The sequence below is a fragment of the Protopterus annectens genome, chromosome 10.part0, assembly GCF_019279795.1.
Source record: "Protopterus annectens isolate FY-2018-M chromosome 10.part0, PAN1.0, whole genome shotgun sequence".
Classification (NCBI taxonomy): domain Eukaryota; kingdom Metazoa; phylum Chordata; order Ceratodontiformes; family Protopteridae; genus Protopterus; species Protopterus annectens.
In genome coordinates, this window is record NC_056744.1 from 837,999,826 (window position 1) to 838,071,914 (window position 72,089).

Consider the following 72,089-nt stretch of genomic DNA (forward strand, 5'->3'; position numbering starts at 1 on the left):
CCACAGCCCTTCTGGACATGGGTAGTCACTAAATGATACAATCCTGGATATTGACTAGAGTATCTATGGTAATACATTGGGATGAAATGACTAGGCTTGAAATGACTACCGGGTCTATTGCCTAGTACCCTCCTATGATCCTATGATCCTATAACAGACATTCAATCAGTAACAGATCACGTTACCTTACATTAAAGTTTTACTGCTTTGTAGCTGTGTTAGTCAGTCTTGTTCTTTTACTTTGGGTAGTTTTGTTTCCTGTATGGACTTGCCTTTATCCATCGTATTGCTGTTCATATCTATCACTAGAGAAATGATGACTTCTGCTGATGTGTGAAGCTGCAGAAGACATAACCATGTAACAAATGGTAATGTGTGACACATATGATCTATATAGTATAAAGTGTGAGATAGATTAATGAATGAATTACCACTGGGTCTTGGTAGGCCAACCTCAATGTCTCCACCTAGTATATGCCAATTGTGACAGACTTTGATAACGGTGGTGGTGGTGGGATGCCAGAAACAACTGCATATCTGTCAGTGTCAGAATTGTGGGCCCCCTATGGCATTGCTCTGTCATTTGTAGTGGCTGAAATGTTTAGTAGTGTGGAGGATCATATCCATGCATTGATGATGTCATTCCCTCAGAGTCCTGATATGCCCATCCACAGCACTGACCCAGCTAGCAATATAATTCCAAGTTTTGTCCCACCACACTGTATCACCTCTTCTTCCCTTCAAATTTCTGCCATGCTCCCATGGGCATCCATAATTATTTAATTTTCACTGGAGGAGATGTTCTTTTTACCTGGATTGTGATGGACACATCTAGAGCACACAAATGTGTATGTGTCAAGAATGTGAACACCATTTGTAATACACCTACACAGAGCTTATTTGTACGATACAGTCTAAGATACATGCACAGGAAATGCATTGTACTGTCACTTTATGGCAACACACATCCCTAATTATTGCCTGGCCCCCAACATGAGATATGTGCAGGAAGAGCTAGCAAGGAGATTCATTCTTATTCTGAAGAGTAGTGATGAGGTTGGGGGTATGAACCACTCATACTTTACTGAAGAGTAAGATTATTAAAAGCCCTATAGAAGGATAGGCTCAGTTAATACAAGAAACAAATGAAACATTGCAGACTTTAATAAAGAATGCAGCAAAACGAAGGCAGGGGGCAAAGTGGCACACCAGAAAAGTGAAAGTGTTAACTTAGTATGCACAAGGAAAGAAATTTCAGATAATAAAACCAAGCAAAAGTCTAAGTCAGGGGTGTCCAACTGGTGGCCCTAGGGCCATGATCCGGCCCACTGAGGTGTTTTATTTGGCCCTTGATATGTCCTATAACAAATTGTTTTGAATGGACTGATACATGTTGAGCATGGTAATGTGTTCACCCAAACCTTACCAGGCATGGTAGGTGTCCCCTGAGCCAAAAAGGTTGGACACCCCTGGTCTAAGTGGTTGTCATGAAAATCTTCCAAATTGGTCTGTGAAAGAGAATAAAACCCTAGTGAGTAGCCTCTGGGATAAAGGAGTAAACCAAATGAAGGGCAGAAACTTCCCTGTTGGAATTTTCAGGGGTGATAAACAAGGAAAGACATTTGCCAAAACTTGTAATAGAAGAAAAGTATTTGTTGGTGGTTTGGCCTATCCTATAGATGTTTAGAGCATTGAAAGATGTTAGGCTACTATAGCTGGCATTTGAAAGTCATTCTGGTCAGAAAAAAATCTAAACTCTTTGGAAATTTGGTTTTGCATTATCTCAAAATCTAGGAAATGTCCAAAGTGCTAAGGCAGTGTTGAATGGATTGTGGTTGGATGGAAGGCTGATCCATGCAGCTATGGTGCTCATATCTCTGGGGTGCATCTGGAAGGTGTGACTTAACAATGTTCAGATGACAATTCTAAATCAGTTGGCTGGCTATGTTAGGAACTGACAGACCACTAATGTAGCTCAAATCCCAGGTCTGTGCTTGGGGGACTGATGTGGTATAAGAGACTTGGATGACCTACCATTCACTAAAATGGCCTATAGATAATGCCAGAGAATGAAGAGCACTTACGTTACAAAAAGAGAATGGAAGATGGAAATGAGAGAGCATTTGCTTCTCAATATGGAAGGATTATAGTGGGATGCATGTAGGGCCTGGTCCACAAGAGATATACATGCAGGAGCCTGATTCCCACCCAAGGGCCTGTTAAAGAGAGGAATTCCACAGATTTAAAAAAAGGAGAGTAGGCCTAATGCACCACAGAGGCCAGGGGGCCTAAATGAAGACAACCTGAATCAAGGCCAGAGGCAAGGAAGACCTGTGCTCGATATAAATGAGACAGGAGAAAAATGAGAAGCATTGAACATTAGAGATCTAAATAAGCTCTATATTTTAAGTTTGAGAATTATTATATAATTTAAAACATTTGAAAGAGTTACCAAAGTATTACACTGATGTGACAAGTTTACTTTGATGAAACCTTTGCATATTACATGAAAGCAAAGATTTGTATACATGTGGTTTAAGCAGTAAGATGGAAGAAATACAAGTTAGAAATGTCTGCCACATGAGTGAATACCCATAAGATGTGACTTGAAGGGGTCAAGTCACCACAATGGAATTTTAATTCAGGCAAAATTCAGTTTATTGCATACTGCTATAGTTGACACCTGAGTGGTCAAGTATAGCTTTTATTTTTTTGGTGGGGTGTAGATCTTGCCTTTTATCACAGTTATGCATCTGTGGAGTTAGTATATACAAGTTGCTGTTGCCCTGCCCCCACATTGGGGGTGTTTATGCAGGTGGAATGAAACTTTCCATGTAAAATACTGTTTGTATTTTGTCTGTGTGTGTATATGAGTGTGTGGATGTGGTGACTGGCTGTGTGTTGCTTTTGATGGTTTATGTGTTTTGATGTCGTATGCTTGTACATATGTATGTTGTGCTATGATAATTGTTTAACTGTTTTATGCTCATCTCAAAAGGATACATGCTATATTTCCTTTTGCAATGAGTTTAGTTTCAGTATTAGTGGCTTTTGGTGGACTGACTAGTCAAGTGTTTTTGGTAAACTGGTTGATACGTTTTGTATTCCATATTTTTCAGTATAATAATACACACACACACACACACACACACACACACACACACACACACACACACACACACACACACACACACACACACATGCGCACACACACAAAGGATACAGGCGCACACATACGCATGCAGAAATGCACACACATATGCACAAACATGCGCACATGCACACACACGCACAAACACGCACACACACACACACACACACACACACACACACACACACACACACACACACACACACACATACACACACACACAGTTAGCCAAAAACTCTAACTCCTGAGATCATATGTTGTAGCCACATCTCTAATTGTGAAGTTCATGTAACTTCTTTCTCTCCTCTAGTACAGTTAATTGATGTTTTTTGACTTAATAAAGTAACATTAAAACTGGAGGAAAAGACAAAATACTATCAGAACTTTTATTATTCATCCCACTAGATCACATTTATATCAACTTTTTAAGAACATTCTTAGATGGAATTCTTCATAAACTTCTTAAACCCACCAAAAGAAAATAAAGGAGAACAAAAAAGAAATTCTAAATTAAATGTCTGATCCTTCTCACTCTCCTGCTATTATTTTTTTTCTCAGTTCCTAGATACTTGTCATAATGTTAGATACCATAATATTCTGTCATCATACTTATTCTAGGCATCTGTTACACTGCATGATTAATCACAGCCGTAACTTACTTGTCTGGTGCCTATAGACATATTGCTCAGCATCCCACTCATAAATTTAAATTCATAGTGCTTGAACAAGTACTGGCATCTCCTAGAAAAGGCCCTTGGAAAATAATTTTAGAATCTAAAGAATATTGGTGGCAAGTTTTGTGTAATGCCACGCAAACTCCTGGTATTAATGATTCTATATCTATATCCAGTGTATTAAAATTGAGGGCTTTGAATAGGTAAATTTATTGTGTAATTTATTATTCATTATTTAATATATTGCTATTCATATACCTGATGGTGGTTTTTATAATCAAATTAAATTTATGTTTAAAATGGATTTTTAAAAAATTATGTTCAACTGGGTTTAAAATTAGTTAGTATTTAATTTAAGTTCATGAGCAAGTTTTTAATATTGTATTTGTAGTAATTTTATATCATAATTAGTATTTTTATGTTAAAAAAGCTTAAAAATTTAACAAGATAATTGATTGTGATATTCATCAATTGATTAATTAAGTATATGGTATATAAGTTAATTCATTTGTGGTTCATTTTGTCTGATGAAGGCTGAGTAACACAGCCAAAAGCGCTTACAATAAACTTGGTATCTTGGAAGGAACTTTGTTTTGCTGCTTCTCCTGCTATCGTGCCTTTGGTTTATTACAGTTTTTTTGGTTCTTTTTTGTGGATATAGCATGCCAAATCTGTTATCACTGATCTGTGAGCAAATAAAGAAATAAAGAAAAAAGCCATATACTACTTGAAGATTATAAAAGAAAACTCCTATGTTTTCTTTACTCTGAAATAAACTGCTTGCTACAAATATAACAAGTGGCTTACTAGAGTTAAACATATTACATTGAGTCCTGACAGAAAAGGCATCAGTGATATTCAATTCTGAAAGCTGGCACTACACCAGACAACACACAGAGCACCAAAGTGCTTAAACAAATGCAGTGTCAGCATTCAGAAATTGTCCCAGTGGTTGACATTATAGAACAAGCAGTCAAATATGTTGTGTAAGTGAGGCTATGTGTGCTCATGTGCATAATGAAGTGCCATATCGATGCCACTTACAAAGTAGTAGACAGCCTAAGGATGGTCATACCCACCTCAGCATATATATATATATATATATATATATATATATATATATATATATATATATATATATGTTTAGTTTATTATGAAATGGTCGATCGGACTTTGAGAGATTCACATTAGTCCGAATCGACCCATTCGGTAGTAATGAAAGAATGAATGATGAAATGTAGAAAGGTACAACAGCATAAGCAGTACAGCATTCGCTGTTGTGACTTTATACATTCTGATGCAGATCGCACTATAGTGGGGATCAGGAAACGTACCCTTTCCCTCACTGTAGTGTGCTCTCAGAGTTTGTATATATAAGCAGCAGGGGGTGTGGGGGGTGCAGGCCCCCACATGGGGGTGCAGGGGGGCTTGCCCCTGTGCAAACATGTTGTTTACTGTCCGTTGGAGAGTGATTCCATTTGTGGAAGTGTAGTGCATGTTCAAAATGTGTCAACTTCGACCATTCACCACTTTCGTGTTTGACATTTGTGTTGTTCGCTGATGGTACTTTTTGTTTCTGTAGTTCATAGAAATGATAGTTCACATGAAGTGGGATAGGGAAAATGATAGTAAACCATGTGTGTGTATATATATATATATATATATATATATATATATATATATATATATATATTGGTCTACTACCGGAGATCGAAATTACACTATTTTGAAATCCAGTAGTAGATGCCCACTAACGAGAAAGTGCACTTCACTGAAAGTGCACTTTCGCGAACACCACTAGAACGAACGGGCAATGTCCTCCACTGTGGTGTGGTAGTCACAGACCTTAAGGTTAGGGCTTGGGTTAAGGATGGTGGATAGCTATCCACTATCCTTAACCCAAGCCCTAACCCTAAGGTCCGTGACTACCGCACCACAGTGGAAGACATAGGTCCATGACTACTGCACCGTGGAGGACATACAATTTCCTCCACTGTGGTGCAGTAGTCATGGACCTTAGGGTTAGAGCTTGGGTTAAGGATAGTGGATGTCCCTACTAGCTATTCACTATCCTTAATCCAAGCCCTAACCCTAAGGTCCGTAACCATTCGCTCAAGTGGTGTTCGCGAAAGTGCACTTTCGGTGAAGTGCACTTTCGTGTTAGTGGGCATCTACTACTGGATTTTGAAATAGTGTAATTTTGATCTCTGGTAATATACCCATATATATATATATATATATATATATATATATATATATATATATATATATATATATATATATACATATAGGGGAAGATATTGAGGTTAGAAAATGGGGTAATAGCAAACAAGGAGGAAAAAGAGTATATGCTTTTTTTTGAAAAGGCTTCCATTTGTCATATAAGAAGAAGAAGTACAAGAAGTACAAGGGTAGCTAGAGAAGGTAGAAAGGAATGGTTATAGGAGGAATAGATGGAGAAGTGAAGATTGCAAGGGCAAATAAATGCACATAAAATGTAGACATGGATAGACAGATGTGGCAATGCCACAAAAGGTGGGGAACAACAGTGAATGGTTATGGACATACAGAAGGTGGACACTTGGTGATGAGGAAGACTGGATGACATCAAAGATATAGAGAATGACACACAAGACAAGGGAACACATGGATTGCAGATTGGGTAGACTACATGGTAGATACCAGACCTGCCCAGAGGCCAGCCCATATAGACATTAGACTTATATTATGTGCTGGTCATGTCCCTGTCAATCTGACATCTGGGATCTGCTGGTCATATGACTTAACCAGCTATGCCAGAGGTCTCTCCGCAGTAGTATGGTGGATATCCAACTATAAAGCTATCAATGCACTTCAGATAACACCAGCATACTCAATTGTCACTGCAAAACCACAGGGCCCCAGATGACCATTCTGGACCACTATTAGCATAAGAGCCTCTGCTCTCTTTGTGAATAATGGTTATGGAGGCCACCAGTGGGCCCATTGGGTTGCCTTCAGCAGGGTGACCTCTGACCATCTTGAAATATTGTCCAGATGGCCACTTGTGAGCCAGTGACACAGATGTTTACTAGCACAGATTGAGATGACTGCAGCTACTTTTCTACCATCACCACAACTGGACTTGCAGAAGGAAGAGAAAAGAAAAAATGACCACTTCAGTACACACACACACGTTAGACTCTATAATAGTGCACAGGACATAATTGCTCCACTGCTGATTGAGGTTCTCTTGCATCCTGTAACATTCCTTCATCTGAGCTTACTCCTTAGTGGCTATAAGACTAAATCAGAAGAACTGAGTACAGTGTTGGACCTTTGAAAAGAAAAGGGCCAAAAGGGTAAAAAAGAATATTTATAGTAAATATCTGTCACTCTGTGTCTTGCTTTTTACTGGCAATGTAGATCTGGGTGATGTCAGTGTATGTCACTATAATGTCACTATAATGCTGCCAACACTGCTCACCAGAATGGGTGATGCTAGTGGCATCACTGACTATCCTGCCCAAACCCATGCCAGGCATGCACCTTGTGCAAATGGCAATCATCCTGGCCCAGTAGGTGCTTCTGAAAGTCCATGTAGAAGAGAAACAGGAAAATCATAATCTTCTTTGTACAACACATAGAACCCCTCTTGCTCCCAGCATCTGAAACAGCCATGGTCACTCAGTCAGTAGCACAATGCTAGCCCTATGAACAAGGATTCACATACATACATCATGTTATACATAACAGAGTGCACCAAAGAGGTGCTACAAAGAAATTGCAGGCTGTAGAGTTATGTGTTTCACAAGTTCCATGCATGAGCATATTGTAAATGAGTTTGCATCTCAAGGGCAGGAAGAGGCAAGCAGGTTAGTACTGCTTTGTGTGGCTAGCACAGTCCATTAAGGCCGTGATTTTGAGATTGCTGTGATAAATTCCCTCATTGCCATAACTCCTTCACAAATAAGTCTATATCAACATGATGTAAGTGGGAACACCATATTGTGAGGGACAACAGAAGATGAGAAATTATGGATTCAGGAGTTTACTGAATGATGACACTGGACTTTAAAATAACATACTGAAGGAAGGAAAGACAGCTGGTAAATGTTTCTCTGCATTGTATTGATAACCCATTGTGCATGGCAATAGCAGGGTCATAAACCAAGTAGTATTTGTGAGTGTGGGAGCAGATCAGAATAATATGACACTTTGTTCTCCAACTGTGGGTGGGGGACTCACAGAGGGGGCAATGCTCACATATCATATGACATGCCACAAGGGACCCAATGGTCCCTGTACATAGGGTAAGGAGTGGCAATGCACACTGTTAGGGAGTCAGGATGTGAAAAGTATTACAGGGTTTCAAATCACTGATGCAGGAAGTAGTGTTGTGATAACATGCCCATAGCTGCTGTTTGTATAGCAAAGGGGGGGCTGTCATAACACAAGAGGGAACAGTTAAGTGGCCCCCATATGGCCTGGGGAGCAGCATACAGTCATATGGGAAATCTGCACACAGCCAAGCATTACACACAGTGACTGATACATGTAATCCACAATTGTGCATCTCTTGTTATGGGCCCACATGAGAGGCAGTGATGGCAAAAGTTAACTGCCCGGCTAGTGTTGCACCTTTTCAAATGCCCAAAGTGGAACACTTTTATGTAAGCATAAAATTTTGCAAGGCAGACCATACTTGCAACTAGTTCAAAGGTGTGGACTTCACTTTTTGCCAAAATAAAAGCTCATGCTTGCAGAATTTTAGTTTCTGTTGTTTCATATAATATTAAGGTTTATCGGACTCAAAACAGTTGTTTTGCGCAACTATTTGAGGAAACTTAGGAAATATTTTTGTCATTAAATCTCAGTAGATTTGCTGTTTTTCATGTTTTTTTTTTCTAGAGAAACCAGTTTACCAGCTATGAACTGCTCTGCATAATGAGGGACAGGTGGTAATTCTACATCCAGGACACTGAGGTGTTATTTCAGCCACCCTGCACACAGGTTATATGTGTCCTGACAAAAGGTAATATGAACTATCGCAATCCAAGTGCAGGCAGCCACAAACAGAGACGGGGATCCTCGCAAATCAATAAATAAAATGTCAAACAATATAAGCGAACACCCCTGATGGCAATAAAACGTAAATGTAATCCAGTCAATGAAGGCTTCTCGCTCTTGTTATAAAATCAAACACCATTTATTAGTAACGTAGAGTGAGCGCTTTCGCCATAAGGCTTTTCAAACTCTTATAACAGTTAAAAACAGTTTAAAATCCTTTATAAAACATTCATTATGTTCTCATTGGTTAGAATGCATCACTTGATGAAAATTCAAAGTAACCCTTCAATTTTAAAATGTTCATTCATTAATAATATACTATGCATACTAAACACAAAATCTATCAGTTATACATGGATCTAAAACGTATATCAGTATATAAAAAAGAACGTGAAGCAAAGTAAAATGTATTATAAAATATCGGTATGCTTCTAAATACATTAAATAGATGAAAGGGTTGATAAATGGATCAGATAACAATAGATATAGTCACAATGAAGTATAAGCATGTTGTAAAAAATAGTAAGAACAAACTCACATAACCTGTAAACTTAGTAATAGTACATATAACGTGTACCAGGTGGATTTAGATGACAGCAAATGTTCAGAACATTCTTTATGAACGTATATAGGCAATCTGTCAATCTAACCTATAGCACTATAAAAGACAAAACGTCACACTTCTAGAAAGTTTAAACGTCACATTGCTATCTCCTGGTAAGTGGCAAAATAAAATGTATTATAGGACATCAGTAAGTTTCTAAGTATACTGAATAGGTGAATGAATGATGAATAGACCAGACAAAATAGATATGGTCACATTGAAATATAAACACGTTGCAAACAACGGTAAGGGCAAACACACATGACCTATAAATATTGTAATAGTACATATAACGTGTACGAGATAGACTTAGATGACAGCAAATGGTCAGAACATTGTGTATGAACATATAAGGATATCTGTCAATCAAACAAATAACACTGAAAAAGACAAAACATCATACTTCTGAAAAGATTGAACGTCACATTACTATCTCATGGTAAGTTGATTACACGCAGCATATCATGTAATGACCCTGAAAAGACATACGTCAATCTAGATCAGTTGTGAAATAGACTTATGGATGAATGTATACATGACAATGATACCAGTGTTTACACAAAAACCTTATTAGCCTATATACAATATGAAAATGCACATACAACTAGACTGAACAATTACCAGTATATACAAAGTAGGTACATAGAGAGTAGGTACATAAAAATAATTTACAACGGCAATAATCTTAATAATGTTAATAATAGGAGAAGAAATAAACCTTCAAATAGTCACTTATTGCTCAGAAGATACATAAACCTAACACGGTTACAATTATTTATTAATTTTTGCTCTATGTAATTTTCTATTTTTCAGGAAAGGTTTGATTTGTACCTTATCATTAAGGCCTGGTGGTCTATCTGATCTCCATCTGATGATCCATCTAGTTTCATTCTCTAGTGTTTTGTTGATCAAATCACCTCCTCTGAGCCCTTGATAGATAGTTTGAATGACATAAAATCTAAAGGTGTGCTCTGGACCTGTCGCTTTATGATGTCTCGCTAGAGCATTGATGTCTGAACCTATCCTAATCAAATAGTTATGTTCTCTGATACGTTCTTTCAGCATACGGTTCGTCTTTCCTACATAATATGCATTGCATGCATTACAAAGGGCAACGTATACTATATTCCTACTATCACAAGTTGTATTGGTATTAAAATAAAAGGTACGTTTAGTAATAGGATGTGTAAATATAGTCTCCTTACAAATAAAAGGACATTGGTTACACCTACCACAGGATACTGTGTTCCTGTTCTCAACTCTACTTCTATGAGAAATATTTCTAGGTCTACAAAGTAAGCTTTTCAAATTCGGATGGTTCTTAAAGGTAATATGTGGTGTTGGACCTACCACGTTGCTCACTTCTCTATCCGAATTAAGTATATCCCAACGTCTATGTATCGCTCTTTTAACTTCCAACCCCATCTTACTAAAATTCAAACTGGCCCTGACCTCATTCTTAACTTCAGACTCAGAATTCACCTGTACTGGGCTTTCTGAAAAATATGGTTTCGCACTACTTGATCTTAATGATTTTACTGTCTGTATGGTGTCAGATATTTCTTTCTCATGGTATCCTCTCTCTAAAAATCTTTTCTTCATCTCCTGCAAACTACTCTCATAATAGGAACAGTCTGGGTTGAGTCTAGACACTCTCATAAACTGTCCTTTAAGTACATTACTGAATACATGCCGTGGATGCATGCTTTGTCTGTGTAGTAAATTATTTCTTTGACATCCCTTCCTGTGTATGGAGGTATTAAGCATGCCATTTGGTAACCGAAAAATCTCCACGTCTAAAAATGAGATATTGTCATATGAGGAGTTCATTGTGAATTTCAAAAATTCAGTCGTGGACTCAAGGTAAGTGACAAACTCTTTAAGAGAGTTCTCATCCCCTAACCACAAGAAAAAGAGATCATCTACAAAACGGCAATACATGCCCACATATTCATTGAATTGTGTAACACCATAAAGATATTTATTTTCCCAACTTGCCATTACGAGGTTGGCGTAGCTATTCGCACAGGACGTACCCATTGCTACGCCATCCCTCTGTAAATACATTTCTTCGTTGAAAACAAAAATGTTGTTGGTTAAGACAGTCTCTAATAATAGTGTAATCAGGTCTATTTTCTTTACAGATAAGTCCGAGTATTCACCCAGGTATTCGGAGATGAGTCTGATGCCTATATCATTCGGAATTACAGTAAATAGGCTTACAACATCCAGGGTGACTAAAAGAAACCTTTGATTATCAGGTAGACGTTGTGTATGAGAGTACAGATCAACTAAAAATTGCTTGCTATCTTTCAGTATCTTCTTATTTTCATTCACTAATGGCCTCAATGTGTCCTCTAAATATAATGACATGGGTTCTGTGACCCAACCTTGACCCGCTACGATGGGTCTCATCGGCGGGTCATCTCTGTTTTTATGAACCTTAGGTAAACCTTGGATTACCGGTATGATTGGGTCTTTGACCTTAAGGTAGTTATATAATTGCTCAGTTATATCAAAGGACATATAATAACGCACAAATTATTAACACAACTTCTGACAGAAATGTTCCTAATGGGCAGGTCATTGATAATAGTTCAGATGTAGGTACCAGCTCTATTGCACAGTCAGCAGTGAAGAATAAAGTTTTGAGAACAAATGAACCCTTATCTTTAGCTAATACAGAGGGTGGTTTGATGAACCCAGAGTCAGAAGACAGTTTAACAGGATGTATTACTGACGTACAGAGGTCGGGAGCTGCTGTGGTTAGACCGAAATCCAACAGCACCTTCCATACCCCACATAATTTACCTGCACCACTCCCCATAGCCCAGAATTATTTTTTGGAGAAAAAACGGTCAAACAGCAGGGGGAGACAGAAAAGAAAAGGGTCCACAGAGGAGCAACCACAGGGTTCCACTATAAAGAAAATGTGGGGGAAGCAGAATCCCTAGTTTTGAACCTTTCAGATAGAATTTTAAGTATATATGAAGCACAAGTTTTAAATAAAGGGTTGGGATTCATTCCCACGAAAGATAGCAACTTGGAAGATACTATAATAGATACTAAGTTGTTTATTCGGAACATACAACTTAAAGTTGATTATGGACAATGTAATACGATGGTTGGAATAAATAAATTCCGTGCAAACAGTGTATATGTCCCACAATTACACCCAACTGTTGAAGTTTTTGGGAATGTATTAGAGGATGACATCTATAAACTTTTTGAAGATAAGAAACCCATCAAACATGGAAAAAATCTAAACTATAATCAAAGACAAGCACTAATGACCTTAAGAAATGATAGGTCTATTATTATTAGACCAGCAGACAAGGGTGGACCAGTAGTGATTATGAACACTACTTATTATGAAGATAAAATGAACGTTATGCTTAATGATGCCCAGACATACTGTAAGATTAACCAAGATGAATTAGTTGATAAGGTATTCAGAGTATACCACACCCTAGATGACCTGGTCATGTCCTTTGATATAACTGAGCAATTATATGACTACCTTAAGGTCAAAGACCCAATCATACCGGTAATCCAAGGTTTACCTAAGGTTCATAAAAACAGAGATGACCCGCCGATGAGACCCATCGTAGCGGGTCAAGGTTGGGTCACAGAACCCATGTCATTATATTTAGAGGACACATTGAGGCCATTAGTGAATGAAAATAAGAAGATACTGAAAGATAGCAAGCAATTTTTAGTTGATCTGTACTCTCATACACAACGTCTACCTGATAATCAAAGGTTTCTTTTAGTCACCCTGGATGTTGTAAGCCTATTTACTGTAATTCCGAATGATATAGGCATCAGACTCATCTCCGAATACCTGGGTGAATACTCGGACTTATCTGTAAAGAAAATAGACCTGATTACACTATTATTAGAGACTGTCTTAACCAACAACATTTTTGTTTTCAACGAAGAAATGTATTTACAGAGGGATGGCGTAGCAATGGGTACGTCCTGTGCGAATAGCTACGCCAACCTCGTAATGGCAAGTTGGGAAAATAAATATCTTTATGGTGTTACACAATTCAATGAATATGTGGGCATGTATTGCCGTTTTGTAGATGATCTCTTTTTCTTGTGGTTAGGGGATGAGAACTCTCTTAAAGAGTTTGTCACTTACCTTGAGTCCACGACTGAATTTTTGAAATTCACAATGAACTCCTCATATGACAATATCTCATTTTTAGACGTGGAGATTTTTCGGTTACCAAATGGCATGCTTAATACCTCCATACACAGGAAGGGATGTCAAAGAAATAATTTACTACACAGACAAAGCATGCATCCACGGCATGTATTCAGTAATGTACTTAAAGGACAGTTTATGAGAGTGTCTAGACTCAACCCAGACTGTTCCTATTATGAGAGTAGTTTGCAGGAGATGAAGAAAAGATTTTTAGAGAGAGGATACCATGAGAAAGAAATATCTGACACCATACAGACAGTAAAATCACTAAGATCAAGTAGTGCGAAACCATATTTTTCAGAATGCCCAGAACAGTTGAATTCTGAGTCTGATGTTAAGAATGAGGTCAGGGCCAGTTTGAATTTTAGTAAGATGGGGTTGGAAGTTAAAAGAGCTATACATAGACGTTGGGATATACTAAGTTCGGATAGAGAGGTGAGCAAGGTGGTAGGTCCGACACCACACATAACCTTCAAGAACCATCCGAATTTGAGAAGCTTACTATGTAGACCTAGAAATGTTTCCCATAGCAGTAGAATTGAGAACAGGAACACAGTATCCTGTGGTAGGTGTAATCAATGTCCTTTTATTTGTAAGGAGACTGTGTTTACACATCCTATTACTAAACGTGCCTTTCATTTCAATACCAATACAACTTGTGATAGTAGGAACATAGTATACGTCGCCCTTTGCAATGCATGCAATGCCTATTATGTAGGGAAGACGAACCGTATGCTGAAAGAACGTATCAGAGAACATAATTATTTGATTAGGATAGGTTCAGACCTTAATGCTCTAGCGAGACATCATAAAGCGACAGGTCCAGAGCACACTTTTAGATTTTGTGTCATTCAAACTGTCAATCAAGGATTCAGAGGAGGTGATTTGATCAACAAAACATTAGAGAATGAGACCAGATGGATCATCAGATGGAGGTCGGATAGACCACCAGGCCTTAATGATAAGGTACAAATCAAACCTTTCCTGAAAAATAGAAAATTACATAGAGCAAAAATTAATAAATAATTGTAACCGTTTTAGGTTTATGTATCTCCTGAGCAATAAGTGACTATATGAAGGTTTATTTCTTCTCCTATTATTAACATTATTAAGATTATTGCCGTTGTAAATTATTTTTATGTACCTACTCTTTATGTACCTACTTTGTATATACTGGTAATTGTTCAGTCTAGTTGTATGTGCATTTTTCATATTGTATATAGGCTAATAAGGTTTTTGTGTAAACACTGGTATTATTGTCATGTATACATCCATCCATAAGTCTATTTCATAACTGATCTAGATTGACGTATGTCTTTTCAGGGTCATTACATGATATGCTGCGTGTAATCAACTTACCATGAGATAGTAATGTGACGTTCAATCTTTTCAGAAGTATGACATTTTGTCTTTTTTAGTGTTATATGTTTGATTGACAGATATCCTTATATGTTCATACACAATGTTCTGACCATTTGCTGTCATCTAAGTCTATCTCGTACACGTTATATGTACTATTACAAAATTTATAGGTCATGTATGTTTGCTCTTACTGTTTTTTACAACGTGTTTATATTTCAATGTGACCATATCTATTTTGTCTGGTCTATTCATCATTCATTCACCTATTCAGTATACTTAGAAACTTACTGATGTCCTATAATACATTTTATTTTGCCACTCACCCCGAGATAGCAATGTGACGTTTAAACTTTTTAGAAGTGTGACGTTTTGTCTTTTATAGTGCTATAGGTTAGATTGACAGATTGCCTATATATGTTCATAAAGAATGTTCTGAACATTTGCTGTCATCTAAATCCACCTGGTACACGTTATATGTACTATTACTAAGTTTACAGGTTATGTGAGTTTGTTCTTACTATTTTTTACAACATGCTTATACTTCATTGTGACTATATCTATTGTTATCTGATCCACTTATCAACCTTTTCATCCATTTAATGTATTTAGAAGCATACCGATATTTTATAATACATTTTACTTTGCTTCACGTTCTTTTTTATATACTGATATACGTTTTAGATCCATGTATAACTGATAGATTTTGTGTTTAGTATGCATAGTATATTATTAATGAATGAACATTTTAAAATTGAAGGGTTACTTTGAATTTTCATCAAGTGATGCATTCTAACCAATGAGAACATAATGAATGTTTTATAAAGGATTTTAAACTGTTTTTAACTGTTATAAGAGTTTGAAAAAGCCTTATGGCGAAAGCGCTCACTCTACGTTACTAATAAATGGTGTTTGTTTTTATAATAAGAGCGAGAAGCCTTCATTGACTGGATTACATTTACGTTTTATTGCCATCAGGGGTGTTCGCTGACACATAATATGAACTATGTTTTTCAAGACAAGGTGTGGCATGGAGTGGTACAGTATGTGATGATGTGAGATAGTGCCAGCTGTGCCAGAGTAGGGCAGTGCATGTTTAACATTTGTCGGCATAGCTAGCTGGAGTTTTGTAAAGAATTATATGTAATTTGAATATCAAACTGATTTGCACAGATGCTTGTGTTAAAATGTATTCATAAAGCTGCTTGTGTTAAAAATGTATCAACAGAGGGTCCTGCTGGACAGAAAAAGAAATATACATATTTGTCAGGCTGTATTGTTGTAACTGCTGAAATGTACATATTTTAACAGAGGATACTGGAAGGTAAGAGGGTTAAGCTCAGCCCAGCTAACATTAAGAATAATAGCCTGAAATTAAATGACTTGGCTTAGGCCATAAAGATTCTATCTCACAGGTCTGAATGCAGCCAGAGACACAATGTCTATGAAAAGCCTTTCTACAGGAAGGGTAGAAGTGCTAAAATTGTTTTATAGCTTCCAGATGCTGTATTAAGCCTTTAGCTAAAGTTCTATGTTTGTATTGTGACACGTGTGCCAAATCCTGTCTCAATATCTAGTGAGAGGTAGTGTGGGAACCACAGTCAGGTGACCAGATATGATGCCATCCTGGAGCCAGCACTGAAATTGTATTTAGATGCTAGTGAGAGATATGATAGGAGCACTCAGCACTTTGTTATTAGACCTGACAAGAGACATGCATCCACTTCATCTTGCCTTGCTCTAGCCAGTAATTAGGGAGCAGCAATTCTACATCAGTTTGGAAAATATAGTGAGATTAGTTATATATTGTTTTTCTGTATCTGTCTGAGTCTTTCTATCTGTGTTTTTTATATTTTCTGTGAATGAAACTCTGGTGTTTATTGTAAATAGATATTCAGTATTTTCATGTTTTCTATTTTATTATTTGTTATTAAATATATTTATACCTTTCATTTTGGTTGGTCTTTTAGAAAATATTTAACCCTTGAGAGTAAGTGCATTTATTTAGTGTCACTGTGGCTCCACGTTCCTGAAAGTCTTGCTACTTGGCTTAGAAATACTACCATTTCTATAAGTATTAATTTTACTAAGAGTAATTGGGTACCCTGGTAAGAGCCTTAAAGTAGGTGGCTGGTGGCAGTGAACCTACCTTATAGTCTGGATAGAGTGGCAAAGCGAGTAATCTGTGCCAACCATTCCCAGGTATATGTGAACACCCTGCTAAGGGTTTATCTGTATAGCTGTCTCAGTGGGGAGTCTTATTTAGGGTCTGGAGGGGTAGCCCAGCCCCAGAACTGGACTGTACATTCCCTGTGTGTTTTTAGAAAATTGTACTTGGTGCAGAGAGCTGCATCTGAAAATAGTGTGTGTCTCTATTATTTTTTCTCAGTGAGTATTCCCCACCTGTGTCAGTGGTGAGGATTGAGGCTCCTTGATCTTTGGCCCAGAGGAGGGACATCATACAGTACATCAGTGCTGTGGATGGATATAATAAGGGTAAACACCATGCTTAACTCATATGATATTACATGCCAATATATGGGAATGATATTGACAAGGTCAAGGCCACCATAGAAGGTGGCACACCACCAAAGAAGCAGTACACATCTGGGGATGGGGAGTGGACCCTTATACCTAGTAGTGACTAGGATGTGGGAGATTAGCTGATGATGACTGCACGGGTATCTGTAAGGGATACTCCAGGTCAGTATTAGCTTTTACATTGTCGTATTGTACAGTGCAATGAAAATGATGTAGGACTTACTTTGCATGAGGCTTCTACATATCTGTCCACTAGGTACATTCAGTGTGCAACTGCGACAAGACATGTAGGTGTCTATACTGGTATGCCTGCCATTATGGGAGTATTAGGCATTTATTTCCGTACTAACACAGGTATCTTGTTTTTATGCATCCCACTTGATTCTGCATTTGAGTAACACTATTTGACAAGCTCCCATTTCATATCCTTGCCTATCCACATAAAAGCAGTCCACCATCTACAATCAACTACTGGTCAGCCAAATGGTGGCAGATTAGGCACTGAAGGCACTGTCTGCACTAGTTGGAGGGGCAAACCATGCAACATCATAGGCATTGACTATGAGAGCGGCCACTAACGTGTGTCCTCTATTATAGCTGCTGCTACTGTCGAAATATTGTGATGTCCTGTACACTGGCAGTTACTTGTGCTTAGAACAGGTGAATGCCATGGTGCAGTGGACCAGATTTATGCATTTTTGAAATGCTGTGTATAATTATCTCCCATTCGCATTGGAGACCTCATTTCTGTGTTATTATTATATGGCCATTGGCATATGCTTCACACTGTACTATTTTACCCTAACATTGCTGCAGTACCTGTATCTCTGAATTGCCTCCTTCCTGCACATTGCTGCTTTATGCACTACTTTGTACAGCACAATGTACTAACCGAATGTGAATAACAGGCAAAAAATCATATTGCAGTACAAAGAATAAGGGAATAGTAGTTTGAGGAAAAGAAAAATGAACTATTTAGATTAGAGCTCTAAACAAATAACAATATCACCACTCCCGGGTATTAATACTTGTGTAATCAAAGCACTGACAACATAAACCATTTGTGTAAACCATAGACATACTTCTAAGCTTCCGCTTTGGAATATAATATCAGTTGGTGGTGGCATATTGTCAGTTGGGAGCGCATAATCTCACAAACACAAGGTACAAGATTTCACTCTCACCTTTGAGGGAAATTGGCTAAGCTTAAATGGTTCACAAGGGCAGCTAGCCAAGAGCTTATCTATACATTTCTGCTGTGGGACTTGAGGCTAATATGTGTTCTCTAGATTGTACAACTTGCTAGGTACATGGTTCAAATCTGACAGTGGTGAACTTTGGTGTCTGTGTGGCTCTGGTGTAATGGAAATCAGCCTTCAATAATAGATATGCTGAATCCACTTCTACTCAAGAAAAAAACTTTGAGGGGTGGGTTAGGCATAACAGGTAAGGTCTTCATCTCCTAGATACAGGGTGCAGGGTTCGAGTCTGACCTCAGGGTGTTGCTTAGGTTTAAAATAGCCCTTCAAGGTAGTGAGCCTATATTCACCTATGAAGCTGTTTGAGAAAATATATGCTAGGCATTAGTCATAAACACACTGTAACACTAGTCTTGGCCATTTTAACAGTGGATATATATGTACATAAAGTAAACCTGTACTGCTTCAACAACATTTATTTTCTTGTTTTCTCACCTGGTTGGATGTCACCAACAACATTTGTTTTCTTGTTTCTCACCTGGTTGGATGTCACCAACCTAAAACCAAGAAGCATGTAAGAACAATGTTTACTGATTCTGATTAGAATATTAACTAAAACTAACATGCCCTGCTCCAGCAGCATTTCTGGAATGTTCTGGGTATAAGCAGTAGGTCTAACCTGTGTCCAGCCACTATTGCTTATTTCAAAGGTACTTTCTTACTTTGGTTGAGGGTGCTGAATGGATATTGTGACTGTTTTGGTAATGGCAGCGTTACTAGACTTCTAGGAATGTAATTATTGCTATTTGATTTTCTATAGTTTGTAAAATTGCATTGCCTGGAATTGCACAGGGGAATAACCACTTGTGCAACTTCAGATAAAGACAATATCATTGTTATTATGGTTATTGTAGTGTTATTGAAGTATAATGATAGATTTTTTATTCAGCTCAGATTCTGAGTCCCTTTCTTATGTGATGCCTCGCACTCACACTTCTCATCCTCTGAGCGTTAAAAATCGCAGTGCTGGCTACACAAAATCATAACAGTGACTCAGGAAGAGGAGTGCAGTCTTATTTTTCACAATAGAAGGTCTTTATTTACTAGACTCTATATAGTTAGTGGCAGTGAGTCTTTGTATAGGCTTAGTTTATTTTTTTATAAGGTATGTGTCCCAAAAACGTCTGTATTTATGAGGAGCATCAGTAAATCTAGGAAGGCCAAGGCCATATTCAAAGCACTGTGCTTAAATCATATTTGTTGAGAAGTATGCTAACACTTCTGTGTACAAAGCAAATGCTAATTTCACAATTTACATTCATGGTACCTTACAAATGTTAGGGCAAATTCATCAAAACACAAGTCACAAAATCATGTCTGAATGAGTATGTCTCACTTGAAATAATATAATCACTGTTCACCAAAAGAAATAAAGCAAACCATGTCTTTAAGAATTGAGAAATACTGAAATCTGCTTCTCTGAGGTGAAAGCCTGATTCTGATCACTATTAGCACTTAGCTAGCAGACATGCTGTAGCTGATTACTGTGCTACTTTTAGAAAGTTTACCAAGAGCATAAATCTATACTAAGGTGCATATTTTATTTAAATACCTGGACTGTTTAGGATTGAACTCTTCTATATGAAATTATGCACACTGTAAGTGTGGCATGCCACATACTGTAACTTGACTTGGGAATAAGCAGATAGGAACTCATCAATGCTCATCTGTAGTAGTTCAGTGGATGTCTGACTGTGATGGAGTTCAGAGTACAGTGACAGTCAACATCTATGCTTTGGATTTGTATTTCATGTGAGGGTGTTTGAAGTACAGGGAGGGGTGATACTGCTTGTCTACTAGATTTTGGGGTCTGTTGTATATGATGATTTTGAATAAGGTCTTTATTAAAAATCAAATGAACTTGGCAACATTCAGTGCAATTTTCATGCATGATGGTAAATGTTGGAGGTTTATGTTACTATACAAAGATATGTGGTTTCCCAGGGCATTATTGGTTGGGGATATATATGCCAAGAACTTGCGAATGTCACAAAGTTATGTATATATGTACATGAGTATGTGTATGTGTGCTGGTGATATGGGGGACATAGTGCACCTGCACTGTGTCAGTATACCCGGTTGTAACATTGTATGCTTTTTATTTTTTGTTGTCTAAAACCAAATACCTGGTTTTAGCAATGTTTTTGATTCTTGATTCAAAATGTATCCTGGGATTCGTTAACAATTATGTAAACATCTCACTGACTACACAGTTTAAGTGTGTTAGCGAGATGAGCAGCAGTGCTAATCGAATACGCATGCTGCTCATCATGTCTACATGTTTGCAACCATCTTTTCATGGTCATCAATTGTGTTCATGGCCATGGAAAGGTGTTTGCAAGTGCAAGCACAAGTACAGAATGTAAACAAATGAGCTTGCCCATAGGCAAACCTAATATGCGAGCAGAAATACTAAGGGCAAGCACATCAAAAGATTTCTGAAGTTGGGAAAGTGAAGTGGGGGAATTGTACACATATAACATTGGTTGAACGGCAAAAGTTATTAAGAGCAGAGGCAAATGTGCTGAACTGTCAAATAAATATTTGTAATATAAATACTGCCATATTGATATAATGTTAATTATATCAACTGGACATTTGCACATAAATAAAAAAGGACATGCAAACAAAAGATGTGAGAGGGATGTAAAGCTACAGTGTGACAAAGGGGGTTAATTGTGATATACATGTTAATAAAATAATGAGTTGAGATAACAGCAAGGGTAGTATATACCTTGTGGGAAAAATGCATAGACTGCAGTTATTGCATATGAGATGTATATACAGAGAATTTATGCAAGATATTCATCACCACTGCTGTATTCTCCACTTCAACATGTATGTGCAAGATGAAAGGAACCTTATAGTTCTTGTGTCATGCACGTCAGAAAGGCACACATTTTTGCCTTTAACTGTTACTAATACCCATAAGAAAGGGGCTTATCACCTAGAAACATGTAGTAGACAAGCATGAGCTGCATAGTCATGCAAATGCTAAATGGTAATATAGCAACTCTCAACAAGTGACAACATAGATCTGATGACATGTCATGATTTCAACTTTTCCATCAGTAAATGTCACACATCTCATACATTATTATACTGAGCATGGAGTTAAAGGGAACAGTACAATAACAGCAATTCAACAACACCAAACACACAATAAAGTGTCATAACAGAGGTCCAGTCACACTTTCTGATGATCTGACAGCAGCCTTCCAGTAAAAAACATATTTATGGAAGCCCTCATCTGCCATTAAGCTGTACAGTGTGAAGAAAATAACTGCAGTAATAAAGAGATGTTTTGGTGAAGACATAGCACACAGCATAATTATTTTGAAAATAAATAATGCCTATGAGCAGTGAATCACATAATAAACACCCACATCTTGTCACTGTTGAACACATGCAGGGACAGATATCAGAGATATCCATATCAAGCATGGATGCCACAGAAATGCATGTATCAGTTATGTCATGAACAACACCCTTGAAGGGTTTCCTATCAGAAGGGGTATGGACAAGGGCTGAAAAATGTGTCTCTCTGACTGTCCCATAACTATTTTATGTGTGTAAGCCACTCCTGTCTGGCAGACAGATATTACCAGATTCAAAACCCTTTCTATGACACTAGACTCTCGACAGACCTCTGTATTGACTGCACATGCCACAGGAGAGATTGTCAAAAATAACTGAAATCAATGTGCGAAGTAAGGAAGGAGTTAAAAATATAATGTGAACAATCTGATTTAGACAGAATGCTGAAAAGGAACTATGCATGTTATTGTCCACACAACAGTTAGCAGTACAATATCAATGCTACTTTGCCAAAAAAAAAGCTGTTTCCATCATGTAGCACACACACACACTGTCCCAGAACTAAATCACAGTCTATCTGTGAAGATATGCTATACAAGCAAGTGCTCAATGCATGTGCCACAGGAGCACTCACAGCACAACATGCCCTGAATAAACATTGCACTGTCATGCGATCACAACCTGCAATTTTATATCACTGTCTAACATAAAAAATGGGTAGAAATAATTAGATGCAGTATTTTTATAACATCAGTCGACTCCTATCATGTTGCCTTTTCAGGAATTGAACAGCAAGCCATGTAAATAGACTGAATAACAACATGTGGATGAAACACAAGCACTACAGTGGAAGTCTTGATACAAGTGCGACACTCCACCTATGCTAAGTCATTACATCATATGATTGTGTTGCAAACAATCTACTTGAGATAAAATGGATGGGGAGGCCTCTCCCATTGTGAATATACACATCAAAACTATGTGGATACCATTCATGCATTACAGTAGAAGGCCACACAAAGCTAACCGTGACTGAATGTGGGTTTTGAACCCCTGAACATCTGACTACAGAAAATACATGATAATGTAGAGAATGAACGTCATTGCAATTGTGAGATTTGTTAGCATTTCAAGACATTATATCATGTTATTGCTACAAGGGGCTTGTAATTGTGTAGAAGGCAACAATTTACAGAATATTGTCTCATTTCCTCATGCCAGAGGAAAATTGCTACTACAATTGTTGTGTAAGGAAAATGTGATCACATGTCATTATTACTCTGAATGAAAGTATTGCTAAGTGAGACATTATCAGAGCTTTTTGTAAGAGGAATCAACATCTATACGTGTACACAGCAAATGTATTTGACAACAGTGTTCATGACATGGACAGTAAAAATAAGACTGTCACGATGTAGTCTGAGCAATAATGGCTGAATGTGAAGTAACTATCTAAGATCACAAGCTACAGATTACTGCCTGAATCGCAAGCACCACATGACATACTGCGGTATAACTGAGACAGTGCACAGTTAAATGGATGACATCATTGTTTATTAGTCAGATGTTTATAGTAAAAAGTGGTTGAAGGGCATAATAAGGCTGTACAGCTATATATTATATATGTATTTGAAGAGTAGTTATACTCAATATGAGAGAGAAAGATACATTCACAGCTGGACTCAAACCTTGTACTTATGTAGGTACACAATCTACAAAGCACAGTATAAAAATCATGCAAGAGATACGGCAGTTATGTAACCATTATGTAATCATTGTATTGCCAAAATGTATTTTCCATGGGGATGGTAAAAATCCCTAGTTTAACACTGTGCCATTAAAAATGCATCTCATAAGTGTTAAGTGTTCATAATAGTGTTGTAAGTTAGCCAGCTGTATGTGGCAGTAATCACAGTCACACTATTTAAACAAGGATGGACTCAAACTACTATGTAATTACACAAAATATAGAACACAGTATCAGCATCCAGCACCATAGGAGAATTCTGACTACAAGTGAAGCATGCAGAATCTATGAAAGGATGGCATTAGCATTGTATTGCCCAGTGATGTGTGTGTTAAAATGACTTTTGCAGCCATCTGGAGTTGTAAATGTTGCCAATACAAATGTGTGTAAATGAATCTGGCATCTAGCACTGAGAAGATTGGCAACATTAACACCACACTTCAAACATCACCCACACCTACATAACACACCCCTACATATGTGGAGGTCCTCAACAATAGCATACCCAAACAAGAGAGATCTCAAAGGCATAAACGCATGCAAACTCCATTGTCTACCACACCACACATAGTCCACACACCTGTGCCTCACAGCCACTAAGGCCTAAACATAAACCCAACATATTAGTCATAGGAGACTACATTGAGAGACACACAGATGTGCCCCCCACCAGGATGGATAAGGAAAAAGTCCCAGTTAGTTGTTTGTCAGGTGCCAGAATCCACCATATCACCAATGCACTCAAGTCTCTCAACAGGTACTGTTATGACTCTGTATAGTCCATGTTGGAGTGAATGACTTGAGATGTACCTCCCTGGACTATATGAAGAGACACATGCTCGAGCTCGCTGAGTATGTGTCCCAAGCTGGTATGTTCCTTGCCTTAAGCAGCATTCTACAGTCACCCAGAATGATGCCACAATACAAACAAAATGATTGACTTTAACAAATGGCTTAGTTTATGGTGTCATTCCAAGGGGATCCAGTACCTGACAGCCTGGAATGACATGATTGACAAACCACGATGCTTTGCCAGAGATGGCCTGCATCTGTCTCCCTTGGGCTTCAGGCTCCTGACAAAGGCTCTTGCCTCCCCCATGGTACTTATTTTAGACAACTCCATGAGGTCAAAACTACCAACATGAAAATGTTATCAAAATGTAAATTAAAGATCAAGCTGCTAAATGCTAGGAGCCTAAACATGAAACTGCACTCATTGAAAGCATTATTAACCCTGGAAAAAGCTGACATTTGTCTGGTCACAGAAACCTGGTTCAAAGCTGTGGAGAGCACCCCAGCCATAAAACTGTGGGGAGCAAAACAAAAGGAGGTGGAGTTGCAATATATATAAAAGAAATACACATCTCTAGGCTGGTCATACAGTATAATGCACAGGAAACACTACAGGTGCTGTTAACAATTGACAAGACCCCTATTCAAATTATAGCTAGCTACAGGCCTCCAACTCTAACTGAAGATGACTGCTCTACATATCTGGACCTCTTTGAATCTATCAAGATTCAATCCTTTACCCTGATCCTGGGTGATTTTAACTATCCAACCATAGACTGGAAGAAATACTCATGCCAAAACACAAATGCCAAGAGATTCCTTGATTTTGTCAATGTAAATGCTTGGACCAGTTGGTTGACACCCCCACAAGAGGTGAAAATATCTTGGACTTGGTATTAACCAATAAGAGTAACTACTGCAGCATCCCTACAGTGTCATCATCACTGGTAAGATCCAACCACAAAGCAGTCACTTTCAAAGTCACCATCTCCCTTGCCCCCCCCCCCCCACCCACAGCTAGGGTCAAAAAAACAAACTTCTCCAAAGCTGATTACAACCTCCTGAGGGAAGGTATAAACAGCTTCACAGCCCCCTACCCCTCCATAGGAACTGGCACATATGTCCAAATCTACATCAAACTACTATATGAGCATTTATATAGCTGCATGGAATCAGGAATACCAGAGAGGACAAAACCATCCTCCCCAAGGAAGAGTTAACCTGTCTGGTGGACATCTACAATAAATACACTCTATAATAAAAAGGAAAAAAAAATGTTGTCCAAGACCAAGAAGGAGCAGGTGCCTAATTGGAAGCAATCTCTCCTTAGTCTGAACAAGCAAACAAGAGCACTAGTGAAATCCTCCTAAGCAAACTTCGAGGCCATACTGGCCACATCTACTAAAGACAATCATAAGGTCTTCTTCACATATGTTAGCAATCTCAAGGGAAGCACCCAGATCTGCTCAGAACTGGTGGTCAAGGACACCACATATAAAATGTTGTAAATATAGCCAACCTGCTGGCAGATAGGTTCAGTGAAAACTTCACTCCTCTGTCCCCATTAGTAAAACAGGACATCCTCAGTACCTGCCCTCCTCCCATTATCTCTAGGGTGCAAGTCATCACTGCCCTCTCAAAGTGAAATTATAGACCCATCAGCCTAACTAGCCTGGTCTGCAAGGCCATGGAGCAGATTATCATGGACCTCTTTAACAAGGACATTGGCAACCTCCAGGTACTTGATCCCACAGAGTTTGGTTTTGTCAAGGGGAGGTCATGCCTGTTAATTTTGGTTGACTTCTTTGAGACAGCCACCAAGGCCATAGACGAGGGGAAGATGGTGCACACCACCTACCTTTACCTGACCAAAGCCTTCGATACTATTCCCCACTCAGGTATAATAGATAAACTCTCTCAACTAGGCATCAATCCATATGTAACCAGATGTTTAGCAAACTGGCTCACTGATGGAACCCACCTAGTCAAAAGAGGGGAAGCCACCTCAAGCAGTAGACCCATAACAAACGGTGTACACCAGGGATTGGTCCTGGGGCCTCTGCTGTTTGGGATATACTTCTCAGAGGTACAGGCCAAATCTAGTGGGCTATGTCTAACAAAGTTTGCAGATGACTGCAAGCTGGGTGTTGTCATCAATTCCCCTAGTGATTGTGGGCATCCTCCAAGAGGGTCTTACCCAAATAAATGACTGGTGGCAGAAACATGGCTTCAAACTAAATGCCAAAAACTGGGAGAGTGATGTCTCCACAGATTATCACATTGATAATAAGATACTAAGGATGCAAACAGTCGTGAGGGACTTGAGCACCCAGGTTGACACTGACGTTTGACCACCATAATGCCTCCGTTGTGAGAAAAACTTTCTACATGACCTACCTCATTAATAAGGGTATCTCATCCAGAGGCAAGGTGGTCATAACATCCCTGTATTCTTCCCTTATAACACCCATTATTGAGTACAATGCCCTTTTTGGCTGCACCTCACAAAGCACATGCAGCAGCTGGAAAGACCACAGAGGTTCTTCACCTAGAGAATCCAGGGCCTTAGACATCTACCCTACACATATAGGCTAAAAGCTCTATCCCGGTACTCAGTCTCCTACAGACTCCTCAGAGGTGACCTCTGTCTGGCATACAAAGCAATCTCAGACCCCGCCCTGATGGGATTGCTGCGTAGCCACAAGTCAAGCTCTACTCGAGTAACCCACATGTCTGACCTCAACCTGGTCTGTGACATCAACAGGACTTGTTGGCGGGACAGATTTGTGTCCCAGAGACCCCCCCTTTGTGGAATAGACTCCCTCTGCATTAAATCAGAGTACCTCATTAAACCTTTTTTAAGCGCAACTGGATAACTGGATGGGAAACAGAAAATACACCCCTGGGATTCCACCTGTGTCCCTGCTGGACAGTGGCATAGGGTGCTTACTTGTTGGAACATGGGCTAAATTCTTGGCTAGGCTTGTAAGAGCCTCAGGGCCAATAGCCTAGTAACTTCATATGATCCTATGATCCTAATCCTGAATCCATTCATTGTCTCACACACACTCTTAGAAAACAATCACTGATGCATTCAAACCTCCTAACTAGTTACATATTCTAGAGAATAGTGTAATAACTGCAAGTTCCACAGGAAAAGTCTGACCTTTAAACTGTGAGAGTGCACTTTAGAAAGAATGACTTCATCAGTGTGTTGTAGAGAAGATATTGATATGAAAAATGGGATAAGGGGATGGGGGCTCATCTACCTTTCTAAAGTTTTTCCCATGTAGGGATGGATTGATTTCAGCTGTTGTGGAAGGTACACCTTCCTGACTCTACAGCGCCACACAGACAAGTTCACCAGTGTGAAATCTGGACATGCTGCCTATCTAGTTACATAACCTACAGGTCACTGCATTAAAACAGATGTGCAACAGTAGAAGTCTGACTACAAGTGAGACATGCACACCACTTCATTGTAGAAGCACTGCTATGGTTGAACTTCAATACAATGATGTTGGATGATGGTTGTAGGTGAAATGTATCACTTTTGCAGAATGTTACAAAATGCAAGTGCGAGTGAAAGCATTTCAGTGTATTATGAGCTCTACTCAGACATGGTAGTCAATGCTGTATGTGATCCACCTACCTGACTAGTTATACATTCTAGACATCACTGTATGAACTGCAAATGCCACAGGACAAGCATGCCTCTCACCTCTGATCACAAGAAATCTGGACAAAGCCTAAAATAATGGGAGCACAAAGTCCCCAAAATAAGGATGGATTTTCAGTATTGCTCTTATAGTCTTAAAACATTGCTAGAATAACAGGTTTTATGTTAGGATGCATTTTTTGAAGGATATGAAGTCTGAAACTTAAATGTATGTTATTATTTAGTTACTTCAATAGTCACTGATTTGCTAAAGAACCACATATTTCATGAGGAACAAACCAAAAATATGAGGCAAAAATCTGCACATTCTACGAAAATCTGGACAGTTGAGAGGTGAAGTGCACTTTAGAATGAATGACCTCATCAGTGTGTCGCAGCGAAGATGGTGTGAAAGGTGGGATAAGGGGAGTCATCTAGCATTTAGGACATGCTCACCTGTCACTATACCCCCCAGCACCCCCACAGGTTTTTCATGTTATGCATGAAACCTCCTACCTATCTAGTTGCACAATCTGGACAGCACAGTGTTATTCCCAAGCCCCCCCAAGAGAAGTCTGACTCTTAAGGGAAGAGTGTGCAATTTTGACAGGACAACCTCCTTGTTGTGTTGAAGAGAGGAAGTTTACATTAAAAATGAGATAAGGGAGCTGTGTTAAATGTATTTACCTCAGGGGAAGTGGACACAGCACCAAGTGCTACTTATAGAATCATAGGAGGTTGCTAGGCTAATGGCCCTGGGGCCGTTACAAACCTAGCCAAGAGTTTATCTCCAGAAAGAAACCTCAAGTCAGCCCCTGTCACCCCTGTCAATGAGGGACACAGGTGAAAACCCTGGGACAAATTTGTGGTTTCCCATCCACTCATCAAGGTTGCACTTGAAGAGGGTCAGCAAGGTGCTCTGTTTGACATGTATGGGAAGTCTATTCCAGAGACGGGGCAGCCTCTGGGAGACAAACTTGTCTCTCCAGCAGGTTTTGTTGATGTTGCATATTCGATTCAGGCCTTTTGAGTGGGAAATGTATGAGGAGTTAGATCTACGGATGTGTCACTATACCTCCCCCTTTACACAAACTCAAAATTACACACACACAATTTTTCCACATTGAGCATTGAACCTCATAACTATCTAGTTACATAGTTTAGAGAACACATTATTATTCACAAATGCCAAAGGAGAAGTCTGACTCTTAAGGGAAAGAGACCTTCTTTGACAGTATGACCTCATCACTGTGTTGCAGAGAGGATATTTTTGTTTAAAAATGTGCCAAGTTTAATGTATTCTTCTCAGGGGACATGGACATAGCACCAAGCATTAATTACTCATCACTATAATCCCAGCCCATCCACACAATTTTCCCACATTGCGTTACTAGATGATAGGAGGTTCAATGCTCAATTTAGAGAGTACAGTATTACTCACAAGCACCACAAAAGAAGTCTGTCTCTTAAATGCAGACAATGTGATTTTTGACAGGATGGCCTAATCATTGTATTGCAGAGAGGATATTTATGTTAAAAGTGGGATAAAATGGAGAGGTACATGTGTGGAAAGTTAAATGTGTTCTCCTCAGAGGAAGTGGACACAGCACATTTAACATTGAAGTGTTACTTACCTATCAGTATATCCTTACCACACACACACACACACACACACACACACACACACACACACACACACACACACACACACACACACACACACACACACACACACTCACTCACTCACTCACTCACTCACTCACTCACTCACTCACTCACTCACTCACTCACTCACACACACAGTGAGAACTGACCTCCTACCTATCTAGTTACACAATCTAGAGAGAACAGTATTGGTCACAAGCACTACAGGAGACGTCTGAATTTAATGATGTGAAAAGACACAACTGTACTTGGTAATAATTCACTGTTGGGAACACATGGTACTATGCATTACAGATTTTGGGACAAGTGCATATGTGCACACAGGACAATGTAAACCACTGTGATTTTCCCATGTAATGACATGTCTCTACTAATATGTATATACTGTCTTTCATGTACATTGTGTTAGTGTGATCAACATGGATAACAAAGACAATCACAGTTGTAAATCAGTGGATTATCAAACATTTCTGCCACTTCATTCTGGGATGAGTGCACACTTGTCTTATGCTTGCACAATGTGCATTGACAAGACAAACACATACTTCTTACATAGGGCAGTGCACTGCAGGATAACAGGGATGGATTGTGTGTGAATAGGTTAACCAACATTGTAACACAATTGCAAGTGTAGCCATTGGACAGCAGGCATACATTAACAGTCTGAATTAATTGAGTCACCATCATCTAAAATAAAGACAACTTGTCAAAATTCAGTGCAGACACAAATGTTGTGCAACCTGAACAAAGACATTTTTTTGTACTCTCTGTCTGAAGAGCAACACTTAAAAGCTCATTTGTGCCGCAGATAGTAAAGTATTAGCAGATGTGTAATGATATTTTGAGGTGTTGAACTTAGAATTGGAGTTAGCAGTACTCTGTGGTGCTCTTTGCCAGCTTTCACTGAAAGAAGCATTATATTCATACAACCATATGTGAACATGTTGTAATACAGAACAGATATGTGTTGTGTTCACATTTCGTGTGTAATGATTTACACATTTGTCATGACAGAATCATTTAGTCAGTCCTTATATGAATACTACAGGTGCATTATGAAACACATGAGGGACCAAATATGTGATTGCTAGTGGAAACATAACTTATAGAAACATTTTGAAATCAAAGATCTTTATTGGATGACACATAATTGGTGAGTAGAGGTGGACAGTTAGTAACAAGAATATACAATACAGACATAATAACACATTAGTACATGTTTCATTTCTGCAGATATTTCTAATACATCAGTACATGTTTCATTTCTGCAGATATTTCTATTGTGTTACTATTTTCTTTATCAGCATGATTATTCAGGCAAGATCTTGTACAAAGCAGGTTTCACAAGAGGAAGCAGGCACCTTACTATAGGAGTAAGATAACTACTTGTTAAGGAAAGGTGTAGCCAACACTTACAGACACAGGAGTCATGCAAAACATTCAAAAACATTTTTGCATATATCTGGATTCGAACCTTGAGAGCATTCCAAGAATAACCTACATAGTAAGTATTATCTACACACACACACACACACACACACACACACACACACACACACACACACACACACACACACACACACACACACACACACACACACACACCATGTAGGAAGTCATACTTCACAAAAGTCCCCTGTGACAGCAGATTGCAGAAAATGAGATTGTTAGGTGTTACTCTTCCTTACCCTCTTGACAACTGTAAGCTGTGCATTGAACTCTTAAGTTTGTTGAAAAGAGGATTAACCAGATTACATATAGCTAAACACAGAAGTGCAAAGGGTATCACAGTAATGTGGATGAAGGGTAGAAGCTATGTAGCTCTATTTAGCCACAGTTACAGTTGGTTCTCGGCACCAGACATTGCCCAAATGCTGAGGAAGACTAATGACACAGAAGGGAGAAGATACATAGATGGGAAGAGGGAGGAAGGGACAGAGTAGCTTATGACAAAAGCAGAATAACATTGGCTAATAACAATATGAAGGCAACAGCTACGCATAAAATAGGGTATTAAAAACAGTCAGTAACACTTAGCTATTGCCAGGATTCGAACCCTTGAAAGTATGTAAACATCTATAAATACCTGTGAGCATTATCTCATCACATCGCAAAGGAATTACTACTTTATACCATTTAAATAGCACTCTTGAAGGACCATGATAACTTACTGAAGCAGAAGGGGTGAACGGAGAGAGACAGATGGAGAGAGTAATAGCAACAATATTTTTGTGGGACATATAGGACCATTTTTCTAGTGTGTTCCTGTTACTTATTACCTCATTATTGAGCTGTCATGCTCTGTATCATAAACTGCTAGCTGTAGAGACAAGACGAGGGAGTGCAACCAACATTAAGACATCGCAGGATAAGGCTGGCTCTGTGTTGGGGCTGCAATGTTTTTGCATATGATGCCTTGCTACACTTTTCAAATGGCATGTTAATGAAATGAAAAGTGAAATACAAATGTTTGATGTTAACTATATGATAGGAATATGAAATGCTATGAAATAATTTGACCTACAGCTGTAATGAAACCCATGACTCAATGCAAAAACATCAGAGTGCAAACAGGAATTATCTCAACACTCCACACAGGAATTTCTAGTTCATTACATCCAGCAACATAAGGACTGTTAATGGTAACTGCTTCACAGTACTGCCTTTACTCTATATTCCTATAGCGCAGGACATTTAAGCACATGTGCATGGAAGTAACTGGACTACTGTGGCTGAAATTAAAATATTCAGCTTTGCCATAAGAATTCACCATCACTCAGCATTGTTGTGCTATGTCATCCTCTGCACAATTGCTGGATAAAAAGTGAATGCTTTTCCATGGGCCATTTCTGGCCATGTCTGTTGTGTGTGATTCTATTATTTGACCAGATTAAGCATGTGAAAAAGGGGTTGATAGGATAGTGGTGAAAATGTGGGATAAGCAGAGGGCAGGACACAGGGGAAGGAATACAGGAATTTGCAGGAGGGTGGTGGGACAACACCAAAGCTATCCACTTCCTCAAAACATAAATGTAGAACTGTACAAAGAATTTCATGACTAGTCACCACACTGGGGATGGTGACAACAAAAGAAGATTATTGTGTAGCCAATTGGACCAAATCAAGTCTGTCAAGAAAACACACAGGGGAAGTGGAGAGATGGTTGGCCAAGCTGCAGTGATTAATCTACCTCTCTTATCTTTTGGTCATTTTGTTTTCAGCAGCAAAGTATTCAAACAGCAGAATTTTAAGAAATTATAAAAAATAAATAGAATAAAAATAAGAAATAAATAACAGCAATAGGATTTTGGGGTGCAAAAATAAAATTAGATCCATGGCATATCACATTATTTCATTTTTTCAATACATAAATTTGATAAATAACTATTGTACACCCTTGCCACATCCAGATATGATGGCAAGATATTGTGACATAAAATAAACAAAGCTAAGAAATAGCAACCTTTATTTCCCAGTGTTGTATAGGATATATGCATTCACATGTAATAAGTGCACTTACTATAATTGAATTGTTTCTGACATTCATAATTTCTGTTAATATATTAGAAATACTATCCTGTAATGAAACGTAATTGCTGCTTCTTAGTATTGAACCAACACAAAAGTTAAGCTGGTGTCCTCATTGCCTTATGCAAGAGCTATTGGACAAGGCATATGTGCTTGCTATCAAGTTAGAGGTATGCCTGGTCAAGATGCTAGGGAGTGGGGGACTGAAAATATTTATATTGCTTGCATTTAGATCTGAGGAATACTTTCCTATTCTTCTCTGAGCTGAGAGAGTGTGTTGGTGCACCTCACACTTTGCTCCTATTTCCAATGCAGCTGTGCAGTAGAGATAAATAAAAGAACACATATGAAAGCATAATGAATAGCTGTCATGGCTGTCTAATGCATGCTATGTCATTCACTGTTGATGGATTAGTGTACTTACACAACTGAGGGATGTTTGTAGTCTTAAATTCATCCTCCCATTGGCTTAGGAGGTCCTGTTTGTGTTGTAGCACTTCTCGAGAATTGCCACAAAAACCCTGGACTCCTCCACACCCAAAACACCATTCTCTTCATTGCCAGCCATGTTTGCAGAAGCCAAGCTAACAATATATGTCTAAACTGGCTCCCAATTCAGACTTCGCATGTAACAGGTTGTGCATAAGGGCACACAGCATTGCCAAATACATTTATTAAGTTGCAAGCATATGGATTCCTTGGCAGACATATTGGCAGCACTTACATCAAAACAGCAATAAAAGTGTGAAACATGGCAGTGAGATTTATATGTGTAATGCTCAATTTATTAATACATGTTCCAGTGTTCAACAGTGAAATGCTTAATGGCTTTGTTTGTAATCCTTGGTGTTTGGGAAGATAAGTAGGATGAATTGTGACATATTTTGATGTTGAGACTTGCACACTGTTAAAACTGTGTTTTGCCATCTGAGAATTGAGCCTATGGGATAAAAAAATGCAAAACTGAACTGTATCTTATTCTTATTGCAACAGGAAACTAATTTCATAATGAATGGAGTTATACTTCAGAGAAGCCTGTATGTGTGTGATTTTAATTTGCCCTAAGAATGTATTCCTCTGTAAAATGTAGTATTTCTATTTGTAAATATATATCAGATAGATGGAGTTGCATGACATGAGTAATACAAGAGGGGGGTATGTTACATACATACTTCACAAGGCCTACTATCCTAAACACATAGTTAGGATATGTGATGAGGCATGATAATTATAACAAAGCTATTCTGTCTATCATACATATGCAAATGCATTTTAAATTAAATATCATTGTCATGTTTAAGAAATTATGCACACATTATCTTGAGGTTATATGTGAAGCATTAATGATAAATGCTAAGTAGAAGAGTTTATTTATGCAAGCATTACTGACACATTGCTTGCAGTAAACAGTTTTTATCATTCTCATTTGTATTTAATTTTACATTCCTAAATAAAATTTTGTGAGAAATAGGATTCTGACACCCTTTACAAAAGTATCTATTAGCTGGATTGGAACCCTTAATCTCCTGTTTTTTATCTAAGCTCACTGCAATTACACCTTCTGCTACAGAGATAGGTATGCAACAGCTAAAATTTCAGCACTCGGTACTGTCCAGAGTGCTGACAACAACACATCGGTGCCAGGGTTGTTTACACTACAGAAGGCAGCCCACATTCAGTTTTCACCTTTTTCCTTAAGCAGTGAACTATTTTGTGCACTGCCAAGAGGAGCACAAATGCAAAACACAGTAGAAAAAAGTAGGTGAGAGAAAAAAGATGAAAGTAAAATGAATTCAATCAATGGGTATATTTAGCAATTACCAGAGCAAGAAGTGCATTCGAGCAACACATCCATCCTTCTCATATCTCCTTGCAACATCAAAAATGATGTGCAAATGATGGCATAATTGACCTGTTCCATGGTTTATAGAGAGTGGTCAAGTGAAATGCTTGATGCACATTACTGAGTAGAATACATACCTGTATTCTGCAAACATCAGTCATATAAGCTATTACTAATAGAAGTTTACACCTCAGACAAATGCTCTGCTTAGAGGCTTATACATATTTCCATACAAAACTACTCAGTTATGTAACTTTCATCCATATAGGTTGCACACTTACTTTGCCATTACTGCAGGTACAAATTGTGTCCTTGGAGGTTGTCCCTGTATAATGCTATCAGGATACAACTATTACATTTTTAAGTAAAGGTTGTGGAGTTTGATAGGCTACAGTTTTCATATTTGTATGTGTGTGGGATCTTAGGCTTTGACCTAGGTAGCAATTGTGTGTGCTATCTTTTGCCTTTTAGCCAGTGCCAGGACATGCTGTGCACACCTCCATCTGCCAGCATCATCTGCAGCTAGTGGTTCTCCCTCAGACTCATCTGTATCTGCTGCTGGCCCTGCCTGTGGTCCTTGAAACTGTGGTCCTACCCCTTGCTGTCCTTGTTGAACTGGTTTCCCGAGATATACTTTTTGTAACATGGCACAGACTGTGAATGTTTGTGCAGAGGTGCCTGGGTTGTACTGCAGGGTATTTCCTGATGTGCCTAGACACTGGAACTTTGACTTCAGCAATCCAAACACACAGTCTATGATATTCTTAGTCTGAACATAGGCCTCGTTGCATCCTTGCTTGGTGGGGTTGTGTGGGTTTCTTTTATGGGTGTCAAGAGGCATCACTCCACTGCATAACCTGCATCCCCTACTAGATGTCCTTGTGGAAAGTCACCCCTAGCAATCCCTGTGTACAGATTGCAGGTGTGCCATATGTGTGAGTTGTGAACACTGCCTGGGTTACCTGTACAGACATTGTAAATGATTCCATTGGCATTACAGACAACCTGACGGTTTATAGAGTAGTATCCTTTTCTGTCAATGTACCTCCTTCCCTCTTCACAGGGTGGGGCTTTTATTTCTGTGTGTGTGCAGCTGTGGCCCCCAACACTTCAGGCAAGTGTGCTATTGCATAAAATCCCTGCATGATTCTTGCTTTCTCCTGTGGGGTGCATTGGAAACAGATGTGATCCCTTGCATATTGTAGCATTGCATTTAAAAACTGATGTAACATTCTAGAGGCTGATACTGCAGCCAACTGCCCCATTTGGCATGCACCTCAGTAGACACCAGCAACAACTGGAGAGGCCACAAAAGTACCTCACAAAGAGGATCCTAGGCCTTAAACATTTGTCCTATATGGACAGACTCAAAAACTCCAACTGTTCTCTGTCTCATATCGCCTACTTAGAGGCAATCTCTGCTTGACTTACAAACCCATGTCTGACCCCGCTCTGTTAGAAATGCTACATCTAAAGAAATCCCAATCCCTCTACACCACACACTCCAGAGACCTCAACCTCATTACCACAATCAACAGAACATGCTGGAGGGACAGGTTCATAATCTAGAGACTGCCCATGCTATGGAATAGACTTCCCATACATGCCAAGAAAAATCTTGATGAGTGGATGGGAAACAGAAAATTCACCCCAGGGATCACTCCAGTGGCTTTACTCAACAGAGACACTGGGATCTAAGGTTGGGTGGCACAATGCCAGGGTAATCCTATGGGATAGGCTTGTAAAGGCTCCAGGGCCATTAGCCTAGTACACACCTACCTATACCTGTGACACTCCTAATATAACCCCTGTAGTTCTCCAGAAAGTACCAGTAGCTAGTATATGTAATGCTGCACATACCTTTTTCTCTGGGATGGGTTCTCTGAGATTTCCCTGAGGCCTGAGGTGGGGGCAGCAGAGGTTGCATAGTTCCTCTAGTGTTTTCCCATCCACCCTGTTTTACTGTGCAATTTCTGTGTCATGCAGTCCATGATAAGTCAAAAGGGGTCTAAACACCCTTCTTATTCCTCTTACCTAAGGTCTGGCAGCAGCAGCACCTTGATTTAAAGTCTGGTTGGCATACAGTATAATGGTAGAAAAAAATGTTAGGGATTGCTGCTGCTAAGTGTAATCATGCCTGTATTCCAAAGGGTTATGGAGTTAAAGGCAAAAGTGAGCACTGAGTGTACATGATTGCTTTATAGCTTCCTGAATAACACCACCATGCTGGATTGGTTAATTAGGATGTAAATTGGGTATTTATGCTGCCATTAGCATATTCTTTTTTTTTTTTTTTTTTTTTTTTTTTTAATGAATACCAAATAGCATGCTATTGTTTTGGCAGTACACCACACTGCCAACACAATTACAGCATAGTGCAGTTGTTAATGAATCTGGCCCACTCTCTCTAAAACAAAAAATAAAAACTTTAATTAAAGTTTTCACACATTATACCAAATGTTAAAACAACGTTCAAGGATCCTTTTAATCAGCCTTCTTTCTGATTTTCTTACATAAAAACTTTCACATGAGAAACAATGCACAACATACACCACACCACTAGGTTGACAATTGAACCTGGCAGAGCATTTAAGTATTCTGGGATAACCAACAATATTAACAAAGGATGAATTAGTATTGAACATACAAGCATTACAATGTTCACATTTACTCATTTTACTGTCCATAACCCCCCTAGTATAGTGTCCACACCTTCCATAATTTGGTTAAAATTAGAACTCTTTCTAAATGGAAACAACGGATTATCACCCAACTTATTCCTTAATTCCAGTTTTTGGAAACTATACTTTTAATTTAAGATGAATGGCAACCATAGGCAAAGAACATATCTTTCATCATCTTAATTTGGCAAAAATCAATATCTGTACCAGTCCTCGTAAATTTGGAATGATCAGTCATCAACAGAATGGCTTGGTATTTATCCTTCCGACCTAGAATAATTTCATTGCCAGTAGTATTTAAAATATAATCTGGATAACCCCTGTCTTTCAACAAGTTATTCAGATATTTAATTTCACTATCAAATTCCACTTCACCAGATGTCAAACATGAAATTCTCACCATCTGGCCCTTCCCCAAAATGGGACTAGCTATAATCAGTGACAATCACATATTAGAGATATAGTGCTGGATTCAAAAGGAAGTCATGGACAGTGCAGCACTCTGAAAGAAGATATCAGAGCATCAGTGGTAGATGCGATTCTAAAACATACATGAAAACAAGGCCAAGTAATTATCAGTGTTGTATAATGACAGATTCCGCATGCAACTGCTGGATTCCAAAACACAATTGAAATGCCCAGCTCAGCTTAAATGAGTCAAAGTACTTCACCGTCAGTTTTATGAATGTATTCTATGAAGGCTATAAGAGCTTTATGTTAATGCTATTACATTCCACAGATTCACATAGAATCCTGCAGAATCATCAAACCATGCATAAAAAAAAATTCAGCTGACATTTAATGCACTACAGCAGGCTGGGGTACTGCAAGCTGTTACTAGAGGATAATCTGCAAATGTGTCCTAGAAGGCAGCAAGCTAGGCACAGAGTCAAGCTACAGTTAAGCCAACTCTCTGACCAGGAAATAATAGAGCAATACAAATTAGACAGCTGGTGAAGGCTGTGCACGGAACGTGTGTAGCTTACATGTAGTCTGCAGGATAACACAATGAAGAAACAAAATTGTGCCCGAATCTAGGTATACTGGCCAATTGGATATTTTACTGGCATGTAGGAGATGTTGTAGGAGTGTCCTATACAGCTGCCAGCACATCCTTTTGCATTTCCAGGCATCAGTGTGCACCAAGATGGATGATTACATCCACTCCCCAACAACAGTCATGGATCAAAGAAATACCATGCAACAGTTCTATGCCACAGCCATCAACCCCATGTTCATAGTGCAGCAGACTGCACCCTCATCACAATTAATACCCTAACTGTACCTAATGCTGAGTGGTATATCAATATAGAAGGATGACCATTGCTCAGCTGTCAAGTGCTGTGCTCAGCAGATGGCCTCATTATCAATAGCATGGCAACACAACTCAGTAGTGTTAATGATGATGTAATATGGAGGGAAAGCAGTCTGAGGGCCACTTTCCAACATGGCAAAATACTTGAGGGATTACTACTTAGAAAGTATGGGACCACAACTGTGATGCAAGAGGAACTTAGATCTGTTAACATTAAGCATGAGGAAAATATGTGTTATTGCCTTCCTACAAGCAGGTGACTATAGTTATCCACTGGAGCCTTTCTAATGACACCGTACAGAGCCCTATCAATCCCTGCCAAGGATGCATACAATACAGCACACAACATGACACAAAACACCATTGAGCATGTGTTTGGCATGCTGAAAGGAAGATTCAGATGTCTGAACACATCTGGTGGTGCACTACAATACACACCAGAAAAGGCATCACAAATGTTTATTGTGTGTGCCATGCTACACAACATGGTAACAACAAAACATGGTGGCTTGCCAGCCACAGGTGTGGGTGACCTACACCAAAAACTCCAGTTGTCTGGTGATGGCATATCAGAGCTGTACCCGGGATGATCAAGAGGACACAGGGGTGTGAAGACATAAATGTGGGTGATGGAGGATGTGGCCATAATTCCTAGCTTAGGCGACATGGCAGTGTCTGACACATACCTTTGAGTCATGCCACACCACATGTAGAAATGTACACAGACTAAGCAGTGATGTTCACTTATTGCCCCACAACAGCAGCAGCACAGATCACAACCAATGGAAAGGAACCATTAGTTGTCCACATTGAAGATCATACACAAGAGAAGCATAAGGTATATCAGTAAGAACATATACACAGCATTCAGAGGAAACATTGATGCAGGAAGACTCTCTGCAAGGTACATCACCAAAGAAGACCTCACAGCCAAATGTGTGGGATGCAGAAGTTGTGCACAACAGCAGGTGTCATTGCACATGTAAGGTATCATCATACTGATACATTGCACGGAAGTTATGGAACATTACCCATCAGTCAAGCCACGATCACAAGAAATCTATGTCCATGATGTATTTGGGACTGTATCAGCAAAAATATACCCAAAAACAAGGGCCATGCACTAATAATGATGCATCACACATAGCATTGTATGATGTACAAGAGTGTGCTACTACAGAGTAAAACTCTAACAGCAGCATGAGCAATTACAAACATCCCAATGATTGGCTAAAAAGAAAATAAACTCAAACAAGCATTACATCCCATGCCTGATATGCAATGTTACACAGAAGGCAATATTATAATACACAGTTTATTGCTGCAACATGACTCAGTTACAGCTAATAATATGTGCAAACAGGAAGAACATCAGTGACAGTGACTGTACATGGAACATGCATCAGTGTTGGGGATACAGCAATGTAGGTATATAGATGTGTGCAGAATCAGTCAGATATGGGATGGTATAAATGGGAAGTACATGTAAGCATTTTCCTAGGCCAGTGAATCTGGGAACAGGGACAAATAACACTGGTTCTCCCTGAAAAAACTTCAGAAGAGTGAAAAACAGGACTGTGTCAAAGCAGAGTTGGGGGAGAAGTCATTGTCACAAATAAAGAACATTGGACATGACATAGTGAGTTCTGGCGTTAAAATATATAATTTATCAGACTTTGATTTAACTGATGTACATCATTATGTTTTACAGCTAGGATTCAATTTTATAACAAGTAGGCAAGCTGGTATAGCCAACACGCTAGTTAATTTAAAACTATACACTAGAAAGTTGGAAAGTTGAACTTAGTGTTTAGTATGAAGGATATAACTGTTAAAAAAGTATAAGTAAACCTTCCGTGCATAATCCAGCTCTGAATTCTACACTGAAAGTGTCTGAGAGTTTTTGTGAAAGGGACGTTAGGACCGTGTTAAATAAAAAAACTGCTTCTCCTTATTTGACTTTGAAAAGGGAAGAAAGGAAAGTATTGGCAGAGTTAAGAATAAGAAAAATGTGTGTTTTATGAAAGCAGATAAAGGGGAACGGATGGCCATTATGAATGTTTCTGATTATCACAGAGCGATTGAAGAAATGTTACACAATAAGGATGAATATCAAGAAGTTTCTTGATGTTATAATTAAGAACTATAAATATATTCAACATTATTTATATGACCATCTCATGAATGAGGATTTAAGTGTTGAATATATGATCTTTTGTGTGTTGATAGTACTAGCGTGGGTGTGCTTTTAGGTATACACAAAATTCATAAAAAAACTCCCCTTTTAGGCCTACAGTTTTGGCTTCTGGGGGTGTTACAGAAGGGATTTCATTATTTTTAGATTCAGTTTTGAATCCTTTGGTTCAAGGGCTACTCACATACATTAAGGATTCCTTTGATGTCTTGAATCAAATTAGACATTTTTCTCTTTATAATAATTATGATGATGGGGAATTTTTTTATGTTCACAGGGGGTATGGTGTCTCTGTTCATGACAATTCTTCAAAAAGAGGGTTTAGAATTTGTGTTGAATTTCTTGCATAAGTATACTCTGCTGAGTGACTCTAGTATTAAACTGTATATTGCTTTCTTAGAGTTGTTATTAGACAATAATTATTTTCTATTCAACAATAATTATTATAAACAAGTCGAAGGAGTTGCTATGAAGGCAATGGTAACTCCAACTTTTGCAGGGCTGGTTTTAGGTTGGTGGGAGAAAGAGATTTTACCCACCATCAGCCACTTTTATATTAATATCTTTTATTGACGGTTTACAGATGATTTATTTTTTATTATAAAAGGTTCTGCCACCTCTCATGTTCAATTTTTAGAAGAAATAAATGCAAGCTGTGGATTTTTCACTTTCACATCTGGTGAGATAGGACACAGGGTGTGTTAACTGGATGTGGAATTACTATGGGATAATTCTGAAAAAAACTTTTTTTAGTAGAATACAAAGAAAAAATACTTTTGTTAATACTTATCTTCATTTTTAAAGTAGTCACCCTGGTTTTATCAAGAAAAACATTCCTAAGGGCCAGTTTATCAGGGCTTCCTGCATGATTAGTAGAGATACAGATTTTCATAGTGAAATTTTATTATTCATTTATTTTTAGATAGAAGATATCCTTATTTCATATTACTACATAAAACAGCTCAGGAAGTTGTTAATGGATGTGATAATTTCCACCTATACTTTTAAAAGGCAGCAATAGCAGTAAAAGGGCTTTAAAGAATGAGCTTACACCCAAGCACTGCTTTTGAAGTGATTTTTATTACTGTTTTTTCTGCAAAAACAAAAAAAAAAGTTCTCCGCTTGTTTCCTAACTTTCCTGTTACTAGAGTAGTCCCGATACAGATGTGTTGTATCCAGGACTGTTTTGTAAGTTTTTTAGTTCCCCAGACCTTTCTGTGTTAGAGGGAAGTCTTCCAGCTTATCAGTGGGAGTGGTAAGCAGAAGTTAGCCTATCTACCACAAAAGGAGTGGTTTCTGGCTTTGAAATTGTAGTTTATTGGCCATTTGGACAGTTTTTCTATCCCTTTCAACTTTCTGGTTTAAAAGCCCGTGTTTGCATGCCACTCAGTGCCGCTAAGCTGGGGTAAACTATTACCGGTGCCAGAAAGACTGCTCTTCAATTTTTCCCTTAGATCTTGCTAGTTCTCTTCTCTCTTGCACTTTAATTAGCTTATTGGCCTAGCACTTCATCATGTTTTTTATAGCAATTATTGTAGCACACAAGTGCTATCAGCATTAGACGTCCTATAAGAAAACAGCTCCAGTACTTAGCAATGATGACCGTCCCTCCTGGCATGTCTAAAGGTCAGTTCCCTGTGCTTTCTCCTATTAATTTGGTGAACTTGGGCATTCTGATGCAGTGTAGCAACTGTCTCATGTACACAGACAACCCTCTCCTCTTACCTCCCAACACTCAGACTTGTAGAGATGCACTTTCATCTCCAAATTGGAAGCCATGCACTCTCCAGCCAAGACCGGAATAGCTGGTCAAGAGGAGAAGGTCATCACCTGCACCACACCACATGGAAGACACAGCCCTCCAGAACACCCACCATCACAGCTCTCAGATAAAATCACAAACCACACATCCACCTTCATGGAGGTTCTCAATAGAAATCTACCCAAACAGAAGAGACCTCCAGGGCAGAAATGTACTCAACTTAAGTCCCTAAGGAAAAACAGCTTGCCCAATACACTAATCATAGGTGACTCAATAGTGAGGCACACTGATGTCCCACTCACTATGTTGAATAAGGAGAAAGTAACAGTCAGCTGTCTATCAGGTGCCAGAATATGCCACATATCACATGCACTCTGGTTACTCCACAACAAGTACAAGTATGACTCTGTCATTGTCCATGTGGGTATGAATGAGCTGAGACTCACCTCCCTGTAAAGATGAAAAGAGACATGGTGGAGCTTTTGGATTATGTGGCCCAGGCAGGTATGACCCTAGCCCTGAGCAGCATCCTACTGTCACCCAGAATGATACCGCAGTACAAGCAGAAAATGATTGACTTCAACAATTGACTAAGTTTCTGGTGTCATTTTAAGGGGATCCAGTATCTGTCTGCTTGGGATGACATGAATGACAGACCTCGATGCCTGGCCAGAGATGGCCTGCATCAGTCACTCCTGGGTTTCTGGATACTGGCTAAGGCTCTTGCCACCCCTATAGTGCCTTTGTTAGGCAGTGTTCCAAAGTCCAAATTACCACTATTGTTTGTCTTTCGACTTTTCCTGGTTAGGGGTTGCCACAGTGGAACTCCGGTCTGCTAATGATTGGCAGCAAATTTTAATGAATGCTGAGGTGCCAGCTCAACGTTCAACCTTCAACGAAGACACGCCCATTAAAGCATGTCTTTCGAACGCCCACCCAACCGCTGTAACAGCTATAATTACCACTGTAACAGCTATAAATAAATGCAATCTGAGGGTCATGCTGCTCAATGCTAGAAGTCTTAATCTCAAGATGCACTCACTCGAAGCACTCCTCAAAATAGAGAACATTGACATTTGTGCTGTAACGGAGACCTGGTTTAAAGCAGCAGAAAGCACCCCTGTGCTACCAGGCTACAACTCATTCCACACCTTTCGGCCCCAGAACATGAACCAAAGCTCCAAAGGTGGTGGTGTCTCCATATTCATAAAGGATATGCACACCTCCAGACTAGTACCCCAGCATAATGCATCTGAGATACTTCAGGTACAAATAAGGTAAGATGGTAATTCAGGTCACAGCCTACTGTAGGTCCCCAGCCATATCCCAAGACTCTCACTCCATGTTCCTAAGCACCCTGGAAACTATTAGGGTCCATCCCAACACTCTCATACTAGGTGACTTCAACTACCCCTCCATCAGCTGGGAAAACTACTCATGCACCAATACAATGGCCCAACGCTTCCTGGAATTCATCAGTTCCAATGCCCTGGACCAGCTCATTCTTACTCCCACTAGAGGAAGCAACATCCTTGACCTGGTTATTACTAACATGAACAACCATTGCTCTACACCAATAGTCAATTCCTCCCTGGTTAGATCCAACCACAAACTAATCACCATGGAAATCCACATCTCACCCACACCCCCCGCAAAGATAACCACCATGAAAAACTTCTCCAAAGCTGACTTTGGGCTCCTAAAAGCAGAGGTGGCTAATTTCACAGCACCCATGCCAACAGAAAATAGATGCATGACCGACTCATACACCAATACATTGTACAAACACGTACATAAATGCATGGAACTAGCCATACCCAACTGAACATAGACACTCTTCTCCAAAAAAGGAAGCCAATCTGGTGGTCCCCTGCCATAAATAAACTCTACAACAGAAGGAAGAAACTGCTTCAGAAAAGGGTGAAGTCCCAAGACTGGAAAAACTCCCTTATTATCCTCAACAAAAAGTTGAGATCCCTCATCAAAACCTCTAAAGACAGCTATGAAGGCAGAATTTGGGCAGACACTAAAAACAACCACAAAGCCTTCTATAGTTATATCAAGAATCTCCATGGCAATACCCAGATTTGCTCTGAGTTACTGCACAATTGTACCTCCTATACTGAGACAACAGATATTGCCAACATAATGGCTGACAGATTCAGTGCCAACTTTACCCCTCTCTCCCCCCCGAATGACCAATCACAATACCAAATGAATGCCAGGCACCCAGCATCATTGCAGCACAGGTTAAAGCTGCATTGTCCAAGGCCAAGAATATAGCTTCCATGGGACCTGACAATATCCCTGGCTGTTTTTCTACATGAACTACAAAGTGAACTCACACCACATGTGTGCCCTTTTCATTCTCAGCCTCACCTCAGGCTTTGTTCCTTACTGAATGGTGTACTGCTACAGTCATTCCTCTCCATAAAGAGGGAGTGACTACAGACCCTGGGAATTATCACCCCATTCCCCTGACAAGTCTGATATGTAAGGCTATGGAGCGCATCATCATGGACCTAATTAACAAGGATATAGGGAATTTCCAAACTCTAGATCCCACGCGATCTGGTTTTGTGAAAGGTAGATCATGCCTGCTCAACCTGATTGACTTCTTTGAGACACTCACCAGAGCTGTGGATGAGGGTAAGGCAGTTCATACAGCCTACCTTGATCTGGCCAAGGCCTTTGATACCATTCCTCACTCAGGAATCATTGATAAACTCACCAAACTAGGCCTCAACCTCTATGTCACTAGGTGGGTTGCAAATTGGCTCACAGATAGAACCCATAATGTGAAAGTAGCGCACTCCAAGTCAGACTGCTGACCAGTCACGAGTGGAGTCCCACTGAGTTTGGTCCTCTGTCCTCTCCTGTTTGGCATCTACTTCTCAGAAGTCCAGGCCAACATGGAGGGACTCTGGCTGACCAAGTTCACGGATGACTACAAGCTGGGAGCCATAATTAACTCCCCAAGTGATGCAGACATCCTACAGAAAGGCCTCACTGAGACCAAGGACTAGTGTTGAAACCATGACCTTAAGCCTAATGCCAAAAAAATGCATTGCCATCCCCTTTGGGAAAAACTCAGTTCCCACTACTTACTGCATCGATGGGAGCCCACTGAACACTGAAGGTGTTATAAGAGATCTGGAGACACAGGTTGACAGCAACCTCTCCTTTGACCACCACATTGCCACTGTAGTCAGAATGTCCTTCTATGTACCACATCTCATTACCAAGGGTTTTGCATCCAGGAAGAAAGAGGTCATCATCTCTCTCTCTACTCTTCCCTCATTAGACCAGTCATTGAGTATAATGCCCCATGTGGCATGTACCTCACTAGACACATGCAATAGCTGGAGAGGCCACAGAAGTACCTCACGAAGAGGATCCTATGCTAAACACATGTCCTACACAGACAGACTAAAAAAACTCCAGCTTTTCTCTGTCTTATATAATCTACTAAGATGCAATCTCTGCTTGACTTACAAAGCCATGTCTGACCCAGCCCTGTTAGAAATGCTACATCTAAAGAAATCCCAATCCCTCTGCACCACATGCTCCAGAGACCTCAACCTCATTACCACAATTAACAGAACATGCTGGAGGAACAGGTTCATAACCCAGAGACTGTTCATGCTCTGGAATAGACTTCCCATACATGTCAAGCACAGAACCTCACTGGCCCTCTTCAAGAGAAATCTTGATGAGTGGATAGGAAATAGAAAGTTCACCCTGGGGATCACTCCAGTGGCTCTACTTGATAGAGGCACTGGGATCTAATGTCAGGTGGCACGATACCAGGGTACTCTTATGGACTAGGCTTGTAAAGGCTCCAAGGCCATTAGCCTAGTATCCACCTATGAACCTATGAGCATACTCAGGTAAATGGGACACCTAGATGCTGTATAGATATGACGGTTGATAGTAATATGATCAGGTCCATTATTCAGAATAACTGGAAAGTCATAGAGAGTAATCGTGATTTATTTTATGTTTTGGGGGGCACCACATTTTGTTTACAAAATAAAATCAATGGTAGGATCAGAAATATGTTAGAGACTTGTGATACTTATGTCCCCTTCCTATATCTCACAAATCTAAGGGCACTTTTAGATGTAATGGTTGTAGCGCCTGCAGATACATACATGAAGGGCCATATTTAACTTTAACACTATCAGCATTCCAGCTAGATGTTTGTGTAGTACAACTAATATTGTTTATATAGCCCTGAGCTCTGGTTGTCCTGACTTATGTAGGTATGACTACTAGAAGCATAAATAAATATATAATGCACTTTGCAGGGATTCACAGTCATGTGCTTCTTATAGAAAAAACACTTTCACTATTTTAAATCATGTTAAACAAGATTTAAGAGATGGCAACCTTAAAAATAGGGTAGAGAGAAAAGAGACAGAATGGTAAATTAAGCTTGGAGCAGACAGTCCTCCAGGTTTAAATGACGTGGTTAATATAAAATGTTTTTTTTGTTACTCAGGAAATTGACTATTTTTTATAACAATAATTACACTAGAGTAGATGAACATTTTTTTAAATAAGTATTTTAAACAAATCATTTGTTTAATATTGTTAATTGATTGAATTATTGGTTGAGTATTTTATTGGCTGGTTTAACAGTATTTATAAAGGAAGATTTGCAAAATACAAAATGTTTTTCTGATGAAGTCTATATAACAAATGCATTGAATAAAATGCATTATGCTAAATAAGCCGGTATTAGTTCGTGCTTTGCAGCTGCCACTGGTTTTGTTTAGTATGTCAGCATATTTTTTGAAAGTAGAAACAGGTACACATAAATACAGTGAGTTCTGAGGATGAGGTATATGCAGTACCATATTAAAATGCCATAAGTGTCACAGATATGCATGCAAAGGCATAGTTGTGCATGCAGGAATGGCAGACAAAGAAAAGTGCAATGTAACAATGCTGGCTGACAAAGATGACATTCTGTTAACCATGTAAATATCTGCTATATGCCCACGAGCAACTGATGCAAACATGGCAGCATGAAGTCACATTTACATTACTGTCATCAATATCTGTACTAACATATACCAATGACAAGTAGTACTACATATCATAAATTGAAGTTAGTCACCTTGGTCACTTAAATGATCACAAAACCCCCGTGGCATCAGGCATTTGAACAACCACCTACAGATTAATTAGTCAGTGGTCAGTACAGTGGTCATCATTGTCACAGGGGAAGAATAAAACAACAGGGCAGAGACTGGATCAACTGTCAGTGTTGCCTAACACAGTCGAGGGCACCTACACTGATGACTCACATCACAGATCTGTTGGTATCTACTACATCTGGAAACACTCAGCCCATGGTGTTTTACCAACAAGATGGATGTGGTAACATTAGCATGTTGAGACACAGTGTGAGAAGGAGCATGACTGCGATATGACAGTCTGAACATGACTGCTGGAACAGAGCTGAGTGATCTACAGCAATGTGCATGCATGTTGCAGCACAGACATTGATGTCTAAGGGCCATGTTCGGGTCTAATAGGGGTCTGTCACTCCACACTGAAGGTAATTGGCTTAGTACAGATAAGGCAAATTGCACCCAGTCAGTACTATTGCACTTCTTCTTTAGCACCACAGTAACAAGGCTTTAGTCAGAATGTGCAACAGATAACTCACTGTTATGCTGTGCAGCCACTGCTGCCATGATCCCTCCAGGTCTGTGCTCCTGACCGTCATGTAACACACAAATGCTGGCATGGGCAAGTGCATGCAGGTTGGATCCATTATGTCACTGTGAATGATCATTTGTCTGTAATCGTAGGCGGGCACCCTCTGACACACATCCATACACATCAGCAACACTCCCACATGTAGTCTGTCGCTCGTCCCTCTCTAGTATAGATGATGAACAGGCAGGATAGTTCAATTATATGCTTTATTACATAGAAACACATCAGGATGGACAGCAGCTTTACAAAATATAAATGATTTGATTAACTGATACACTACACAGACATACATGCTTACATCTCAGCAGCTTACTGCAAAATGGCAGTCAGGCTCACATGTACTTAATATTTATACACTTGTTCAAGCCCCTAACAAACTTCTTAAAGGCATACATACATATTGATCTACGTCCTCCCTCTTAAATAGATTGCCCTCAATGAAATGACATTGGAATAAGACATGCAATAATACAGACATTAGAAACAAACACAATGTTCATATCCAGGTTGCCATGTATCTGTAATATGTTCTGGAAATGCAACCTGATCTAGTAATATAGTAATCAGAACTAGGTTTAGTAACAGGGACAGTCTTCAGTGAACAACTTGTATCAGCAATTTCAGGATTCATCTCAGGAACAGGGATATTTACTGGAATGTCCTCTGGAATGGGAACTCTGGATAACTCTGAGATAGAGAGTCTTTTCACAAGCTAACTGCTGCTGTACAGGCGCAGACACCAGCATCAAATGCTTCTGATTCCACCTAAAGTCTAGTCCTTGTGATTCCACAATGTACGATCTCAGCTCCAGGTAAATACTATTCACAACTTCAATCTGATCATAACCTTTGCACATTTACATTCTCACTGTCTCTCCTTCACGTAATGGATTGAGTGGTTTGCTGGACTTATAATAATAAGACTTTTGGGATAGGCAGTTCTTTAACAGATGGTCTTTCACTGACCTATTGTTCTTAACACTTGGAACCAATAATATACTGCTGACTGATAATGTAGTTCTGGTTTGTCTTGACAGAAGTCTCTGGGCAGGTAAGCCAAGATGTTTATCAGGAGGAACATTTCTGAGATTCAAGAGATTTAGGAAAACATCACTATTATCTCATTTCAACATTTCTAGTAACTGCTTTGCACTTTAAACTGCATGTTCTGCCAAACCATTTGACTGCGGGTACTCAGGACTACTCATAACATGGATAAAGTCCCACTGTTTAGTGAATCTTTTGAATTGCTGGATAGTAAATTGTGTACCATTGTCAGAAATAACTTTGTGTGGACTACCATGGACTGCAAAATGACACTTCATCTTAGTAATGGCAGTACTGGATGCTAGATTAGGAAGTAGATCAATCTCAAACCAATTGGAATAGGAGTCTATTAACACCAAGTAATGTTGACCACTCCATTCGAAAATGTCAGTGGTTACTGTCGACCAAGGTAGTTCAGGAATCTGGTTTACCTGAAGTGGTTCTTTCTGTTGATGTGGCTTTGTACTATTATATACAGATCAAGATGAAAGTACTCTGTCAATGCCTTGCAACATAGAAGACCAAAATACTAGTCCTCTCCCCATTCTTTTGGTGGTATCAGTTCATGGATGGCCATGATGCAAGATAGTAATATACTCTGGTTGCAAGGATTTTGGAACAATGACTTTTGGACCTTTCATGATGATACTATTGCCAGACAAAATCTCATCTCTGTAAGGAAAATAAGATTGCACTTTTTGAGGTTAACTAGATTGCTTTGACAGCCATCCTTGACTGATAAAGTGGTTTAACTTCTTTAGAATTGGATCTGAGGGTGTATGATTTCTAAGCTCATCAAGACGTGTGGAAGAAAAAATTCTCACTTCCATGACTTCAAAATCAAGTGGCTCATTGCCATGCTGTTCTGTGGTATTTCTGGGTGATCTGGATAATGTATCAGTAAGATAAAAAAGTTTGCTTTTTGTGTAGACAAGATTGAAATTATACTTCTGCAATCTCAACATCATGCATTGTAATCTGGCTGAAGATGTATACATAGGCTTTCTCAAAATAGTGACTAGAGTTGGTGATCAGTTTCAATCTGGATAGGTCAACCATAAATATAACCATGGAACTTCGAACATGCAAACACAATTGCCAAAAGCTCTTTTTCTGAGCATACTACATTTCAGTTTGGGTTAGAGTTCTGGATACATAGGCAACAGGTTGACCTTTTGAAGAATGACTGCGAAGCATCACAAGAAAGAATAACTGGTTTGTGAACATCATAGTATCTGAGCATTGGTGGACTTGCAATTCTGTTTTTGGACATCAAATGCTCTCTGGTGCTGTTCCAACCATGACTAGGATACATCTTTACATGTCAGCTCTCTAAATGTTGCTGCAAGTTGGCTCAAGTCTGGAATGAACTTGCCTAGGTAGTTAACCATGCCAAGAAAAGTTTAAAGGGCTTGAACATTGTCTGGAGCTGGCATTTCAAGAATAGTGTTTTGCTTGGAAGGGTCTGGTCATAATCCTGAACTGGTAAATAAATGACCAACATAAGTAACTTCTCGTAACCTGAACTTGCACTTCTGATGATTTAGCTTAAGATTCACTTGACATGCTCTTTCCAGACCTTTGAGGTTTCTGTCATGCTCAGCTTCACTATTACCTCCTACTAGAAGATCATCTACTATAATAGCACAAAGATATGTGCTCCATTGCACGCTGAAAGACTTCACTGGCTGAATTTATCCCAAATGGCATTCTCAAAAATCTGTACCAAAAGAGTACTGAATGTAGCAATGAGGATTTTTGTCAAGCAAAACTTGCCAGAATGAACTATTTGCATCTAAGACAGAATAAACTGTGGTATTCGGCATCAGAGCTGCAACTTCTTTGAATCTACACATTGAATGATGAGATATTTTCAGTACTTTGTTCAAATCTCATGGATCAATACATATTTTAGTATCATCTGAGCTTTTCTTATAAGCTATCACCATGGAAGATAGCCATTAAGTTGGTTCTTCCACTGGACAAATTATACCTTGTTGCACCATTTTGTCTAGCTTGGCTTTGACTCTGTTCTGCACAGCTACTGGAACTTTCCAGGCTGGCCTGACAACTGGGCTGACATCTGGGTCTAACTTCATGGAACACACAACTGGAAGCTTGCCTAGTTTGCCTCCAAAAAGATCAGCATAGGTAGATAAAATATACTGGGTGAAATTAGAACAGTGGTCTTTTAAGCTAACATGATGGACTTCCTTATTAAATGAAAGCAGCCCCATTTTCAAACTGTCTCTGAGCCCTAATAATGACTGTATGTGCCTTTTGATTACAAAAAATAACAAGTCGTAGCTTTTCCCAGCAGGGTAACATGAAAGTACTACTGAGCCTTCAGTCTGAATCTCTTCACCACCATAAACAGGCTTTGCACATTTTACCAACTCAAGCTTCTCACCAGCACATACTCTAGTAAATGTTTCTGCAGAGGTAATATTGCCCTTTGAACTTGCATCAGCTTTGAGCTCTGTGGGTCTTCCATTTATCCTAACAGTACAAAATACTTCATTCTTTCCCCATAAATCTACTGCATTAACTGTTTCATGAAGCACAGACACACCATCAAAAAAACGTAGGGTCACAGCTTTCTAATTGATCATCTTGTTTCTTGGAATGTTCCCTTTTAATAAAATAATATGTCCCTTTTGATTTACAAAACCTTTTGAAATGATTCCAGTTACTGTGTTTATGACATTGCTGACCAAAAGCTAAACATTTTTCCTTTTTAGACTCATGATTTCCACCACAGTTACGACAGTTAGTAATAAAACTGGGTGGGGGCCCATTCTTTGAGTTTGCTGACTCACTCTTATGCTTTACTGAGACTTGCATACTCTGGAATTTGCTAGGAAGCTATGAGGTTTCCCAGTGACTGTTGCAGGGTTTACAGTTGCTGCCATGTGCTTGGGCCTGTTTCTTTTAACCACATGCTGCATACTATCAACATTGGTCTTAGTAGTTACTGGAAGCATGTATCTTTCATTTGTAAGCATGTTTGTGTGCTTTTCTGTAAGCTCATATATCTGACAAATCTCAATGGCATTAGTCAAAGTTAAATCACTGTCATGAAGCAAAATCTTTCTCACAGCATCACCTTTTATACCATACACAAGTCTGTTTTCTATCAACTCATACATTAAATCACCATATCTGCACATTTTAGACTTGTTTCTGAAATCCATTATATATGTTGCAAAAGTTTCACCAGGCTTTTGATCCCTTGTGTAAAATAAGTGCCTTTCCATTGTAATATTCATTTGTCGGTTACACATTTCTCTAAATTTACATTTTAAGCACTCACATTCTTCCCTTGACTCAGCTTGTACAACTATACGATGGCTTTCTCCCGCTCCTACAAAGACAGCAGGTGCATACACAAATGAATGCTCTCTTTCTATGGCTTCTGACCCAGCTAAATTAAGTAGAATAAATGCCTTTGTATGGTCATCTTTATCAAAAAATGCAGCCTGTATGAACATTATGAACATATTGCATTCCACATTCTCTATTTCTCTGCAAAATTATTGTCAAACACAAGTGGACCTGGTTTTCGAAATCCAGCTGCCATGCCAACAAATTATGCCCAAACACACTGCAATAATATAGCCCTTGTAATTATATATGAACAAGCCTGTTATGTGTGCCTGTAATAACATTCAAATGCACAATAAACTCTTTGAAATACTGTACTTTGTGAAATATACTTTGAAATCACTGTATTTTGTAAAATACCCGTACTGTAATCCTGCACAACCACATGAATACTTCAGACAACTCAAATAGCTTTGATTAATGTGAAAAAGTAGTGCTTAGTGAAAAATGTGATATTTTTCCTTATTTTATACATTTTATATGATTCAGACTTTATTTCAAACATTTTCCATAGTTATTTCAAATATTTATATTAATATATCACAGTTTTGGATATTTCTGTTAATTAGAAATTTGTTTAGTCTGTTCTGAATGCCTCATTTCATATTTTGTGAATAAGAAATCACTTGAGAAAGTTTTAATACCTGAAATTAATTTCTGACCTGTTTTGCGAGTTATACGTGCAGTAGGGTGATTCACTCCTGTATATTCCTCCAATCTTAACTAAGTGCTTCTGGGTCTTGAATCTGGAGAATCTGGATCCCACTTCTGACATCGTCTCACTATTTCCTCTCTAGTATAGATGACGAATAAGTGGGGTAGTTCATTTATATACTTTATTACATAGAAACACATCAGGCTGGACAGCAGCATTACAAAATATAAATTAACTGATTAACTGACAGACTACACAGACATACATGCTTACATCTCACAGCTTACTACAAAATGGCAGTCAAGCTTACATGTGCTCAGTATTTATACACTTGTGCAAGCACCTAGAAAGCTTCCTAAAGGCATACGTATATATTGATCTGCATAGGCCAATGAGCAGTATTGGTCCATCGGTGGGAAGAGTCACCATCACCACCAGACTCTACATGGTCAGTTGTTCATTGTCATCATGTCTGTCATCTGGGTGTTCCCTACATCATCAGAATGTCTGGCCACAGCATCCTCCAGATCTGAGGCTACATCATGATTCACATGGCTGTCCTCTTCTTGGCCAAAGAATAAAACATATTTAATGGGTTTAATTTCTGCAAGTTATTTGGGTTTTTAATACCATGATGGGAATGGACCCCATTTCTAAGTCAAAGTGTGATTAAAGTTCATGAAATTAGAATTGCTTCAATCTTTGATGTTAGCCAGAAGTGCTCTTTGCAGCACACTGCAGATGCTGTGAAGTGCTCTTTGCAGCACCAGCAATGTGCCCAGAAGTGACTTCTGCAATTCATATGGAGTTACATGCATTGGTAACATATCTAAGAATGATTGCAAATTCTTTTACAAGACCCATTTGGAAGTATTTTTCTTTCCTCTAATTTCTCTCTTAATATTTTTTTAATCTTTTTGTATATCTTCTGTCTGGAAATTCTGGGCTTCTTGCATAATAAGAACAACACAATTTTTTTCTTATGCTCAATAATCCACTCTATCATAAATATGGGTCTTTTTTGGTCTATCAGTTTTTGTGATTTTTGTGGACTACTACTTCTGTTCTACAACATGGTGGCCATCTTTCCCCTGAGCCTGGCCTAATTCCATTGTAGGAATGTTCTCATGTCTTAAGAATTCAACACTGTCATTTTTCCAGTCCTGGCACCAGTGTGCCTACCAGGATTGGTCGCTTTTTTATCCTGGGACTTATGCACTTAGCTGTCTGTTTTATTTTTTTAACCTACTTCTGTCCATGATATATGCTATATAAAATACAGTCTATATATTGGTGTTGTCTTGGTAAAATTTTGTAAAAAAAAAAACAGGGTCCGCCTTGTGAAGGTACTTACCAAGACTTGAGGATAAATTGAATTCCAACGCTACTACTCTCCTTTGCTTGCTGATTTTATCATCATCTCTCCTTTCAGACCCACATGGCAAGTGTACCATGGGCTGTGCTGTCACAGAGAGGCACATCACATCCCACCTCAGGATCAGTGTATGGGCTACTGGAGGAGACAGCCAGTGGGCATACTACAAAAAGAGAAAGATGACACATGGCACATATCACAGAAATCAAATGATGCAGCTTAGTAATGAAATATGGGGCAACTATATGACTACAATGTTAATAATGATATAAACCTTACCAAGACATTGTGGCTGTGGGTGGTTCAGGAACCCTATATAACAGAAAAATGAAATGTACATCACATATCAAACAAATATGGTGGATGAGAGCAATACAAATACCAAACCCTACCTGGCATGTCCTCTTGTGACTCCACCACAAGCAGTGAGGGTTGAAATGCACCTGTCATGTGAAAAGATAGACATAAAATCACCATCATTAAACACATACAAGGCATCATGTAACATTCCAACAGAGGTATAACACACATGAGATAATATAGACATATACTGGATGGGCAGGGATGATGTGTAGATTGCAGGTGTCTTAGGCAGGTGAAGAAGAACAAAGTCATGAAGGGCACAGATGGGATTATCAATCATGACATGTAGTACACAGATGCAATATCTTACAGGTATGTCTTCCCTGTTTGGGGAGTGTATGATCTGTCATAATGTGGATCCTGTAGTATAACAAGACACATAAGCATGCAAGTTTGCTTCACAGTCATGACTCGAGGTGGATGCACAGAACAAATATGGCTCATACTAACAGGATATGGAGCACTTATGTGACAAATGGTGCAGGTGTCATCCAGATGTACGTGTGCATGAAACAAATCAACATGAACATCTTAGATCACAGGTGTGCTAAAAAGTACAGCATCATAACAACAAGATGGATAACCTTACCTGGACTGTCTGCACCTGAGATGTAGTTGGCTCAACCAGTTCCCTGTACCAGTACCATGACGAAGTGCCTTACCCCCTCAGCTCAAGTGAAGTGCTACATTGTCCTGACCCTTATTGAAACAAAATATCATTTTTTCTTTAAACTGTAGCAAATTGCTTGCTACAAATGTAGAAAGCAGTTGCTACAGTTTATATCCTGCCTACACAGAGCATTACAGTGCTCAGGTTTTAGTTAACAAAAGGGATCTTGTTTTTATTTTTAAAATGTAGCAAGCAGTTGCTACAGTTTAGATTGCACATACAGTGCTACAGTGCTCAGGTTTGACTGCAAATGCAATACTGGCTTTTAAAAATTGCTATTGTATTAAACAGTGATCCAGAATGGTTGATCATACCTCTCAAGACTTTGTACCCAGTGCAGTTCTCCCTCTTGCCCCACCCTAGCTATGCTATGGGTCTATATTATAATATTGAAAAGACCACATGTCGAACGGCCTAAAAGTCGAAAATGCAGTACCTCAAAGTTGCTTTTGTGGGGGGCGCAGCCTCCTCACCCCCCGCTAATTATATATACCAACTCCAAGATCGTACTACAGTCTTCACTGTAATGCGATCTCACAAAAAACACATAGATGAACGGCATTTTCGCATTTTAGGCTGTTCAATCTTCAGCCAGTTTGTTGTTATAATAAGAACCCTATACTACTAGTCTGTATTTGCAGCTTCAAGGCTCATGTGTTGTGATGATGCATCTATACATTAAAATGGCACAAAAACATCAATGTGAGTATACTTCGCAGTTATGACAGGATGCAAAGTCACAGAAAACTAAGGATCACACAAAAAGTATGTGGAGGCACTTATGTGACGTGCTGGTGCTGTACAAATGTTGAGGGGTCTATGAAATTGAAAAAGAAAACAGCACAAATGTTACTGGGAGTGTTATGTATGCACTTTGTTGGTAAGACAACAGGCATTAACATTACACGGTGCATCCACATCGTGTTTTTCCACATTTACAACGTAATTTTGCTGCCAGAACACAAATGCAATAATACAGTAATAATTGTGAAATAAAGTTCCTTAGTGAGAAATGGTGTATGCTGCAATGTTTTGGAAGTTAGGACATACCTGTACATTCTGGAACACCTGCTTAATTACCTCCCCTAGGTATCTGACAATCCTGACTGGCGTCATGATGTGAGGCCAGTAATACCATTATCTCATCCATGGGAGGCAAGGGTGGCGCACCTCCAGTAGCACTCCTTGCCCTCTCATAGTGGTGGACTCTGTTGGCTGCACAGACGATTATGTCAGACTGCCAGCAAGCCTCCCTGGATCTATTGTGACCACCCACACCATTGACCATGTTTGTAAGGTGCATCTAGCCTTCATTCCTCCAGACAGTAAGGCCCATCTGTCCAAGAAGGTTGCAGTTATGCTGGAGCAGAGCCTTTATTATAATTTCATTTTCTCTGTGTGAGAAATTTTTTCCCCTAGTTCTGATTGACATATGGAAGACAGGGTAATATGCACATAACAGACTTTATACATGGACTCACAGATTGACATGATAATGTTAAAAGGATATGTCAACTGAACTGTTCACCTCTCATTTACAGTACAAAGCCATTTAAAATAATTCATTTTGTGCATATCACTGTTATGTACAGATCATCAGAACGAAAATAAAAAAAAACATATCTGAATATGTAATCCATAAGGAGTAACATCATCAAATCTACTAAAAATATGTTGTATTGCTCATAAATGGGATTTGAACCTATGGTGGTGGATATCGCAAGAAGTAAGGGGCAGACATAGAACCAATGTCCCAGAATCCTGGTACTATAGCAATGATGTTGTCACAGTAACATTCACATCCAGACAGAATGAGCATTTGAATCCCAAGAATGTCAGATGCCTGTCATATACAACCACAGTCAGTGACACACATTATAACAAATGTTCCTGTCATTGTATGGTATGCAACACACAAAAATGGAAGTTATACAGAAACAGTGATGAAAAAGTTGGGATATTAAAATGAACTGTTATGCACTCATGGCTACATATCAACACAATAAACAGTGACCATTTGAAGCCATCTGCACATTGTCTATATCAGACTGAATGTATTAACAACAACTACTATATTACTAAGCATCCAGAGAGTATCTAGTAAACTGATCAGTGAACATACAACGTACAGAAATCCTTGGAAGCTGTCAGTTTCCATATACATACCACAGACATTAAAGGTTGCTCAAATAACTACAGATATATTTTCATTCTTTCCATATCTATAGTTCACCAGGGCAGTTTCCTTTTTACCCATACAACTGCATGTGGGGAAAGTCTCCTTGACCCAGACAGGCATTTACCCATCTGTATGCATATTGTTGAGTTCTACCCCCACACTCTATGTCACAGACAGATTATAATGCAAACAGTTTACAAAAATAAATGACTAATAGCATGTATAAGTTGATTTATACAAATTAATGGTAACATAGGTATATGATAATAGCAATCTATTCCAACACAACAATGATAGCAGGTGACAGCTTACCTTTGAAACTAGCTGCACATCAGCTATACATTAAAGTGAGTTTAGCTATGTGAACACAAGTTTAAGTACCATTTAAACCATATGTAACTAATTAGGTTCTTTAACATTCAATGTTTTAGAATCCCATAAGTGAACGTCCACATAAGTTCTTAAAATTTGGTGCATTAACCAATAGCTCAGCATAACTGTAAGGTGCTCAATGCAACTACCCAATAGGCATCATTAAATGGGAATATCTGTAACACATGTCTGATGCTGCCATACTATATGCTCTAAATTTAAGATGTGATATTGATACATTTACTGTTCATACCATTGCTACCTGTGAACTGACTGGCACCTCAGTAAACATTTTTTCAAAGCATTTTTGAACCAGTATCAACAGAAATATTGAGGATGCCAACAGAGAGGAGGCGTCAGCATGTCCAGGTGCTGAAATGGATGAGGAGGAGATCACCCAGATGCTCACTGTCTAGACTGGGACTTGAGCAGAGGATGTGAGCACACCCCAGGAACTTTGCGATAATTGATATATAGAAGTTGATTGTGAGGGAGCACTGCAGATGGACTGCGATCTACTGGACTGGTGTGCAGGTCCACCACTGCTATGATGACATACATCTGAGAGATGCAGAAGATCTTTACCAGAGGGTTGCAGAGGTGTGACACCAGCGAACTGATGCCTACAGTAAGTTGTTGCATAATCTACCCCTTAACACCTATATTATCATATATGTATTTGGTAAGCATATCTGTTTCTGAGATTGTTTCAAGTGTATTTTATGGGTATCTGTAGTGATAGTAATGCAAATGTAGAAATTTAAGTTCCACTCACTGAAGTTACTATTAGCCTATCAACACATTCTAAGGTTATCCGAAACTACAATGGGCAACTTCTTTCAGGACCTTGTGCAGGACATGCAAGACTCCTTGTGGGGGATCACTAGAGAGATCTTTTGTGATGTTCGACCCCATCAAGGTGGCCTCTCAGGAGCATAAGTATTGTCTGCGTGATCAACTTATGTAATGCTTCCACCATGGTGTTTTCATCATCCAACTATTTGCAGTATAGGCACAATTGTGCAGGCATCACATATTGCTGTCATGCTTTACTGACATATGTCATAATGTACACTGCACGTATCATGTCATAAGGGGCATTGTGTTGCTGCTGCAGTATGACACACATTACCGAATTACATATTGCAGTAACCAATTTAATTTAGATCATGCTGCATACATTGCTCCATATAGACAGGGGTGGTACTCCTTAATTTTGTGTGTGTGTGTGTGTGTGTGTGTGTGTGTGTGTGTGTGTGTGTGTGTGTGTGTGTGTGTGTGTACTCCTATGCATGCAGTGTAGCATAATATTGTTATGTTCAATACACTCTGGCCCTGTATGTTTCAGGACTATTACAGTTAGCATAATATAAGTGGAACGTAATTCCTCTGCTTGTGGTTTTCTGGTGTAAACTTAGGTGGGATGACAGCAACTCTCATACTCCCATAGTTCTGACATAACACAGTGAGGTCTGGTGAGTTATGTTATCCATATCTATGTACTGCACCCGTTTCTGTATTGTTTGTTGCTGTCTTGTGTCTGTTCAACAATATAACAGGTCCTTGCTTATATGATCTCTGTAGCATTAATGTGTCATGCTGTCACACTGGCCTTATATGTAGCATGAACTGGTAAATATTGCACTGCTTTATATCAAATTACTGTGACTGGTATATATGAGCAGGTATTCTTCACATACTACATACACATTCAGTGGTCCATTAGTGAATATATAGAGGTGATGCTTTCTTTAGCATCATTCATGATTCTCTTGTTTGTCTGTATCTTGCATTTGTCAATAGCTAGTAGCTTATCTTATGACATGCATAAACAGATTTGCATACATATTCATGTGTATGCATGAGTAGTCTATATGCAATGATAGATGTACATGTGTATCAGTGTATTATGATTGACACACAACCGCCATTGTAATATGTAGTGATGTACATGTCATGCAGTTATTCCATTTCTCTGTCCTGTAATTTTCTTCAAAGGGCTGTCCTTTGATCACTAATATACATGTATGGTGCTACTTTTATCAATAATGGTGATTGTGGCTCCTGTTGTATTATATTTACACGACAGTATGTATGTGATAATCAAAAGTACTTTTGTTGTGTACCAATGCCTTTTGCTTTTTAACAGTTGTATATTACTGTGTTTTTGTCATTTGCACACAGACATGTTTATAGGATTCACTAATCCACTATACCCATGTGACATACATCTTCCATTTGCTTCAATGTAGCTTTCAAAGACTTGCAGCGCACCCTACGTGGTGAACACATGTATGTGCAATGTGTCTATTTAGATAATGTTGACCTGTTTATTATGTGCCTAACTTCTGTTGCTGGCATTTCCTCACAGAAGTGGGCCTATGTTGCCCGTGTCCCTTCCTCTTTTATCTTTGGCCTACATGTTGCACATATACATGGCATATATGTGTAGGTTTACCTTTCTGTATCTCATGATCATTGTTATGTAGGTGTACTAGTAAAATATTACACTATGCCATCCATCATGTTGGGTATCATACACATGCAAAGCACGTGCATGCAAGGTGGTGGCAATTAATTTGATTCCATCATTGTTCATGTTTTGTGTGTGTGTTGAGAATTACTCAGGGATTTTTGCTTTCTTCCTAGGCACAGGCTGGCATTTCTTAACTTTTATTGCTCATATATGTCTCACAATTTGCATTGTATTCCATGTCATTAGTGAGTGCATGTGTGGTGACACTTATTTCTGTATGGATCATCGTATTCCATTGCATGTCACACATACATTGTATACAAGACAACTAATCTGTGTTGTCTCTGACATGACATATAGCTTTGACATGTGGATCCTATTTTGCCTATGCTTGAGTTGTGCGCACTTATCTGTGGGTTAGAAAGACAAATTCTTGCTTTGCTATGGTACTTCTGGCTGGTATTCTGCTTCATTGTTTGCCTTTTGGATGCAGGGCTGGAGGTTCTAGTCTGCCCTTTGCTTGTATTCTCCTGCATTTTCTTTCCTGGATTTGCTCATCCTTTATATTGCTTGGTCTACATTTACACTCCTGATAGGTTCATAGGTTCATAGGTTCATACTAGGCTATCTGCCCGAGGGCATTTACAAGCCTAGCCCATAGTTTTGTGGCTTACGCCACCCCTTTAGTATGGGGAACTATACCCATTATTTTGCTGTGCCTCTGTTGAGCAGTGACACTGAGGTAATCCCTGGGGTATATCTGCGATCTCCCATCCATTGGTCAAGATTTCTCTTGAACAAGGCCAGCGAGGTGCTCTGCCTCACATATACCGGGATTTTATTCCACAGCATAGGGAGTCTTTGGGTGATGAATCTATCCCTCCAGCACGTCCTATTAATAGCCGTGTCGAGGTTTAAGTCTCCCGCCCTTGTGGCTCTGATGGATCTAGATTTTTGAGGTGAAGCATATTCATCAAATCTGGGTTTGACATGGCCTTGTATGTTAGGCAAAGGTCACCTCTGAGCAAGCGGTAAGCGACTGAATAGAGCTGGAGTTCTTTCAGTCGGGCAGCATAGGACAGATGTTTGAGACCCTTTATCCTTTTGGTGAGGAACTTTTGTGGCCTCTCCAGCTGCTGCAAGTGTCGGGTCAGATACACTCGAATGGGGCATTGTACTCAATCATTGGTCTGATGAGTGATGAGTATAGGGAGACTATGACCTCCCTTGATCTAGATGAGAATCCCTTCATGATAAGGTGGGCAATGTAGAAGGTCTTCCTAACTACTTTAGCTACATGGGTGTCGAATGACAGACTACTATCAACCAGGGTCCCCAGGTCCCTGATAACTTCTTCTGTACTCAGTGGATTGCCACCTATTTGGTAGCTAGGGGTAACCTTGTTTTTCCCGAAGGGTATGACTATGCATTTTTTGGCATTTAACTTTAGGCCATGGCTCTAGCACCAGTTATCCGTTTCTGTGAGACCCTTCTGAAGGATATCTGTGTCAGATGTGTTTTCTACTATGGCGCCCAGTTTGCAGTCATCTGCAAACTTTGTCAGCCATAACCCTCCTGTGTTTGCTTGTACTTCGGAAAAGTAGATGCCAAACAAGAGTGGGCCCAGGACTGAGCCCTGTGGTACACCACTTGTGACAGGCTTTGAGTCTGACATGGCGCCAGCAACTCTGACCCTGTGGGTTCTGTCACTCAGCCAGTTTGCAACCCATCTTGTGATGTATGGGTTAACATTTAAGCTGATGAGTTTTTCAATGATACCCGAGTGGGGTATTGTATCAAAGGCCTTCGCCAGATCGAGGTAGGCTGTATGGACTGCCTTTCCCTCATCAATGGCTTTGGTGACTGTTTCGAAAAAGTCAACCAAGTTTAGAAGGCATGATCTGCCTTTGACAAAGCCAAACTGGGATGGATCCAAAGTCTGCAAATTCCCTATGTCTTTATTTATGAGGTCCATTATGATCCTCTCCATGGCTTTGCAGATAAGGCTTGTCAAGCTAATGGGCCGGTAATTTCCAGCCTAGTAGATAACTATATTTGATATCTACTGTGTACTGCAATGAGTGTACTCCCCATTTAGTTTTCTCCAACACACACCTGCTATCAGTCATACACATTCTGGTATACCTGTCACACAGCCTGCAACATCTTAACACTGAGTTGTGCATAGGTACAATTATATGTCTTTACATTCACTACTGCAGTATTCTTAACATATGGGATTCCTTGCCATGGAAGCCTGACATCCATCCAGCCTACCAAAGAATACTGTTGCTTTAAGGGTACATTAAACATCACCCAAATGCTCCTTGCGTAGCGTAGAGGACAAAGGTGATATTCAGACCTACCATAATCAGAACTTCTTTGCTACCAGTCTGAAAGTAATTTTTCACCATTATTCTGTTTACCTGCATCCATTTTCTACTAGCTGAATGCATTTTCATTCTCCACTGCCTACCTATGCCTGTTTGCTGACTTGTAGCAGTTGCAGATAAGTGTACTGTTTGGGTTTTTTGTCTTTTCTTGTTTTTTTTTTGTGCTGCTTGAGGTTAATGTCATCCAAGAAGGGTAAATGCCAGTGTGGGAGACAGAGTCCCCCAAAAAACTGCCATGATAAGTGTTTTGTATTTGCTTAGGACCTTCTCATGACCATACGTCTTGTTCAATTTGTCAGGCATTTGTCCCAAAAACCCTTCACAGTAAACTTTCTTCCCTTTTCTTGTATCTTGAGAACCAGCATCTTAAGCTTCTCGCTAAACATGCAATGGAAGGAATCTCCTGCCCTGAGGGTCAGCTGTTAGAGAAGGTAAAAAAGCTATGACTGGAATCTTCCACTGCTAGCCTCTGCCAGGTGTTTCTCCCAAGGTCATTACAAACCCAGAGGCTTGCCTGGCTATGTTGTCGGATTTCTCTGCTGTGGCCATGTTGGAGGCCAGTGAGGATTCGGCTGGCAGCTTGTCCTAAGAGGCTTTGCAGGCATCTGTCTCAGATGTTCAGGGGAACTACAGTTCTTGACTGCTGTCCTGGGTGTAAACCTTCTCAGTTTTTTTGGAGAGGACGTTCCCTTAAGAAAGGAACAAAAAATTAAACTTGTTTCTTCTGTGTCTAGGGATCCACAAAGTGAGTGGCAGGCTTTTACTCAGATGTTATTTTCTGCCTTAATGCCCCTAAAGCCTCCTCATGGAGTTTCAGTTCCTGTTCCTCCTTAGTCCTCTACTCCTCTTAAAAGGCCTAGAGAACAAGATTCTTCTGAGGTTGAGTCAGATTATGATAATGGATCCTTGACTTATTCTACTCAAATTCCTTCTCCTTTGGACAATGGGTCAGAGCGCAATCTTAGTCCTGATATTCCTCTTGAGGAAATTTCTCTTGGGGTCACACTATCTAGGATGATGGATTTTTTTAAGTGGGATTGTACTCAGGTCTCTGATATCCATAACAGGTACTATGAGTTGCTGCAGTTGGAATCTCCTTAACCTGCATCCATTCCTCCTGTTTTGGCTGCTTTGCTGGATGCTTTTCCCAATGCCTCTTATGAGCCTGACTCTCTGCCCTTGTCTCCCAAGAAGCTTGATAGCAATCCTGAGGCACCGTATAAAACCCATCTTCTAAATAAATGTCCTGCTGCTGTCCCCTCTGTAGTGTCTGTAGCCATTGATAAGCTGTCTCAATTGCTTCCTTCGCCCAGGTTATTGCCTTCTGACAAAGACAGCAGAATAATGGAAAAGCTGGGTAAGAAGCTTTTTAGGGCTATTAATTATCAGACCCACATGTCTAGGTATGTGTTGGGACTGCTTTCTCAGGCCTGTCAACATATTTCAGATTTCCCAGACTGAAGGTAAAATTTCTGTTCTTTCCTTGTTAGGGATTTCCTCTCAGGTCATTCATCAGTCTGTTAAATATAGTCATGATGCGGCAGATGCCTCTTCTAGGGCTTCTGTTTTTGATTAAGTGATGAGAAGGTATTCTTGGCTTAGGCTTCAACCTCTACCTGATGATATTAAAGCTAAGATGATGGATGCTCCTTTGGATTCTAATTTTTGTTTGGGGAAGCAGCCGATGGTTTGTTTAACTCCTTTCAGCATAAGAGTAAGCCTTACCAGGAGCATAAACATGTGTGTGGTTCTCCTGTGCCTAGATTTCAGAGAAACTACCCCACTGTCACTCATCCTTCTCTAATATATAAGACAAGCAGGTGGGGGGTTGTTTAGATGCTTTAATACATAGAAACACATCAGGATGGACAGCAGTATCATAAAGTATGAACAAACTAGTAAACACACAGACCTTGCATACATACATGCTTACATCTCAACGGCTTACTACAAAATGGCAGTCAGGCTCACATGTGCTCAGTATTTATACACTTGTACAAACCCTTGGATAGTTTCTTAAAGGTATATACACACATATTGATCTACATCTTCCCTCTTAAAATGATTGCCCTTTGAAAAAACAATATCACAGTTAAATATGCATTATTATATACATTAGAAACAGAACACAATGTTCATGTCCAAGTTGCTTCATATCTGCTGCAGGGTTTAGAGATGTGACCCTATCTTGTAACATAACAATCTGAACCAAATTTAGCAACAGGAACAGTCTGCGGTGCACAACTCATATCAGGAACTTCTGGATTCATCATAGGAATGTGAATGTCCTCTGGAGCTTCCTCTGGAATTAGAACATCAGACAACTCACTCTGTGCTGTGGTACAGGCTCGGACGTTGGTCTCAAATGCTTCTGATTCCACCTAAAAACTGCTCCTTGTGATTCCACAATGTATGATTTCAGCTCTGGACCAATATTCTTCATGACACCAATCCGATCATAACCTTTGGACGTTTGCATCCTTACCACTTCTCCCAATGGATAGTGGTTTGCTGGTTTTATCGTAGTAGGACGTCTGGGTTAGGCACTTCAACAGATTCTGGCTTTCACTGATCTGTTGTTCTTGACACATGGAACCAACAATCGACTACTGATTGGTAATGTGGTTCTGGTTTGTCTTGACAGAAATCTCTGAGCAGGATTTATCATGAGGAACAGTTCTAAGATTTAAGAGATTCAAGAAAACATCACTAATATCTCATTTTGACTTCTCAAGTAACTGCTTTGCACTTTTGAACTGCACATTCTGCCAAACCATTTGACTGCAGGTACTCAGAGCTACTTGTAAAATAAGAAAACTCCCATTCTTCAGCAAATCTTTTGAACTGTTGGCTTGTAAACTGCGCGCCATTGTCAAAAATAACTTTGTGTGGGCTACCATATACTGCAAAATGACGTTTCATCTTAATAATGACAGTACTGGATGCTAGGTTAGGAAGTAGATCAATCTCTAACCAATTGGAGTAAGAGTCTACTAACACCAAATAATTTTGACCATTCTACTCAAAAATATCAGTGACTACTGTCAACCAAGGTTGTTCCGGATTCTGGTTAAGCTGAAGTGGTTCCTTCTGTTGATGTGGTTTTGTACTATTACACACCGAAGAAGATGAAAGTGCCCTCTCAATGTCTTATGACATAGAAGGCCAAAATACTAGTTCTCTCACCCTTCTTTTGGTAGATTTGGTTCCTGTGTGACCATGATGCAAGATAGTAATGAACTCTTGTTGCAAGGATTTTGGAATGATTACTTTTGGACCTTTCATAATGATACCGTTTTCAGACAAAATCTCATCTTTCTATGGAAAATAAGGTTGCACTTCTTGAGGTAAGCTAAATTGCTTTGATTGCCAACCTTGATTGATAAAGTGGATGAGCCTGTGTAAAACCGGATCTGTGGCTGTATGATCTCTCAACTTGTCAAGATGTGTGGAGGAAATATTTTTCACTTCCATGACTTTAAAATCAAGGTTTCATTATCATGCTCTAAAGTGGTGTTTCTGGGTGATCTGGATAATGTATCAGCAAGATAAAGAAGTTTGCCTTTCTTGTAGACAATATTGAAATTGTACTTTTGCAATCTCAGTATCATACATTGCAGTTGGTCTGGTGCTGAATGCATAAGCTTTCTCAAGATAGTGACTAAAGGCTGGTGGTTTGTTTGGATCTGGATAGGTCTACCATAAGCATAATCATGGAACATCAAACATGCAAACACAATTGCCAAAAGCTCTTTTTCAGTCTGGGCATACTGCATCTCAGTTTGGGAAAGAGTTCTCGATGCATAGGCAACAGATTGATCCTCTTGTAGAATAACTGCACCTAAACCAAATTTCGAAGCATCACAGGAAAGTGTAACTGGCTTGTGAACATCATAATATCTGAGAGTTAGTGGACTAGCAATTCTCTGTTTTAGGACTTCAAATGCTCTTTGGTGTTACTCTAACCAAGACCAGGATGCATCTTTACATGTCAGCTCTCTGAGTGGGGCTGAAAGTTGGCTCATGCCTGGAATAAACCTACCTAGGTAGTTGACCATGCCAAGAAAACGTTGCAGGGCTTGAACATTGTCTGGTGCTGGGATCTCAAGAATGGCTGTTTGTTTTGAAGGGTCTGGTCATAAGCCTGTACTAGGAAATAAATCACCAACATAAGTAACTTCTTTTAGCCTGAATTTGCATTTGTGTGGATTGAGCTTACGATTCAGTTAATGTGCCCTTTCTAGAACTTTTCTGAGGTTTCTGTCATGTTCTGCTTCATCATGACCTCCTACTAGTATGTCATCTACTATAATAGCACAAGGATACCCAGAAAAAAATTGCTCCATTGCTCATTGAAAGACTTCACTTCCAGAATTTATCCCAAATGGCATTCTCAAAAATCTGTACCTACCAAATGAAGTACTGAATGTAGTGAGCAATGATGATTTTTTTGTCAAGCTAAATTTGCCAAAATGAACACTTTTCATCTAAGACAGAAAAAAATGTGACATTTGGTATCAAGGCTGTGACTTCTTTGACTATGCACATTGGATGATGATGCCTTTTTAGTACTTTGTTCAAATCTCATGGGTCAATACATATTCTGATGTCATCTGAGCTTTTCTTATGAACTACCACCATGGAAGATACCCATTCAGTCAGAGTATTAACTGGAAAATCACACCTTGTCGCACCATTTTATCTAACTCATCCCTGACTCTGTTCTGCATGGCTATTGGAACTTTACGTGCTGGCCTGATAACTGGACTGACCTCTGGGTCTAACTTCATGGAGTACACAACTGGAAGCTTGCCAAGTTTATCTTCAAAGAGATCAGCATAGGATGAAAAAATGTACTGGGCAAAATTAGAGAAGTAGTCTTTTAAGCTAACATGGTGGACTTCCTTATTAAATGAAAGCAGTCCCATTTTCAAACTGTCTGTGTGTCATAATAATGACTGGACATGTTTCCTGACCACATAGAATAATAAGTTGTAGTTTCTTCAAGCAGAGTAACATGAAAGCACTACTGAGCCTTCAGTTTTAATTTCTTCACCTCCATAAACAACAAGCTTCACAGTTCTTGATGCATAGGCAACAAATTGATCCTCTCATAGAATGACTGCACCTAGACCAAATTTCGAAGCATCACAGGAAACCGGTGAAGAGAGTACCAGGCAGTCAAACGAGTCACCGGAGCCTCCGGTGACTCGTTTGACTGCCTGGTACTCTCTTCACCATTTTCCGAAGTTTGTTCTTTCTCTTGCTTGAAGCATCACAGGAAAGTGTAACTGGCTTGTGAACATCATAATATCTGAGAGTTGGTGGGCTAGCAATTCTCTGTTTTAGGACTTGCCAAGTCAAGCCTTTCACCATGACACACACTCGCAAATGTTTCTGCTGACATAACATTGCACTTGGAAGCTGTATCAGCTTTGAACTCTATGGGTTTGCCATTTATCAGAATGGTACAAAATACTTCATTCTTTGCCCTTAAATCTACAGCTTTAACTGTTTCGTGAAGCACTGACACACCATCCACATAGAGAGTTGGGTTGCAGCTTTCTAATTGATCAACTCATTTTTAAAATGTTCCCTAAGAATGTTGGCCTTTTGATTTACAAAGTCTTTTAAAATGATACCACTTATTGCATTTGTGAGATTGCTGACCAAAAGCTAAAAATGTTTCCCTTTTAGATTCATGGCTTCCACCACAATTATGACAGTTGGCAATGAAACTAGATTGGGGTCCATGCTTTGAATTTTGGGAACTCACGCATACTTCACTGATACTGTGCGAATTCTGGAATTTGCTAGAAAGTGCTGCTGGCATTACAGTTCCTGCCATGTGCTTGGGCCTGTTTCTTTTAATTACGTACTGCATACTATCAACATGAACTTTATCACTGTGCCTTCTAGAGCTGTTCTCATTTGTAAGCTTATTTGTGAGCTTTTCTGTAAGCTCATATATCTTACAAATCTCAATGGCCTTATTAAAAGTTAAATCACTGTCACAGAGCAAAATCTTTCTCACAGCATCATTTTTAATACCATACACAAGTCTGTCCTTTATCAACTCATCCCTTAAATCACCAAATCTGCATGTTTTAGCCTTATTCCTCAGGTCAGTTATACATGCTGCAAAAGTTTCACCAGGCTTTTGATTCCTTGTGTAAAATATGTGCCTTTCCATTGTAACATTTGTCCGGGGGTTACACATTCCTCTAAATTTACATTTTAAGCACTCAGGGTCCTCCCTTGACTCAGCCTGTACAACAATATGATGGTTTCCCCCTCTCCAGCATAAATAGCAGGTGCATACACAAATGAGCATTCCCTTTCTATAGCTTCTGACACAGCTAAATTAAGTAGAATAAATACCTTTGTATGGCCATCTTTATCAGAAAATACAGCCTGTATGAAAATGTCATACTCTTGCTCAAACACTCTCCAGTTCTCAGCTATATTACTGTCAAACACAAGTGAATTGGGTTTCTGAAATCCATCTGCCATGCCCACAAAGTATACACAAACAAACTGAAAATATGGCCCTTTATAATTATGTATGAACAAACAGTTCTGTGAGCTTGTAATACCATTCAAATGTACAATAAACTCTTCAAAATACTGTACTTTGTGAAAATACTCTGTAATGGCTATACACTGCAAAATAGCTTACATGCTTTGTGAAAATGTGGTCACTTCCCCTTATTTTATTAGTTTTATGCAATTCAAACTTTATTTCAAACATTTTCCATAGTAATTTGAATATTTTTATCAATATTGTACATATCGGTTTATGCAAATATTTAAAACGTTCTGTATGCCCCATTTCATATTATGCAAAAAGAAATAATGCTGAACAAGTTTTAATAACTGAAATTCATTTCTGACCTGTTTTGCGAAGTTTACATTTTAGGGATGATTCATTGCTGTATATTCCTCTAGTTCCAAGTAAGTGCCTTAAGTTATCTTACTCAAGCCAGCTTTAACTTCATGACCCTTTGATATACTGTTTCTGATTCCATGTCTTTTAGACATGCCACTTCTACTCGAGACTGTTTCTAGTGCCCAGAAAAGAGGGCATTTGGAGGCCTATTTTAGACCTCTCTGATCTGAACACCTTTCTAAAACTGCCTTCCTTTCTGATGTTGTCCCTTCAGATTCTGTTTCCTCTCTTGCTCCCTCAAGCCTATATCATATCTCTGGATCTCAGGGATGTTTATCTCTGTATTCCAATCCATCCTCTTTTGAGGAAGTTTTTACTTTTCTCTGTTGCTTCCTGGTATATTCAGGTGTAGCAAAAAAAAAAAAACGAACTGGTAAACTCCCAGTATAGAGTTCTAAACAAAACAGTCCAATAATAAAAAGCAAAAGGGACTCACTGAAGATAAAAACTCTTCTTCAGTGCTTAAAGTCATACCAAAACACATTTTCTTATATACACCACATTAACAAATTCAAGCCAATAGAAGCACAGCAACAATAAAATAATTAAAATAACCAATTGAGTGCTTGTTTCATGGAAAAAGAGATGACCTCTTAAAAATTAGTTTTTAAACTCACAGTATCATTCAGTCCAGGGGGCACAACTGCTTGAAAGTAATTAATCCATCTGTATTTAACATTCACAGTATTCAACACACTATCCCCTCATCTAATACTTCTTTCAATGTTTTTTATAACCCTAAATGTAAAACTATCCCCCGGATACTACAAGCCTTGCATGGCATGCAGGATTAGTGCAGGAGCTCCAGCAGGCAATATGTCTGCTGTGCGATCCAGGAATAACCTGTAGGGGGCATGCACGAGCGCTCCTGCACTAGTCCTGCTCAGACTCAGCCCCTGTATGCAAATTACCCCATTTGCAGGAGAAATGCATGCAAATAAGATGAATTTGCAATGTAGGAAGCTGGAAACTGGCCGTGCAGGACTAGTGTAATCTGCAGAAATGTACTCTGCCAGTAACGGAGTACATTTCTGCAAATTACAAAACAGAGCCATGACAGCTCCAAATAAAGGGTGGATATCATTCAGAAAGCATGCCAATGGCCAAGTATAAGGCCATTGGCATGGAAAACAGTTGAAA